Raw genomic sequence first — 68,510 nt, forward strand, 5'->3', positions numbered from 1 at the left:
GCCACTGGGTTTGCATTCTGGGATGCCCTCCCAGAACTAGACAACCACGCTGTAGTCATCTTTTGGCTATAGCATGGTTGGCAAGCAGTTAATCTCACCTCTTGCAGTGTCGGTGTGGCTTCCAACCCAGCAGCTCATTCCCGGAACAGTATGGGAGCCTCTTCCTCTCTTCCATGCCCATCCCCGGCTACATCACCCCTGGTGCCAGATCCGCATAGGAGCCGTTTCCTCTCGTCCACACCAACCCGGGCCCCAGAGACATGTGGGAGATGTAGTTTGATGGGTGTCCAGTGTGGACGAGATCTGGATGGCCGGTCAGTGTGTGTGGTCCGTGTGCGCTCATCTTCCTCTTCTTCCTGGCGTGCCCACTGAGATGGCTCTGCGTGCCAGCTCTGGCACGCGTGCCATAGGTTCGCCATCACTGGCCTAGGGTGTCAAGGTTTCTCCCACTGCACTGGACGCACAGAAAAATTCTGCAGAGAGCAGAAGCATGTCATTAGGTAGTGCCACTCTCTTCCAGAATTTAGGATCCACCCACGGCTGGAGGAAGAAGAAGGTAAAAAGGACCTGTGACATCAGTGGACCAGATGGACGACACCTGGAAAAACGTAAATATACACATTTCTGGGTACAGAGGCAGATGACCACCAGTGTTATTTGGAGGGGTTTAAAACCTCACTGCCTACCAATGTTGCTGTATTGTTCTAGGAAGGAGGGTTAAAGTGCCACTGATCATAGTTTTTAAACTATGGGTTAAATGGGTTCAAAATGGCATTGACAACCAGTGTTTGTCGGATTGTTGTTGGTGTTTTTTTTTTTTCTTTTTGGGGGGGTGTATTAATTACATCGAGTCAGTCTACACAATGCACTTTCATCCTCAAGGCAAAGCGCATTTTAACCACTTCAAAATCACCACGTTTCTTCATTTACAAAAGCCTGTGGCAAAAAAAGGTCACATTGGGTCGTCCACTTTCCAAAAGCCATCACTTTGGGGGTGTTTGCACTGTCCTGGCATTTTTTTATTTTATATGCTTCATACAATAAAGTAAAGAAAGCAGGACTTTTCCTTTTTATAGTAAAAAAACAAAAACAGTGGTTCTTAAATATCAGCAAAAGAAAACTCTTTGTGGGTCAAAAAAGTGATATAAAATCCATTTGGATTCAGTGCTGTATGACTAAGTAATTGCCAGTCAAAGTATCATAGTGCTGCCAGACTCTCACAAACCCAATCCTTACTTAAAGTGGAGCTCCAGTCTCCTGTAAAAAAAAATAAAATTCAGCAGCTACAAAAACTGTAACTGCTGGACTTTAAAAAAAACAGTCACTCACCTGTCCCTCGATCCAACAGGGTGCTCACTGCAGTCAGGTTCACCGGCCGTCCTCTGCCCCAGCGCTGGCATCTTAACTGTAGGCACCTGGCTGTGACAGCTTGCGGCTTCACAGCCGGGTGCCCACTGCACATGCATGAGCAGCGCTGTGCATTGCGGATGGACCCATAGTCTTCTGGGATCTGTCATGTGTCCCAGAAGAATGCAGGGGGGAGGAGAGGGATAGGAGAACGTCCGATCGCCTAGGCGGTCAGAGTGGAAATGGGAGCGGGTACCTGTCATAATCGGGTTCCAAGGTTTTCCCCCCACCCGCCGCTCCCCAAAGGTGCCAATTCTTAACGGGGAGCAGGGGACTAGTCCTAGAGCTTCGTTTTAATAGTGATACTAAATTGTTGGCGAAAATCCTTGCTAGCCACCTTGTAGTATACATGAACAAGCTAATTCATGAGGACCAGTCAGGCTTTATCCCAGGTCATTCTATTCAAAAGCTTTTTCCCCGTCTTTAAACACTTTTCCGAGAAAGTGGGTGACAGAGCCATATTATCATTAGATGCAGCTATGGACTTTGACAGTGTCGAATGGCCTTTTCTATGGCAAGTACTCCAACGTTTTGGCATTGGTCATAATTTTATATCTTGGATTAAAATCCCTTATTCTAGGCCTTCAGCACAAGTGAGTTGTAACGGAACCAGACCCCGACTGCGCTAGGGTATTTCCGTTAGACTCCCGTTTCCCTGTCCAAACATTATCCACAGACACCACTGATGATCATACAGGATGAGACAGCACCAGGCTTCTTAAGACAGGAAGTAAAACTGCTTTATTTTAACACAAACACAAGATATACTGTATACACAGGGCGGGGAAATACAACCAGCAGGCCATCCCATCAGGGGGAAGGGCTGCTGGTAACACCCCCCACCAAACCAAGACACACAATAGAACAAAGGGATAACCACCTGGCAGTAGACAATACAGGAACACATACATCCCATAATAGTTTCCTGGCCAGCAAGACACAATAGAACAATGGGATGCAGCATGTGGCAGTGAACAATGGACATTTCACCCTGTACCCCTAAGAGGCACAGGGTGGCTTACACATAAGAGGAACATGAGCTGAGACAGGGGTCCCCCCACCTCCAAAAGTCACTCCCGTCACATGAGTATTAATGGGGAATGTTCTCTTTTCTTATATCCCACTAGGGTTACTTGATAGGGGTGCCCCCGTCACCTTTTCTGTTTGAGTTAGCAGTGTAGCCACTGTCTCTTTTAGTTGTGAGATCCCCTGGTATTGTTGGTTTTAAGAGAGGAATGCTAGAAAGGAAACAATGTCATATGCTGACGATATGCTATCTTTTTGTGGAATACCAATACTTTCATCTCAATCCTTTTTGCCTTAATATGTAGGTTTGGCTCCTTTTCTAGCCTAAAAATAAATTGGGATAAATCTACTTTATGCTTCCATTAGACCCAATGCCAGACCACTTTCCTGAATATGCAACCAAAATGAGAGTGGTTACCACTTTCCGCTATTAGGGACTTAAATAGACTCTGCCTGAGCCAAGATGGCCACTGGGGGCACATGGGGCACAAGCATTAAACTGGACCCTTGGCTCAAATGCTTGAGGAAATCATAGAAAAACCCAGATCCCCTTATCTCCTCCCCCATCTGCATTGCTGTTGTGGAGGAGCATCACCTGCAGTGGAGATTACAGATGCCTACAGGTGTAACATACTAGTTCTGAAATGGTGAACATTTCTTTAGCCATCATCAAAGAATGTCTCCAACTTACAAATTTCACATGTTGGTAGAGTTCCTCTATATTAAAATTGCAGGTAAATAATGGATTCCAAGCAGAAGCAATGTGCCATCATTGAGTTCTTGACAAAGGAAGGGTGCAGGCTGCCCGACACCAAAAGAAGGCTACAGAATGTTTACACCATTGACAAGGTCACCAATAACAAAACACTGCTCTTGTCAATGATGTCACCTCTGTAAAGGTTCTGTAGCCTTCTGCAGATGTCAGACAGCCTGCACCCATCCTTCATCAAGAACTCAATGATAGCATGCTGCTTTTGCCTGGAATCCATTATTTACCTGCAATAAAACAGAAGAGTTACTATAGAGGAAGAATTACTCTACCAACACGTGAAGTTTGAACAACCTATGCAAGTTAATAGAAAGTTATGCTCATTTTTGCATTGTTTTCAGTACAGCCCTCGTATATCTGGCGGGGGTGGGGAGGACATTTTAACTACACACTGTTCTCATACAAAGGATTATTGCAGTCATGTGCCCTGATCTGGCATTTGCTTTTGTTTATCAGGATAGTTACAGGATTTACTAGTGGTGTGTGGAGGGAGAAAAAGCTGTTATGTGTAAATAAGGAGCAATCTTTGTGTTGTAAGCAATGTAAGCCTGCATTGGTAGTCTTGGGCATGTGGCTCCTGGCATCCAGAACAAATGAAACATCTGCACATCCCTTAACAGAAATAAAGCAAATTATACCCTTCATGAAAGCACCTTCTCTTAACACTTTTAAAGCAGTTTTAACCCCCCAAAACAAACATTTATTAAATTGCAGCTTACCAGTTCTTAGATGTGGTGGTTGCATTAGTTTTCTTTTTTTTTTGGCTTTTTTCCTGTATTTTTATCTAGTAATACAGCCAGTAATTCTGCTATTTTTCCCATTTACTTTAATAGACCAGGCTGTCCAGACAAGGTAGCAGTTAGAGGGTTGAGACAAACCATTTATACTGACATGGGTGCTTAAAATGATCAGCTATTGTTCATTTATGTAAAACCTTTATCCCAAACGGAAAAAAAAAACCTGTTGATGTACTTGCTTAGCAGGAATTCAGCTTCTATTTGTTAGTTAAGTCATTCTAAATCTGCTATTCTAACACTACCTTCTGCCAAGACTGACAATGCTGTTGTCTGCTTTACTACTTAATTCAGAATGTAGACAGGAAGTGTGCTACTGGCAGGATCACCAGGTAAAATAAAGAAAAAAAAGCCACATCTAAGAATTGGTAAGCTGCAATAAATAACTTTTTTTTGGTTTTGTGTTTATTACCACTTTAAATGCCCTTTGTTTCTAGGGTATAGAGGAATAAGGTGTAATACTTAGGTTTTTTCCTGGCTCCAGCATAGTCTACTCCCGTGAAATCTCTTCTCTAAGGTGCTCCAAGCTGCGGTTGCATTCCTGCCTCTTCCATGTACAGTGCAAGTGTAGGTGGATGCAGCATGGTGCAGTAGCAGTAAACACACACAGAGTCCAACTGTAAATAACAGAACGTGTGTTGAATTTACAGCCCAAAAGATACAAACAGCCCAGTGGGAGGACACTCAACTGGGAACACTCACAGTTCTGAACAGTAATACAGAGCAGAGCAGGTCCTGTGTGCTGACAGCATCTGTTTCTGGGGGTGTCTCTAAGGGCATGTCCCTACTCATCCTGAGCCTTTCACTACTGCTATTCACTTTCCCTGTCATACGGCTAACCTGTCCCTGCACTCTCCACTTGCAAAATGCATGCCAAACCCGGGGGCCAGGGTCTTAAACAGACTCTGCTTAACCCAAGATGGCTGCCAGGATCACATGAGGTGGCAGCATCCAACCAGATTGCTTCCCCAAAGACCCAGAAAACCATAAAGAAATGGGCTCCTCCTGACTTCCTGTCTGCCTGCAATGCAGCTATGTTTGAGTGCCACCTGCAGTAGAGAAAGGCAACTGCAACTGCCTACACATTATAAATAGCCATGCATTGTACGTTATGACACTGATATATGCCCACAGAGAGAAAAGAGGACAGCACTGGTGCGAGCCAAAGTGGTGGTAAGGTTAATAATGCAGCCTTCTCATCTCCCCCTAGACGTGATAAGCATTCAACACTTGCAGTTCAAGGGGGCCCCACTGCAAGGGTTTTTTTTCCATTTTATCCCAGAGTTGGGCTTTGATAATTAAAGCTGAGCCCTGGCTAAACATGCTGAATTATCTCGATTGTGGTTAAGAAACAGAGTTAGGTCACCTTCTTGCCACCTATGAATGGTCAATGAAGGAGCAGAAACAGACTAATTAGGCCATCTCTGCTCTCACTCCAGACAGCATGTAAGCCCTTCCAGGATGAAACCCCTAAACTTCCCCATCACTGATCCTCTAAGATATTGAACCCATAGCCCTAGCTCCAAACTAGCAAATCTCTAATTTGGTCAAAATATCCCAATCCAATTGTCAGGACGCCTTGAGGACCCCAAGCTAGACAATTCAGGCAGTTGTGAGCTTTCACTAAGACCTAGTGCTTTCTTATATTCTGTTGTAGACTTTCCTGCCCAAGGATCCTCTTCTCCAACAACATGCAGACCAAACTCATGCAGCACTAAGAGCCCAGCTCCAAAAGCAACTTCAAATGAAGATTTTTTTGTTAGTTCGACTCAGGACAGGAAAGCCCTTCTCTGCAAAAAATACCCACCTCTATTAAAACTTTGGATAAAAATAAGTCCTTTTCCGGGTGCTCACATCATTGCTTGGTGTCTAGGACAACTCCCAGTGGCTGTGCAGTGATAGGTTCCTCTCAAATTCCAGAACACTGCAGCTGCACAATGACAATCCAGTGAGCAGATCTGGACTACAGTGATGGATGGAAGATGGGCTCAGGTGAGTGAAAAACATCTTTGAAAATGATTATCATTTTATTTTAAGGGCTGTGAATGGTTGGAAAGGATGAGGAAGAAGCAAGGGAAATTTGCCCAGAGATGGGCTTAAAGGTAAAATATTGACTTGCAGTGCATCAAACCTAAAATGTAGAGCGGATTCAAGTCTGGTATGTCTACATATGAAAAAAGTGATGAATCCCTGATAACATCTAAAGAGACATTAGAGACTTTACGTTCTAGAGACATTGGAGGCAGTGCTGGGGGGCATTTGAAAAGGCATTGTTTTCTAATTAATCATGATATAAATACAGCATATTTTACTGAGACGTAGCTACATTATTAATTATTAGCACAACAGCCATAGACGTATGACTGTAGAGTATTTATTGCCTAGTAAAGGCAAGCCAGGAATTGGTAGTAAAGATATATCCTTAAAATCAAAAAACACTAATGTTTCTGGGACTTTAGTATTTCCATTTCTAAAGGCACAGAGATACCAGCTTAGGGTGAATGTGGCTCAACACTACAGGTAAATTGTAGCAGAAGGCAGAAAGTGAATGCGTTTTATTTTACCCCGTAATAAAAAATCCTTAACGCAAGAAAGAAAAGCAAAACCAGCGCTCAGGTCCATAAACGTCCTAGGAACACAGTAGCAGTCACTTGCTGAGGTGCAGCCCTCTAAAGATCTGGGAATCTGCATCATGCATTACTGTGATAAAAAAGAATTTATTGAGAATGACAAAAGTGTATACTCACAAACCAAGAGTCATAAATAAATGCAAGGAACCAATGTGACAGTCCCAGCAAGTGGTGGCCTTGCGACAGGGTGTGTTAACGTGTTTCTGGAGATGAGCTCCCTTCCTCAGAGCTGAAACAACTAGACATGTTTGAAGCTGTGAAAATGATGGGCTGGATGAACATATTCAAATGAGGGCCAGTAGGAATGGTGTCCTCCACATGTCTACAGACGCCAGGTAAATTTTCATTTTCACTGCTTCAAGCATGTCTAGTTGTTTCAGCTCTGAGGAAGGGAGCTTGTCTCCCGAAACACGTTGGCACACCCTGTCACAAGACCACCACTTGCTGGGACTGTCACATTGGTTCCTTGCTTTTATTTATGACTCTTGGTTTGTGAGTATACACTTTTGTCATTCTCAATACATTTTTTTTTATCATGGTAATGCATGAGGAGAGTGCGCCCTTTTTTGCTCTTTTCCAAAAATCCATTAACCCTTTGCTGCCAGAGCCATTTTTGTGTTTTTTTTGCACACGTTAAAAGCCCCAGATATTATATATTTATTGAAAGCAGACACCTTGGAGAATAAAATAGTGATAGGTCCATATTAGGGCAATGCTTTATGAAACACAAAATTTCAGTATTAAAAAACACTAACAGGCGTGTGTTCAACCAGCACAGGTGTGTGGAAGTGATTTCTCAGCTACGCAGCTGTCAGACCGCTTCCATCTGACAGCTGACAGTCAGGCAGTCAATGGGTAAAGCGATCCGTCTGACAATCAGGCAGCTGTAACCACAGGGAGTCTGTACAAAACCCCCATGCAGTCACGGATGTAAAGCTTACGGGGGTGGCGGTAAAAGGGTTAACATGGACGACCATTGTCATCTAGATAGAAAGTGTTTGGAAATCCAAAATTTTACAGTTGTCACCAGAACAAGAGATGATATCAAATCTTCCCGTGGGGACACCTCACCCTTTGACAACTATCAGAGATGTCAGATGTGTGTATATGATAGCACTGGACAAATTGAGGCAAATTTTGGTACTGGTGAATACACAATGAAGAAAGTCCTCCATCAAAGGGACTCATACACAGTGAAGGTGCAGTATAGGTGGATTTTATTCCAGTCCCTGGCTGCTGCCTCTATGATACAGATTAAAGGGACACTCAGCAGATATCAAGCTTTAGGGTGGGTATTGAGGAGCACCCAGTACAAAAGTTCATATCGCTCAGAAGTCTATTCGAAAAAGTTTACTGGTTAAGAGTATCAAGTAAACCCAACGCACGCACTTTACGTCATACTTGTAACCAATAGATGTTTTCAAATAGACTTCTGAATAATGTGAACTTTTGTACTGGGTGCTCCTCCATACACACCCTAGATCTGTTTGAGATGGGAGTTCCTCTAACTTCCAATTGATTCTCTGGGACAAGAAGTGAAGGAAAATCTCCCAAATAGGATCACAGGTAGCAAAAGGAATAAACACTTAACAGGGGTTTTATAGCTTCCCCATACTGTCCAAAACTAAAAATAGTCCTGGCTATACATATATTTGAGCTGTTCCTATATTGTTATACTGTTGCTTATGTAGCAAAGTATTTACTGTGGTATTTGGGGGGTTGTTAGCTCAGTGGTAGAAGCATTTTTAGGATCATGCCAGTCCAAACTGTGTTTTAGGGCTGGTCAGCCTGCTTTTACAAAACAAAGTTTAACAGAAAAGCAGTTGACCATGCAAGTGGTCTTCACCATCAAAACAAGAAAGAAAAATAGTATTGAGTCACTTGGCTCTCTCTTCAGTAGCACCGCTGCTTAGGCCCCAAACCTTGGCCTTTGACATTTGACTGGTCACTCAGACCATCTTACACAGTACCTCTGTGTTCCCCTTTCTCAGCTCTCGGGGCTCTCTCAGCTGTTTTAGCTCTCTCAGTCTCCTGAGACCTCTGGATCTCCTCAGCCCTCGTCTTGGCTCTCTCAATCCTCCAGACTTGCTCGACTCAGCACTCTGGACATGGAATTTCCTGTCTCCAGCATGGAGTACTGTCTGCTACCTGGATCCCTGAACTATGCCCAAGCCTGTCATTATATCAGGTGTGCACACCTGCTGGTCTTCTGCAAGACCTGAACACGTGGTTGCAGATGTCTTCCATCACAAAACGTTTCGAAGTATCCAAACTCTGGAATCCAATCCAAAACCTGAAGAACAAAAGATCAGTTTTCTCCTCTCTAAATTGACATTCCCAAGCCCCACATTTTGTATACCTGTGATCCCTTTTTTATCTTTCATTTTCACAGTGGCAGGGCCTTGCACTGTCACATTATGTATTTAAGCAAATGTATGAATATTTATAGAGTAGTCTCCAAGACATTAAGTTCAAAAAGAGCAAAGTCATTATTGAAGAGTTTTTAATACTTATAAAAATCAAGCTATAAAACAAACATTTACCTCAAAGGAGAACTCCAATCTCATAGAAAAACCGATCGCTGTAGACGTTTTGTAGTTTCTTTGAATATTATTCTCTGTTAATATTGGCATCAAGTTATATCCTGCCTGCAACTCTCAATTCTCACAGTTTGCCATTTCCTCCTAGACAGCTGTATGAACAATCTAAATTCCTTTACATTCTGTGAATTTTTTCGGTCCCTTTAAATCACAGAATCATGTCATCCCTGTGGATTTTGTCTTTGTTATAATTGATTGCCGGACAGTTGGGAGCTATTTCCTGCCATTGTCCTGCCATCCGTTTGCTCCTCTGAATATTTGACATGATCAGTTGGGAGGTATCTGCCATTAACACTTGTACATAACAAGTGACATGGTGCTGGTAGAAAAACCACATTAGCATAATCATCCTTTGTTCTTGACATTTGCTGTTTCTTAAAACATACCTGGTCCACTATATGGTTAATGGTCGTAACAATGGGCAAAATTAAAGTAGACATACACTATAAGACACAGTCAGTCTTCAGCATTAGCACAGCAGCTTTTGTTTTTTAAGTCTTCCCTGTAACATAGTTTTATTACGTGTTGCTCACTTTAACCACTTTAAGTCCGGACACATTTACCCCCTTCTTGTCCAGGTCAATTTTCAGGTTTCAGTGCTATCACACTTTGAATGGCAATTACGTGGTCATGCAACACTGTGCCCATATTAATGTTTTAGCATTTTTTTGAGACAGATAAAACTTTATTTTGGTGGTATTTATTCACCACTGTGATTTTAATTTTTTTGCTATATAAATGAAAAAATCCAAACATTTTGAAATAAAACGTGTTTTCTTATAAAATTTTGCAAATAAATAATATTTCTTCATAAATATTGGCCAAAATGTATTCATCTACCTTTTAGTAAGAAAAAAAAAATAACCCAAATTGGTTTATAACCAAAAAATTTTTTCACATTTTTTTTTTTTTAAATTTAATTTTTGTTTATATTATTAATGTATTTTTTTTAACATACCGTCACCCTTGCAGTACAGTGTCACCATAGTTGTGGCGGGTGATGAAGATTTATTTATTTTTTTTTACACTGATTGCTTTTACACCCATAAAGGCTGTAAAAGCAATCATTTCTCTTTCTCTCTGGCTGCATTCTTGCAGCCATTGAGAAATACTGTGAGAGCTGTGATTGGTCACAGCTTGTCACATGGTACAAGGCTGTTGTGAATAGCCTTGTACGATGTGATCTCTGTGATCATTCACAGATTTCATAAGTAGTAAGCAATGATGTCAGGAAGTGACATTAGAAAAAATTCAGCGAACAGCATCAAAATGAATGAGGATGGAGGACCTCAGTTCAGAGAATCAATTACACAGAGTACAGAACACTCTGGAGAAGAGGTGCTTAACCACTTCAATGCTGGGTACTTTTACCCTGTTTCTGCCCAGGCCAAATTTCAGCTTTGAGCGCTCTTGCACTGTGAATGACAATTGTGTGGTCCTGCAACACTACCCAAATTAAATTTGTATCATTTATTTCAAACAAATAGAGCTATTTTTGGTGGTATTTAATCACCACTGGGTGGGGATTTTTTGCTAAATAAATGAAAAATCAGAATTTTTTGAAAAACAAATTTTTTTTCTCACGTTATAAAATTTAGCAGATAAATCATCTTTCTTCAAAAATGTAGGCCAAAATGTAACCTGCTACATTTCTTTGGTGAAAATAACCCAGATCAGTGTCTATTATTTAGTCCGTAGGAAATTTATAGAGTCCTCAAACTATGGGATATATCTGAAAACTGATGTAGTGATACCTATCTAATTTCTTGAGGTCCAAAAATATCAGGACAGTGCAAATATCCCCCAAATGACCCCATTTTGGAAAGCAGACATTCCAAGGTACAGGTGAAACTCGAAAAATTAGAATATCGTGCAAAAGTTCATTTATTTCAGTAATGCAACTTAAAAGGTGAAACTAATATATGAGATAGACTCATTACATGCAAAGCAAGATAGTTCAAGCTGTGATTTGTCATAATTGTGATGATTATGGCTTACAGCTCATGAAAACCCCAAATCCACAATCTCAGAAAATTAGAATATTACATGCAATCAATAAAACAAGGATTGTACATAGAACAATATCGGACCTCTAAAAAGTATAAACATGTATATGTACTCAATACTTGGTTTGGGCCCCTTTTGCAGCAATTACTGCCTCAATGCGGCGTGGCATGGAAGCTATCAGCCTGTGGCACTGCTGAGATGTTATGGAAGACCAGGATGCTTCAATAGCGGCCTTCAGCTCTTCTACATTGTTCGGTCTCATGTCTCTCATCTTTCTCTTGACAATGCCCCATAGATTCTCTATGGGGTTCAGGTCAGGCAAGTTTGCTGGCCAATGAAGCACAGTAATCCCATGGTCATTGAACCAGGTTTTGGTGCTTTTGGCAGTGTGGGCAGGTGCCAAGTCCTGCTGGAAAATGAAGTCAGCATCCCCATAAAGCTTGTCTGCGGAAGGAAGCATGAAGTGCTCCAAAATCTCCTGGTAGATGGCTGCGTTGACCCTGGACTTAATGAAGCACAGTGGACCAACACCAGCAGATTACATGGCTCCCCAAATCAACACAGAATGTGGAAACTTCACACTGGACTTCAAGCATCTTGCAGTGTGTGCCTCTCCATTCTTCCTCCATACTATGGGTCCTTGGTTTCCAAATGAGATGCAAACGTTGCTCTCATCAGAAAAGAGGACTTTGGACCACTGAGCAACAGACCAGGTCTGTTTTTCTTTAGCCCAGGTAAGACACTTCTGACGTTGTTTGTTGTCCAGGATCCGTCTGTGTGTGGTGGCTCTTGATGCACTGACCCCAGCCTCAGTCCACTCCTTGTGAAAGTCCCCAACATTTTTGAATGGCCTTTTCCTAACAATCCTCTCCAGGCTGTGGTCATCCCTGCTGCTTGTGCACATTTTTCTTCCACACTTTCCTTCCACATAACTTTCTATTAATGTGCTTTGATACAGCACTTTGGGAACATCCAACTTCTTTTGCAATTACCTTTTGAGGCTTTCCCTCCTTATGGAGGGTGTCAATGATGGTTTTCTGCACAACTGTCAGGTCAGCAGTCTTTCCCATGATTGTGATTCCTACTGAACCAGACTGAGAGACCATTTAAAGGCTCTGGAACCCTTTGCAGGAAAAATGGCTTAATTAGCTGATTAGAGTGGGACACTTTGGGCCTAGAATATTGCAACTTTTCACAATATTCTAATTTTCTGAGATTGTGGATTTGGGGTTTTCATGAGCTGTAAGCCATAATCATCACAATTATAACAAATCACGGCTTGAACTATCTTGTTTTGCATGTAATGTGTCTATCGCATATATATGCATGGCGAGTTTTTTGAGGTTGTAATTATTGTCATAATTTTTGGGAAAATGGAAAAATGCATAATTTTTTCACAATCTTTTGTCTCCTATACTGTCACCAACCCAGTACAAAAAAAAAAATAAAAATATATATATATTTTTTTTTTGCACACTGTTTTTTTAAACTTTTTTTTATTACATTAAAAAAAAATCTGATTTTTTTCAGGCCTATCACCAGAGCAATACAGTGTTACTACAGTTGATACTGTACTACTCTGGACTTTGGGCAAGTGATCAGGATTATTTTTACACATTATGATTGCTTATGGCACTGAATTTCCCTGGTATAAACAACTATTATTACTGAATGAAACTGATTGAAACTGTGATTGGCCACAGCTAATTACATGGTACAGATAGACTGTAATTTGCCCTCTCTGTTCCATGTAATCACTGTGACCAATCACAGCTAGCAACACAATGGTAAGCAATGAATGGCATGCAAGGAAGCCATTCATTGTTTACAGTTGTCATGTGATCTGCTGTGATTGGTCACAGCGAACCCATTGTACCGGCAGCAGACCAGTACAGTGATCAGTTATTGGCTGTGTCCAGATCGCGCCTGGGCTGTGACAGATCGCACCTCAGCACAGCCCCAGGGCCAAGTGCAAGGCATGTTCTGGGACGTCCACCCGGAACAACAAAAACTGGTTAAGAGGGAATATGGTTACAATGTACAAATACAGTTTATCAAAGGTGACTTCAGTACCTGTGATGAACTGTTTACTCTAAAGTCCTTGAAGAGGACACACAGTAATGATTTGAGATCAGAAAAAAGGAGGTTTAACCTTAGATTGAGAAAAGAGTTCTTTACTGTAAGAGCAGTAAACTCCTCCCAGGAAGTGGTACTAGGTGAAAGCATTGACAACTTAAAAAACTTTTAGATGTGTTCTTCAAGAAGCAAAATATTCAGGACTATGGGAATTATTAGAGAATAAAAATCATACACAAACTTAAACATATATAGGTTGAACTGAATGGACCTGTCTTTTCAATCTCAGAAACTATGTAACTGTGTAAGTAATGGTTCCCAGTACACTCAGTATATGAATATACTCATTGTATGAATGCCTCCATCCCACATTGCTTATGTAGTTTCGTTTAGTCCTTACAATCATAACCCAAAATCTGTACAGACAAAAAAACAACACTATAGTTTCCCTCCAAACATGTTATCCAAGCATGCTGTCTGTGGCCAGTTATATAATGTAGCTATAGACCGAGACGTTTGCATGACCAGCAGAGGATGCTCCTTCGCCATGCACTACTCATTGATGCCAATTCATTGATTTCCTCTTCCTACAGGAGGCTAAAATAGCACATTCTGGAGCTCCATCCGCTGGTGGCTGATTGTCTTCCTTGCCTCTCCGGAGGAAATTATTAATAAGAGTTCTTCAATCATGTTTGGTGATTTTGTCTCTGTTTGCTTGTTATGTGCAGCATGTGGATATTTCCTGATTAAGTGTATTATTAGCCCTTAGAGAAGCTGTTTGGGTGACTGTGCTGGTTGTCACACCCAAGCCTCTGCCCATTCATCTCTACGTGTAATGCACAGAGAGAAGGCATAATAATGGCACATTGAAGCCCATCTGCACTTACCTATGATGTGACCAAGCAGCAGACCCAGGGATATAAGTATAAAAAGTGCAACGCTAAAAGTAAATTATATACTCCATTAAAATATGTAATACTTAGTATGTTCTCCAAGTCAGATGAATAATAAAATGACACGATAAGAAAATACTGAAAATGAGTAAATAAATAAATTAAATTAATTAATAAATAACTTAGTGACAGTTCGTGATGTGTGATCTATACAGGAGTTGCTGGTGACTTCCTGATTCAGTGGTCTGGTGATAATTAGTGAAAATGCGCACTCACTAGATGCGTATTTTCAATACGCATGTGATACATAAACCAGAGGTCCCCCTCATGGGATGGGATGGACGAGCAGGGCTGTTTTAGCGGACTCTCCTTCCTCTGGGTATAGAACAGCCAAACCGTTGTCTCCCTCTAGGAAATGGATTGGGTACTGAGCAGTCTACATTAGGGCGTGCGTCATCCTTGGGGTGGTATCATGTGTCACAGACTCCTGATGCGTGGGCTATTTTTCAAAGCTGCAGAGTGGAACCAAAGCTTGAAAAGGACGGGCTTCACAGTTTCATATACAGCAGATAGTATTTCTTTGACTGGTCCTGAATCCATCTAGTCGGTCACTTCGATCATCTCCAGCCCAATCACTCTCAGGTAGGTTCAAGGGGGGGTCCCCAAAGTCAGCACAGTCTTCAGACCCAGGGGTACCTGATACAGTTTCATATCTCTTCCAGAGCACTCTAGGAACCTCAAAACCTGGAGCGCTCTCTTATGCAAAATATTGACTTCAATGGGAAAGTCAACACATCCCTTGCATACCTAGCATTGTGAACACCCTGTGTGAATCCCCCCCCCCCCCAACTTCTATATATGTCATAATTATTTTCAATGGTAGTCATGAAATTAGATTAATACTAATAATGGACAAAACAAAACTGGAGACAGTGAAGACTTTGTTATCTGAAAGTTTTATATATTATTCGGTTGGTAAAAAAATTAAAAATAATAAAACCCAAGGTTTTAATAGTGCGGTGCATAGTGCTCCATGGCAAAACATGAGGAGTATAACAACATACTGCATAAAAAATAATTGAAGGTCCATGTAGTGTACTATAGAGAAACAAGTGTTGTGCTTTCATAGTGAGAGGCCCTCAGGAAACGAACTTATATTATATGATCCTCTAAAGCAGAGGCCTGCAAAGTGTGGCCCGCGGGCTGGATGTGGCCCTTTGCTTTCTTTTATCCAGCCCTGGAGGCACTATTCCTTCCACTGACACCTATGATGGGACACTATTCCTTCCACTGACACCAAAGATGGGGAACTAATTCTCACACCGGCATTAATTATGGGGCACTGTTCCTTTCACTGATGTGAGGCACTATTCCTTCCACTGACACCTATTATGGGACACTATTCCTTCCACTGATGTGAGGCACTATTCCTTCCACTGACACCTATTATGGGACACTGTTCCTTCCACTGATGTGAGGCACTATTCCTTCCACTGACACCTATTATGGGACACTGTTCCTTCCACTGACACCTATGATGGGACACTATTCCTTCCACTGACACCAAAGATGGGGAACTAATTCTCAAACCGGCATTAATTATGTAAATTGTCCCTTTGTTTTAAAAGTTTGGAGACACCTGCTCTAAACAGCTGCGACTCAAACAAAAATGGCTATCCTGATAATACATGGGCCCCAGAAGAGTAATACACTATGCACAGGAAACAAATAGGAAATTGTGATAAAATGTGAGCAACAAAGTGGGGAGTTGTGACAACATGCAGGCAACAAATGGCAATTGTGATAAAATGTGGGCAAGTTGTAACAACATGCAGGCAATAAAATGGCAATTTGATTACACATTTCCAACAAATGTGACAATGTGGGCAGTTGTGGAGATATATTCTTCCCTTATTCCGATAGCCCAACTCCAGGCAACTAAAATATTATTCCTTACAGCGGGTCTGCACCCGCACTGCAAAGGTTAATTGCTTGTTTAGATCTAGAGCAGCCTTTTTCAACCAAGGTGCTCAGGCACCCTGGGGTGCCTTCAAGATTCTTCAGGGGTGCCTTAGCAACCTGCCTAAAAATTACCCAAAAACTGTAAACAAGTTAGAGAGTGAATCATTCCTGTCTTTTAGTTACTCAGAGCCACAGGTTTTCATTGTGCACCATTACAACTAGAGATGAGCGAATCGAAGTAGGCGAAGTGGAATTCGCTTCGAATATTAGAAAAATTTCGATTCGCGCCGAATCCGAAAATAAGCAGACTTCGGATGCGCGAATCGAAATTTTTCCTAAAATGGCGGCGACATGTGCGGCGACGGAGCGGGGATGTCTGGGAAGGCGCGCAGACAAGGCGCGCTGACCCATAATGCATTCATTCATGACATGTGATCGCATTAGCCAATCAGCAGCCAGCCAGCCAGCACTGTGTAATGGTCAAGCTATAAATGGCGGCCATTTTAGAATTCTCCATTTGCCTCCAGTCATTCAACAGAGGCAGACCTGGCTGTATTCAGGGAGAGAGTTAGGGACACAGAAACGTTACTTAGGGCCACAGAAACGTTACTTAGGGCCAGAGAAACGTTACTTAGGGCCACAGAAACGTTACTTAGGGCCACAGAATCGTTACTTAGGGACATAGAAACGTTAGTTAGGGACACAGAAACGATACTTAGGGCCACAGAAACGTTACTTAGGGACACAGAAACGTTACTTAGGGCCACAGAAACTTTACTTAGGGACACAGAAACGTTACTTAGGGACACAGAAACGTTACTTAGGGCCACAGAATCGTTACTTAGGGCCACAGAAACGTTACTTAGGGCCACAGAATCGTTACTTAGGGCCACAGAAATGTTACTTAGGGCCACAGAAACGTTACTTAGGGCCACAGAATTGTTACTTAGGGACAGACACAGAATTGTTACTGAGGGACACAGAATTGTTACTGAGGGCCACAGAACTGTTACTTAGGGCCACAGAAACGTTACTTAGGGCCACAGAATTGTTACTTAGGGACAGACACAGAATTGTTACTGAGGGACACAGAATTGTTACTGAGGGCCACAGAACTGTTACTTAGGGCCACAGAACCGTTACTTAGGGCCACAGAATTGTTACTTAGGGACAGACACAGAATTGTTACTGAGGGACACAGAATTGTTACTGAGGGCCACAGAACTGTTACTGAGGGCCACAGAAACGTTACTTAGGGCCACAGAATTGTTACTTAGGGACAGACACAGAATTGTTACTGAGGGACACAGAATTGTTACTGAGGGCCACTGAACTGTTACTTAGGGCCACAGAAACGTTACTTAGGGACACAGAATTGTTACTCAGGGACAGACACAGAATTGTTACTTAGGGAAAGACACAGAATTGTTACTGAGGGACACAGAATCGTTACTTAGGGCCACAGAAATGTTACTTAGGGCCACAGAAACGTTACTTAGGGCCACAGAATTGTTACTTAGGGACAGACACAGAATTGTTACTGAGGGACACAGAATTGTTACTGAGGGCCACAGAACTGTTACTTAGGGCCACAGAAACGTTACTTAGGGCCACAGAATTGTTACTTAGGGACAGACACAGAATTGTTACTGAGGGACACAGAATTGTTACTGAGGGCCACAGAACTGTTACTTAGGGCCACAGAAACGTTACTTAGGGACACAGAATTGTTACTCAGGGACAGACACAGAATTGTTACTTAGGGACAGACACAGAATTGTTACTGAGGGACACAGAATTGTTACTGAGGGCCACAGAACTGTTACTTAGGGCCACAGAAACGTTACTTAGGGCCACAGAATTGTTACTTAGGGACAGACACAGAATTGTTACTGAGGGACACAGAATTGTTACTGAGGGCCACAGAACTGTTACTTAGGGCCACAGAAACGTTACTTAGGGCCACAGAATTGTTACTTAGGGACAGACACAGAATTGTTACTGAGGGACACAGAATTGTTACTTAGGGCCACAGAACTGTTACTTAGGGCCACAGAAACGTTACTTAGGGACACAGAATTGTTACTTAGGGACAGACACAGAATTGTTACTGAGGGACACAGAATTGTTACTGAGGGCCACAGAACTGTTACTTAGGGCCACAGAAACGTTACTTGGGGACACAGAATTGCTACTCAGGGACAGACACAGAATTGTTACTTAGGGACAGACACAGAAACGTTACTTAGGGCCACAGAAACGTTACTTAGGGCCACAGAATTGTTACTTAGGGACAGACACAGAATTGTTACTGAGGGCCACAGAACTGTTACTTAGGGCCACAGAAACGTTACTTAGGGCCACAGAATTGTTACTTAGTGACAGACACAGAATTGTTACTGAGGGACACAGAATTGTTACTGAGGGCCACAGAACTGTTACTTAGGGCCACAGAAACGTTACTTAGGGACACAGAATTGTTACTCAGGGACAGACACAGAATTGTTACTTAGGGACAGACACAGAATTGTTACTGAGGGACACAGAATCGTTACTTAGGGCCACAGAAACGTTACTTAGGGCCACAGAAACGTTACTTAGGGCCACAGAATTGTTACTTAGGGACAGACACAGAATTGTTACTGAGGGACACAGATTTGTTACTGAGGGCCACAGAACCGTTACTTAGGGCCACAGAAACGTTACTTAGGGACACAGAATTGTTACTCAGGGACAGACACAGAATTGTTACTGAGGGCCACAGAAATGTTACTTAGGGCCACAGAAACGTTACTTAGGGCCACAGAAACATTACTTAGGGCTACAGAAACGTTACTTAGGGCCACAGAATCGTTACTTAGGGCCACAGAAACTTTACTTAGGGCCACAGAAACGTTACTTAGTGCCACAGAATTGTTACTTAGGGACAGACACAGAATTGTTACTGAGGGACACAGAATTGTTACTGAGGGACACAGAATTGTTACTGAGGGCCACAGAATTGTTACTGAGGGACACAGAATTGTTACTCAGGGACAGACACAGAATTGTTACTGAGGGACACAGATTTGTTACTGAGGGCCACAGAACCGTTACTTAGGGCCACAGAAACGTTACTTAGGGACACAGAATTGTTACTCAGGGACAGACACAGAATTGTTACTGAGGGACACAGAATTGTTACTAAGGGACACAGAATTGTTACTGAGGGACACAGAACCGTTACTCAGGGACACAGAATTGTTACTGAGGGACACAGAATTGTTACTCAGGGACAGACACAGAATTGTTACTCAGGGACAGACACAGAATTGTTACTGAGGGACACAGAATTGTTACTGAGGGACACAGAATTGTTACTCAGCGACAGACACAGAATTGTTACTCAGGGACAGACACAGAATTGTTACTGAGGGACACAGAATTGTTACTGAGGGACACAGAATTGTTACTCAGGGACACATAATTGTTACTCAGGGACACAGAATTGTTACTGAGGGACACAGAATTTTTACTGAGGGACACAGAATTGTTACTCAGGGACAGACACAGAATTGTTACTCAGGGACAGACACAGAATTGTTACTGAGGGACACAGAATTGTTACTGAGGGACACAGAATTGTTACTCAGCGACAGACACAGAATTGTTACTCAGGGACAGACACAGAATTGTTACTGAGGGACACAGAATTGTTACTGAGGGACACAGAATTGTTACTCAGGGACACAGAATTGTTACTCAGGGACACAGAATTGATACTGAGGGACACAGAATTGTTACTGAGGGACACATAATTTTTACTGAGGGACACAGAATTGTTACTGAGGGACACAGAATTGTTACTCAGGGACACAGAATTGTTACTCAGGGACAGACACAGAATTGTTACTCAGGGACAGACACAGAATTGTTACTGAGGGACACAGAATTGTTACTGAGGGACACAAAATTGTTACTCAGCGACAGACACAGAATTGTTACTCAGGGACAGACACAGAATTGTTACTGAGGGACACAGAATTGTTACTGAGGGACACAGAATTGTTACTCAGGGACACAGAATTGTTACTCAGGGACAGACACAGAATTGTTACTCAGGGACACAGAATCGTTTAATTAAAGAGTATGTCAGACAACATGCATAGGAGTGGCAGAGGAGGCAATGTTTTAGGAGCGAGCAGACGTGGCAGCAGAGGAAGGGGTCGAGGCAGCACTAGTCGCAGCCAGAGGCCAGTGCTCCCGGTGTCATCCAGCGGTCGTGTCTCCACCGACAACCCTGCCGTCATCGATTGGTTGGCTTGGTCGTCTTCCTCTTCCCAGGTCACCTCTGACACCTACAGCCAATGGTCGGTGGGTACGTCAGACACAACCGTTAGTTGGCATGGCCCGGGAGCAAGCCCACTGAAATCACGTGTCCTCGACCTGCCCCTGTCCTTTGGTGTTCCCTCACCAAGCGAAGTATCGTATGCTGTGGGCTCAGCCCCACTGTACAGTGAGGAAGAGCTAACAGAGGGCGGTCAGGAACGGGGGGAGACATCCGCCTCCTCAGCAGCCAGGCGAAGAAGTAGTGGCGAGGAGAGTGGCTCGGTAGCCGGTCTAGAGACAGGTCTGTCTCCTGACCCACACGCAGCCGAGGGGGCTAGTAGTGAGGCGGAGACCCTAATTGATGATGATGAGGCTGATCGCACTTGGCAGCCTCGTCGTCATCAGGCTATTGCTTCCGCATCATCAGGAGAAGAGGGTGGCAGCTTGGCAGCGAGCAAAACAGTCGGTGGGTTGCCCAGGAGGCAGCAGGGTCGCAGCAGTGTCAGTGGAGGCAAACGGCCACGGAGTAGAGCACCAGCTCCACTGCAGCCTACCACCACGGCCAGTAGTGGTGCCGGTGTGCACGGAGGAAGCAGCAGTCAGCCAGTGAGGAGTATCGGGGGCAAAGTTTCCTACTCGGCGGTGTGGCAATTTTTTGTCAAGCCGCCCGAGGAAGTAAACGTAGCCGTATGTCGACTATGTGGCCAGAAAGTCAAGCGTGGCCAGGGGGCCCATGTTGGGACTACAGCGTTGCGGCAGCATATGCAGCGTCGCCATTTGGTGGCCTGGGAAAACCGTGATAAAGATACGGCGGTTCTGCCCGCCCCAGCCCCCGCTCCATCACCCGCTCCGTTACTTGCTCCGTCACCCGACGTCAATCGCCCTCTATCAGCCAGTCAAGGCTCCAACACCTCTGCTGAGGGGAGTTGTCGCTCGTTGGCATCTTCCGCTCGTTCTGATGCTCCTTCTCCTGCTACTCCTCTTCACGGATTCCGTCAGCAGTCTTTCTTGGAATCCGTTTCCAAGAGACAACAGTTTGCGAGCACGCACCCGACGGTGCAAAAGCTGAACGTCCTCCTGTCCAAGTTGCTGGTGCTGCAGTCCCTCCCTTTCCAAGTGGTGGACTCAGCACCTTTCCGAGAAATGATGGCTTGTGCCGCGCCGCGGTGGAGAGTGCCAAGCCATCATTTCTTCGCCAAAAAGGCAGTGCCAGCCCTGCATTCACATGTAGAAGAGATGGTGGGCCAGTCTTTGAGCATGTCGGTCTCTGCCAAAGTGCACGGCAGCGCCGACGTATGGAGCTGTAACTACGGTCAGGGACAGTACATGTCATTTACGGCCCACTGGGTGAACGTGGTGCCGTCACAGCCGCACCAGCAACTTGGACAGGTCACGCCGCTTTTGCCTCCACGTTTGCACGTCCTTGGTCCGGCAAAGATGTCCGCCTCTACCACCTCTTCTTCCGCCGTGTCCTCAGCCGCCACCCCCGTGCCAAGTCCCATTACCCGACCGGCATATCACATGTGCAGGGCGCAACAGTGTCACGCTGTGCTGCACCTGGTATGCCTTGGCGAACGTAGTCACACAGGGGAGGAACTTCTCAGTGTAATGAAGAGAGAAATCGACAGATGGCTGTCTCCGCGCAAACTGAAAATCGGAACCATGTTGACCGACAACGGAAAGAACATGGTGTCTGCTCTGCGTCAAGGAAGGTTGTGCCATGCGCCATGCATGGCTCACGTGTTCAATCTGGTTGTCAAGCGGTTCCTAAAATCCACCATCCCACTGCAAGACATCCTTAAAATGTCACGTAAACTTTGCATGCATTTCAGCCATTCCTACACCGCAAAGCACACCCTCCTTGAGCTGCAGCGGCAGAACGGAATTCCACAGCATCGCCTGATCTGCGACGTTGCAACAAGGTGGAATTCAACCCTACACATGTTAGACCGCCTTTACGAACAGCGAAAGGCCATCACCGATTTCCTGATGTTACAAGCGGATAAAGGTACTCCCCTGTGTGACTTCGATGTCAGCCATTGGCAGCTCATGCGTGACACCTGCCGCTTGCTCAGGCCCTTTGAGGAGGCCACGCTATTCGTGAGTCGGCAGGACTATGGGATGAACGACGTCATTCCTCTGTTGCACGTCCTGGAACAAATGCTGTTAACAATGGCTGGTCAGGGTGCGGTAGACGTGGCGCACAGATCTCAGCGCCACATGACCCCTGTGGGGGCAGGACAGGAAGAAGAGGAGGAGGTAGAGGAGGACATTTGTGCTCAGGAATTATTGAGTGAAATGGGTGGTTTTTCCACTCAGCGGACAGGAGTGGAGGAGCAGGAGCATCTGGTAGAGGAGGAGGAGGAGGAGACAGAGGACCCAGACGCACCGTGGCAGTATGCTGTGGAGATGGAGGCAGGGAGTCCCTCGCATTCCTTGGCACAAATGGCCCATAGCATGCTCGGTTGCTTGCGTAGCGACAGCCGAATAATAACCATCAGACAGAGGGATGACTTTTGGCTGTCCACCTTGTTGGACCCTCGCTACCGTTCAAAAATGGTGGCCTTTTTCACACCTGCTGAGAGGGAGGCCAAAATAACGTACTATAAAAACCACCTATGTAGTCAGTTGGTCTCTGCCTTTCTGCGCCAACGTCCATCCTCAGACACTGTGGGCCCTGTGTGCTCGCGTTCCGCTGCCATGGCAGCAGGGGAGGGGTGGGGTGGTAGGAGCAGTGGCAGCTCCACCAGCAGCGGCTGCCTCAGTCTGCAGTCGATGATGAGTAGCTTTCTTCACCAGCGCAGTGAGGAAACTACTAACCAGCCGCAGCAGCAGCAGCAGCATCAGGTGGACCTGGAGCAAGACCTCAAACAACAGGCTTGGGCCTACTTGGACAGCACCCTGCCAACCGAGGTAGACAATCCCCTTGACTACTGGGCAACGAAACTTGACCTTTGGCCCCAACTAGCTGAATTTGCCCTTGAAAGGCTGTCATGCCCGGCCAGTAGCGTGGCATTGGAGCGCGTGTTTAGTGCGGCAGGAGGTATTGTAACTCCGCGGAGGACACGACTGTCCACCCAAAGTGTGGAGAGACTCACGTTTGTGAAAATGAATCAGGCGTGGATTAGTCTGGATTTCAAACCACCAGTTCCTGACACAACTGACTAAATCCGCCACGAATCATGCCCCAAACATGTGCCACTTTCAGGTCTCCTCACACTGCTGGTGTGTTCCATTTTTTGTCATAGGGTGCTGGCAGATTACGGGCCTCCCATAGCTGCTGCCAGGCCCCTAATCTGCCATGGGCCCCTGTACCGCCTCCTCATGCTGCTGCCAGGTCCACAGTGTCTCATGCCATGTGCCACTTTCAGGTCTCCTCACACTGCTGGTGTGTTCCATTTTTTGTCATAGGGTGCTGGCAGATTACGGGCCTCCTATAGCTGCTGCCAGGCCCCTAATCTGCCATGGGCCACTGTACCGCCTCCTCATGCTGCTGCCAGGTCCAGAGTCTCTCATGGGTCCCTGTACGGCCTCCCATTGCTGCTGTCTCCATCGCCACACTCTGCCATGTGCCACTTTCAGGTCTCCTCACACTGCTGGTGTGTTCCATTTTTTGTCATAGGGTGCTGGCAGATTACGGGCCTCCCATAGCTGCTGCCAGGCCCCTAATCTGCCATGGGCCCCTGTACCGCCTCCTCATGCTGCTGCCAGGTCCACAGTGTCTCATGCCATGTGCCACTTTCAGGTCTCCTCACACTGCTGGTGTGTTCCATTTTTTGTCATAGGGTGCTGGCAGATTACGGGCCTCCCATAGCTGCTGCCAGGCCCCTAATCTGCCATGGGCCCCTATACCGCCTCCTCATGCTGCTGCCAAGTCCAGAGTCTCTCATGGGTCCCTGTACAGCCTCCCATTGCTGCTGTCTCCATCGCCACACTCTGCCATGTGCCACTTTCAGGTCTCCTCACACTGCTGGTGTGTTCCATTTTTTGTCATAGGGTGCTGGCAGATTACGGGCCTCCCATAGCTGCTGCCAGGCCCCTAATCTGCCATGGGCCCCTATACCGCCTCCTCATGCTGCTGCCAAGTCCAGAGTCTCTCATGGGTCCCTGTACGGCCTCCCATTGCTGCTGTCTCCATCGCCACACTCTGCCATGTGCCACTTTCAGGTCTCCTCACACTGCTGGTGTGTTCCATTTTTTGTCATAGGGTGCTGGCAGATTATGGGCCTCCCATAGCTGCTGCCAGGCCCTAAATCTGCCATGGGCCCCTATACCACCTCCTCATGCTGCTGCCAAGTCCAGAGTCTCTCATGGGTCCCTGTACGGCCTCCCATTGCTGCTGTCTCCATCGCCACACTCTGCCATGTGCCACTTTCAGGTCTCCTCACACTGCTGGTGTGTTCCATTTTTTGTCATAGGGTGCTGGCAGATTACGGGCCTCCCATAGCTGCTGCCAGGCCCCTAATCTGCCATGGGCCACTGTACCGCCTCCTCATGCTGCTGCCAGGTCCACAGTGTCTCATGCCATGTGCCACTTTCAGGTCTCCTCACACTGCTGGTGTGTTCCATTTTTTATCATAGGGTGCTGGCAGATTACGGGCCTCCCATAGCTGCTGCCAGGCCCCTAATCTGCCATGGGCCCCTATACCGCCTCCTCATGCTGCTGCCAGGTCCAGAGTCTCTCATGGGTCCCTGTACGGCCTCCCATTGCTGCTGTCTCCATCGCCACACTCTGCCATGTGCCACTTTCAGGTCTCCTCACACTGCTGGTGTGTTCCATTTTTTGTCATAGGGTGCTGGCAGATTACGGGCCTCCCATAGCTGCTGCCAGGCCCCTAATCTGCCATGGGCCACTGTACCGCCTCCTCATGCTGCTGCCAGGTCCACAGTGTCTCATGCCATGTGCCACTTTCAGGTCTCCTCACACTGCTGGTGTGTTCCATTTTTTGTCATAGGGTGCTGGCAGATTACGGGCCTCACATAGCTGCTGCCAGGCCCCTAATCTGCCATGGGCCCCTATACCGCCTCCTCATGCTGCTGCCAGGTCCAGAGTCTCTCATGGGTCCCTGTACGGCCTCCCATTGCTGCTGTCTCCATCGCCACACTCTGCCATGTGCCACTTTCAGGTCTCCTCACACTGCTGGTGTGTTCCATTTTTTGTCATAGGGTGCTGGCAGATTACGGGCCTCCCATAGCTGCTGCCAGGCCCCTAATCTGCCATGGGCCCCTATACCGCCTCCTCATGCTGCTGCCAAGTCCAGAGTCTCTCATGGGTCCCTGTACGGCCTCCCATTGCTGCTGTCTCCATCGCCACACTCTGCCATGTGCCACTTTCAGGTCTCCTCACACTGCTGGTGTGTTCCATTTTTTGTCATAGGGTGCTGGCAGATTACGGGCCTCCCATTGCTGCTGCCAGGCCCGTAATCTGCCATGGGCCCCCGTACCGACTCCTCATGCTGTGACGTTGCAACAAGGTGGAATTCAACCCTACATATGTTAGACCGCCTTTACGAACAGCGAAAGGCCATCACAGATTTCCTGATGTTAAAAGCGGATAAAGGTACTCCCTGTGTAACTTAGATGTCAGCCATTGGCAGCTCATGCGTGACACCTGCGCTTGCTCAGGCCCTTTGAGGAGGCCATGCTATTCGTGAGTCGGCAGGACTATGGGATGAACGACGTCATTCCTCTGTTGCACGTCCTGGAACAAATGCTGTTAACAATGGCTGGTCAGGGTGCGGTAGACGTGGCGCACAGATCTCAACGCCACATGACCCCTGTGGGGGCAGGACAGGAAGAAGAGGAGGAGGTAGAGGAGGACATTGGTGCTCAGGAATTATTGAGTGAAATGGGTGGTTTTTCCACTCAGCGGACAGGAGTGGAGGAGCAGGAGCATCTGGTAGAGGAGGAGGAGGAGGACACAGAGGACCCAGACGCACCGTGGCAGTATGCTGTGGAGATGGAGGCAGGGAGTCCCTCGCATTCCTTGGCACAAATGGCCCATAGCATGCTCGCTTGCTTGCGTAGCGACAGCCGAATAATAACCATCAGACAGAGGGATGACTTTTGGCTGTCCACCTTGTTGGACCCTCGCTACCGTTCAAAAATGGTGGCCTTTTTCACACCTGCTGAGAGGGAGGCCAAAATAATGTACTATAAAAACCACCTATGTAGTCAGCTGGTCTCTGCCTTTCTGCGCCAACGTCCATCCTCAGACACTGTGGGCCCTGTGCGCTCGCGTTCCGCTGCCATGGCAGCAGGGGAGGGGTGGGGTTGTAGGAGCAGTGGCAGCTCCACCAGCAGCGGCTGCCTCAGTCTGCAGTCGATGATGAGTAGCTTTCTTCACCAGCACAGTGAGGAAACTACTAACCAGCCGCAGCAGCATCAGGTGGACCTGGAGCAGGACCTCAAACAACAGGCTTAGGCCTACTTGGACAGCACCCTGCCAACCGAGGTAGACAATCCCCTTGACTACTGGGCAACGAAACTTGACCTTTGGCCCCAACTAGCTGAATTTGCCCTCGAAAGGCTGTCATGCCCGGCCAGTAGCGTGGCATCGGAGCGCGTGTTTAGTGCGGCAGGAGGTATTGTAACTCCGCGGAGGACACGACTGTCCACCCAATGTGTGGAGAGACTCACGTTTGTGAAAATGAATCAGGCGTGGATTAATCTGGATTTCAAACCACCAGTTCCTGACACAACTGACTAAATCCGCCATGAATCATGCCCCAAACATGTGCCACTTTCAGGTCTCCTCACACTGCTGGTGTGTTCCATTTTTTGTCATAGGGTGCTGGCAGATTACGGGCCTCCCATTGCTGCTGCCAGGCCCGTAATCTGCCATGGGCCCCTGTACCGCCTCCTCATGCTGCTGCCAGGTCCAGAGTGTGTCATGGGTCCCTGTACGGCCTCCCATTGCTGCTGTCTCCATCGCCACACTCTGCCATGTGCCACTTTCAGGTCTCCTCACACACTGCTGGTGTGTTCCATTTTTTGTCATAGGGTGCTGGCAGATTACGGGCCTCCCATAGCTGCTGCCAGGCCCCTAATCTGCCATGGGCCCCTGTACCGCCTCCTCATGCTGCTGCCAGGTCCACAGTGTCTCATGCCATGTGCCACTTTCAGGTCTCCTCACACTGCTGTTGTGTTCCATTTTTTGTCATAGGGTGCAGGCAGATTACGGGCCTCCCATTGCTGCTGCCAGGCCCGTAATCTGCCATGGGCCCCTGTACCGCCTCCTCATGCTGCTGCCAGGTCCAGAGTGTTTCATGGGTCCCTGTACGGCCTCCCATTGCTGCTGTCTCCATCGCCACACTCTGCCATGTGCCACTTTCAGGTCTCCTCACACTGCTGTTGTGTTCCATTTTTTGTCATAGGGTGCTGGCAGATTACTAGCCTCCCATTGCTGCTGCCAGGCCCGTAATCTGCCATGGGCCCCTGTACCGCATCCTCATGCTGCTGCCAGGTCCAGAGTGTGTCATGGGTCCCTGTACGGCCTCCCATTGCTGCTGTCTCCATCGCCACACTCTGCCATGTGCCACTTTCAGGTCTCCTCACACTGCTGGTGTGTTCCATTTTTTGTCATAGGGTGCTGGCAGATTACGGGCCTCCCATAGCTGCTGCCAGGCCCCTAATCTGCCATGGGCCCCTGTACCGCCTCCTCATGCTGCTGCCAGGTCCAGAGTCTCTCATGGGTCCCTGTACGGCCTCCCATTGCTGCTGTCTCCATCGCCACACTCTGCCATGTGCCACTTTCAGGTCTCCTCACACACTGCTGGTGTGTTCCATTTTTTGTCATAGGGTGCTGGCAGATTACTGGCCTCCCATTGCTGCTGCCAGGCCCGTAATCTGCCATGGGCCCCCGTACCGACTCCTCATGCTGCTGCCAGGCCCGTAATCTGTCATGGGCCCCTGTTGTCGCTTGTTGGCATATTCCGCTCGTTCAGATGCTCCTGCTCCTGCTACTCCTCTTCACGGATTCCGTCAGCAGTCTTTCTTGGAATCCGTTTCCAAGAGACAACAGTTTGCGAGCACGCACCCGACGGTGCAGAAGCTGAACGTCCTCCTGTCCAAGTTGCTGCTGCCAGGCTCGTAATCTATCATGCGCCCCTGTACCGCCTCCTCATGCTGCTGCCAGGTCCAGAGTGTGTCATGGGCCCCCGTACCGACTCCTCATGCTGCTGCCAGGCCCGTAATCTGTCATGGGCCCCTGTACCGCCTCCTCATGCTGCTGCCAGGTCCAGAGTGTGTCATGGGTCCCTGTACGGCCTCCCATTGCTGCTGCCAGGCCCGTAATCTGCCATGGGCCCCCATACCAACTCCTCATGCTGCTGCCAGGCCCGTAATCTGTCATGGGCCCCTGTACCGCCTCCTCATGCTGCTGCCAGGTCCAGAGTGTGTCATGGGTCCCTGTACGGCCTCCCATTGCTGCTGTCTCCATCGCCACACTCTGCCATGTGCCACTTTCAGGTCTCCTCACACTGCTGGTGGTTTCCATTTTTGTCATAGGGTGCTGTATGGCCTCCCATTGCTGCTGCCTCCACCGCCACACTGTGGCTCCACACTCTGGTTTTGGCCCCGTGACTGCCCAAATGAGTGAAGTGTGCGGTGATTCTAAGATCGACGGCACTCATCTGCATGTCATACTGACTGTCAGTATTATTTCTCTTCCCCAGCAGACTCCAAGGGCATTTAAATTAAAGGTACAGTGTTCTGCACTAATATAAAGGCTCTCTGAAGCCTAGAAACACCCTTTTATAAGTTAAATTCGCAGCGAATATATTCGACTCGAATCGAAATTTTTTCACGAATTCGCCGAATCAGTCGAATCGAATTTTTGAATAATTCGCTCATCTCTAATTACAACCTTCTAGCTGCTGGCGTCCTAACAACCAATGGCACCGCTGGTTGATAAGGAAGATGTAGGGTGCCTGCACAGCATCCCTCCTTGCCCCTTTCTGTCAGCACTGGGGTCACATTAGCTGAACAAGGGAGAGAAGCTGAGGGGAAGAGAAACATTAGGCTACTAGTCAGTACCAGTGTGTATTTACTTTGGAAGAATAAATCACCTCTAATGTTGGGTGTCCTATGTGTGTGGATGCTGCTGTATTATGTAAAACTATTCGTTATGTTTTTACATTTTAGAATGGGGTGCCCCGAGATTGTGTTGAATTTTAAAGGGTGCCTTGACTGAACAAAGGTTAAGAAACACTAGCCTAGAGGAACAATAAAAAAAGATTTACCCGATCCTCTGCTGTAGTAGGAGATTCCTCCTGCTAGAATGGTCTCCACAGTGGCTTTTCCCCCATGCTCCAGCAGTTTACAGTTCAAAACATCATCAAGACCAATGCAGGTTCCATAGCCCTGCATTAGACATGTTGTCACTGAGGAACAATCCACCACCAGAGCACGGGGAAGTGCCTTTTGCTGCAGGAGCAGAGGATCTGGTAAGTAAAGGTGTTTCTCCTCACCCCCAGACAAAACAAACAATCGACCCTAGCAGTGGCAGCGCTGTGCTTCTGAGTGACTACGCTCATGTAATGTATTATATATATGGAGTAGTGTTGTCATCTTAGTACAGGGAGCTTGATAGGACTACAAAACACATCCCCCATTCCCTCCAGAAAATAAGTGGGTTTACATACTGTACATAAGCAGAATTACTGAACTGGGTGTCAGGGGTGTATAGAGAAAACCCTAATTCCAATTATCTGAGGTTCTAATATGCATCTTCACTTTTAATTATAAAGGCTATTCACCCTTCATTAAACAAACTTGTAATATTGTTTTGCTGACCTTTCTAGTAAGCTGATCAAACAATGCCCCTCCTTGTCCACATCCCGTCTGTCATTCCTACATATACCTCCATTACATTATTGCGGAGTTTATCTCAGCCCATTATCATATATAGCATAGTCCTAATTGTATATGTTATGAAACAGCAATAAAGGGATGACCAAAAGGAAGTTACTGACACTGATAAGAAAGATCATGGATGACGTCTGTACCACACTGTCTTTCAGTTTTTTCAATATCCTCTACCTATTATTTCAGAATTGTAGCACAAAATGTAATCCTAAGGAAAATTCAATGATATATGCTGTAAATATTGCATGTAGGCAACACAATGGCATAGACACAGATACAGGGGTTCGACAAAAAAATGGAAACACTACATGATTAGCAGGTATGAAAGTGGCAACATGTTTTGCATTGAAAGTTGAATGCTTCTGCTGTGTGATGAGACACCTAGCTAACAGGTGGGAAGCCTCACTTTCGTCATTCAATGTGTGCGCTGGTAGTAATACGGAGTCATGTCAGAGCTTACTGAGCCTTCAAGAGGGCAAATTGTTGGTGCCCGCTTAGCTGGTGCCTCTGTGACTGAAGTTGGCAATTTATTTGCCGTGTCGCGAGGGACAGTATGAAAGGTTATGACGGCATATGCAGTTTCAGGGAAAATGTCGTCCGATAAGCATAAGCATGGCCGACATGGTCCACTGACTGAAAGAGACAAAAGGACATTGTGCAGGATTGTGACCCGGAAAAAAAAAACAACTGCTGCAAAAGTTACTGTAGAGCTCAATCTCAGTCTTCCAAAGCCCGTGTTTACAAAAACAGTGTGGAGGGAGCTCCATAAGCAAAACTGATGAGCTTCAATTGCCAAACCACTAATGACCGATATTAATGCTCAGAAGAGGAGAGAATGGTGCAACATCCATAAATCATGGACGATCAGTCAATGGAAGACTGTAATATCGAGCTTCACTCTGTTCCCAACCACCAGACGTGTTTACGTGTGGCAAACTCCATCCCAAGCTTATGACCAGGACAAAGGTGATGGCACAATCATGATTTTGGGAGCCATATCTTGGTATTCTGCAAGCCCCATTATCACCTTGAAAGGTAGAGTCACTGCCAATGACTATGTACAAATATTGGCTGACCATATGCACTCCATGGGGCAGACATTGTTTCTCAAAGACTGCGCCATTTACAAAGACAATAATTCTCAGATTCACACAGCTGGTGTTGTTAGATCATGGTTTGATAGGCATGCAGATGACATCTTGCCCTTACCTGGGTGCCGCAGTCCCTGGTCCTCAATATCATAGAGCCATTATAGTCAATTTGTGAGAACAAGGTTTGGGCTTGTTTTCCACCTCCGGCATCTCTGCAAGCACTGGAATGATTTTTGCATAAAGAGTGAAATCAGATTCCATTATCCATCACCCAAGACTTATACTTGTTATTCTTTTACCTGGTGTTACCATAATTTTGTCCAACCCCTGTAAATAGATTCTGTTTCCAGACCAATAATATAAACAAAAATGTTTCCAGAATTATATGTGTACTTAACCTATTGTCTGCATATTATTTACCTGTAAAAGCCTCCTTTGTGTAGACATCCAAAAGCCCTGAGACTGCTGCTGGGCACTGCATCCTTGATTGTGATGTCAGCAGCCTCAGCAGACTTGGAGCTGTCACACAAGTAATACTCTATAGCAGTGGTCTCCAAACTGCATCCCGGGGGCCGGATGCGGCCCTTTGCTTGCTTTTATCAGGCCCTTGGGGCATTATTCCAACCAGCATCAACAACATTGGGGCATAGTTCCCGCCACTAACACCAATAATGGGGCATTATTCCTCCCACTGGCACCAATAATGGGGCACTATTCCTTCCACTGACAATAATGTGGCATTATATCTCCCACTGAAACCAATGATGGGGCACTATTCCTCCCACTGACACCAATGATAGGGCACTATTCCTCCCACTGACACCAATGATGGGGCACTATTCCTCCCACTGACGCCAATGATGGGGCACTATTCCTCCTACTGACACCAATAATGGGGCATTATTCCTCCCACTGGCACCAATAATGGGGCACTATTCCTCCCACTAACACCAATAATGGGGCATTATTCCTCCCACTGGCACCAATAATGGGGCACTATTCCTTCCACTGACAATAATGGGGCATTATATCTCCCACTGAAACCAATGATAGGGCACTATTCCTCCTACTGACACTAATGATAGGGCACTATTCCTCCCACTGACACCAATGATAGGGCACTATTCCTCCTACTGACACTAATGATAGGGCACTATTCCTCCCACTGACACCAATGATGGGGCACTATTCCTCCCACTGACGCCAATGATGGGGCACTATTCCTCCTACTGACACCAATGATGGGACACTATTCCTCCCACTGACACCAATGATGGGGCACTATTCCTTCCACTGACACCAATAATGGAACATTATTCCTCCCACTGAAACCAATAATAGGGCACTATTCCTCCTACTGACACCAATGATGGGGCACTATTCCCTCCACTTACACCATTAATGGGACATTATTCCTCACACTGAAACCAATGATAGGGTACTATTCCTCTTACTGACACCAATGATGGGGATCTATTCCTCTCACTGACACCAATGATGGGACACTATATCTCCCACTGATAGCAATGATGGGACACTATATCTCCCACTGACACCAATGAGGGGGCACTATTCCACTGACACCAATGATGGGGCACTATTCCTCCTACTGACACCAACGATGGGGCACTATATCTCCCACTGACACCAATGAGGGGGCACTATATCTCCTACTGACACCAATGATGGGGCACGATTCCTCCCACTGACACCAATAATGGGACATTATTCCTCACACTGAAACCAATGATAGGGCACTATTCCTCTTACTGACACCAATTATGGGGCACTATTCCTCCCACTGACACCAATGAGGAGGCACTATTCTTCCCGCTGACGCCAACAATGAGACACTATTCCTCCGGCTGACACCGACAGTGGGAAACTTTTCTTCCCATTGATACCAGTGATGTGGCACTATATCTCCCATTAATACCAATGATGAGGCATTGTTTACTCCCACTGATGCCAGCACATTTTCTTCCACTGGCCACAATCTGGCCCCCTGAAGTCTGAAGGACAGTAAACTGGCCCTTCGTTTATAAAGTTTGGAGACCCCTGTTCTATAGTATTCAGCTCTGGCTGCTACATAAAAGGTCATGTAGGGAAGTAAGGGGAGGGGTGGAGGAGCTGGGCCAGCATAGACAATAATTACACAGAAGGGTAGAGGACTATGACTGCAAAAGGGAAGAGAATTGTGCTTGAAAAGTGACTCATCCAGAAGTATTTACATTTTATAGCAAGTTCAAAGGCACATTGAAACATAAGAAACATCATTTATGGAAAGTATTAAAAATACTTTATTTCTCTGTGTTTTTATCTGCAGTTTTTAAGTTGGTGACAGAGTCTCTTTAATTGCATCTATAGGGTATAGTGATAATATACACTGACATCCGGTGTGTGTCAGTGTGTGTGTAAACAAATAAACACGAGTCACATGGCTATAGTATCTGAAATAATAACTTTTTGTGTTGACCTAATTCGTTTTTTATTTATCCATCTAGGAAAAAAAGAAGAAAATAAAAAGCTTCCCATTCCTAGACTGGTGTCTCAGAAGATTTATTATTTCAAAATACAAAGTGACAAATGCAGCATTCTAGGCACACAAACAACCAATGATGAGTGCTCAAAGAATTTTCTAACTTATTGTAAAGTTATTTTCTGCAGATGGTGGCTTTCATGTAATCTCATAGAAATGAGTACAGGGCAGATGCAGGCTGAAAAATATCTGCTACTGTTCCCAGCACAAAAGATGGGAAGAGGCGACTGATCACTCTATAATTGCTTGCTGGCAGGCCATTGAGTTTTCCACAAAACTCTGTCAAACTTATTAAAATGTCTGCCCATGTATGGAAAAACTTTGGGCATCAAAGGTTTCAGATACTTTATTAGAATTGTATTTATTTTATTATGTTGTCGGAAAGGATATTTGTAGACATTTTTTTTTTAATTAAGGATTTTTGTGCAGATTCACACTGGAAATTTTTTTCAAAACTATAATGCACATAAAGCCTATGAACTTTGTCCAGCAGGCTTAGAAGGGCCACTATTGGGTCTTTTGGGTACACCAACACCCTCACTATAAACTGAGGGGCACAGAGCAGCCATAGTTCAGTGAATTGGAAGCTGTTGCAGAGAAAACTGCTAAACTTGCATAAGGAGAGAATAGAGTTAGTTGGGAAACTGTTTTTGAATTTTGATGGCAGATCTTTGTTTTTAAAGCTTAAGTTAAATTAAAATTGAAAACATGAATATAAGCACAAGGCACATAACTTACATTTAATATAATGTAGTATAATGTGCTGATTATTTTTTTTCAGGAAAAATCTTCCTCCATCCTAGTTACACTTGTCACTAAATATCTATTCTTATAGCTACCCCTGAGGGATCTGCTGGAAATTTGCCCAGGTTCTTTTCCCAGTAGATTGCCCTGCAGCCAGGCACACGATCACAGCCACTCTTTGGCTCAATAAGTCTAGGGGATGTTCTTTTTGTTGTTTTTATTTTTGGAGTAACCGGGATAGGGAATTGAGTGGGATACTCCAAAAAGAGAACTACTACATGTACACATTGAGGACAGTATATTCCTTTCTGTAAAGCTGAAGCAGCGGTCCTGGCAATAGTAAACTGTAGACTTGGATTTGCAGTAGAAGCAGTTAAAAACAAGCTTCTTCTTTGGAGCAACTAGAGCAGAGTCCCTTCACATAGAACTATACAGACTGAACTCTTCGGGACCCCAGCTGATTTCCCCTTTTACACAAATGGCTGACTCTTTAGCACAGGAGGGGTGGCAGCAGCCCCAAAGTTTCAGAGATCTCTCACAGCAGCATGTACCCATATATGTCCAGGGAAAATTGGTTGCCTCCTTCCAACATCCATGTGACACCTTCCTCCAGTGATACCAGACTAGATCTTCAGATGACAGCCCTCAGTCAGCTCTCTGTAGCTTCAGCATCCGGGCCCTCAGGTCACCCACCTAATGAAGAGCAAGTACATGACAGTGCTGCCCACACGGCAGCAAATCCTCCAAGCTGGACTTCTCTGCAGGCAAAGACCCAGATACCACTGCTTTGATTATAAGAAGAAAGTGCAAATCATTGCACAATTTATTTCTCAGATTCACCATTGCCTAATCCTTTGCAGTATCTTAATTCTTGCAATAAAGCCCCAGCCTCCGCACTTTGTCTCTAATAAATTTGGGCCTAGCCTTGTTGATGAAAATTGTCTTTCTGCTGGCCAGCTTCACACTGCTGCACCAACTGCAGTCTTTTAATTCATGTAGTAAAACCTTTGCCTGTACTTTTTTTCTCTAGTAAATTTTAAGATTTCCCTTCCCATATTGCTCTGGTGACAACTGGTATCAATTGGGTGAGAGTGGTCAAGAGGACAAATAGAGAAGGCGTATCTCTCCAGTAGGACACAAAGAGCAATACACATTTTACAGGGGCTTTACAGTGGTTGTAAAGGCTGAAGGTTTTTTACCTTCATGCATTCTATGCATGAAGGTAAAAACCTTCTGTGTGCAGCAGCTCCCCCACCCCCTCAATACTTACCGGAGCTCATTGCGATTCAGCGATGTGAATGACAGCCTCGGATGTCCCGGGTCTCTGCCTCCTCATTTACTGTGACAGCAAGCTGCTGTCAAATACAGCCAGTCAGCCAATGAAGACAGAAGGGGGCAGGGCCAAGCTGTGGCTCCATATGTGAATGGACACACGAAGCATTGGGTTCCCCCATAGCAAGCTGTTTGCTTTGGGGGTACCCAACAGACAGGAGGAGCCAGGAGAGCCTGCGGCTGACCCTAGAAGAGGAGATCCAGGCTGCCCTGTGCAAACCCACTGCACATAGCAGGCAAGTATAGACATGGTTGTTATTTTACACCAAAAAAAACCCTTTAGAATCACTTTAATCTATTTCTGCTGTATCCAAACAAAAAAAAAGGATTTTGTCTATGCAAACACTTGAACATGAACATTTTACATAAACTCAATCGTTGAACACATCCTCACCAACTGGGTTGTAATTGTGTCATTTTTCTTGTGAATTTTGATGTCCTGATAGTTAAATCAAGTAAATCATCATAGAAATGTGGATTCTACATTTGAAAATTCATGTTTCCTGGCCGTTATTATGTTTATCTAGGCAGGAGCAGCCTTGTCACTCAAGATTCCTGCTCCTAATGCGTACTGCAGTACAGTCTATTCTCTAAGCTCTGCATGTCTACACATCACAGCATGGGTGCAAGTATTTAGAAGTATGAAAAAAAGATCCTGATATATTTGTCATTTTAAACCTTAGGGTAGAGGTTTTTCCCTAGGCTTTAATTCTGCTTTATTGCAGTTTAGATGAATAAATTAAGTTTAGCAATAACAATGTCAAGCTTTCAATAGAATCCTCCTGGGGATCAGCTGAAAAGAGTTCACTATACACAAGTAAAATTATTTTCCACATTTACTGGAATTAGGAAAGTAGCTAAATAAAATGGATATTATTCTATCAAATCGAATATAAACATTTATGGGTGTGTGAATCGCTAAAGTGACTGAACAAAATTACAATTATCCTGGCAGGTAAATATATTAATTCAGGATTTCAGGATACACCTTGTTTAGCCATTTTAAGTGGAGTACTGTATTTGCTACCGCTGTACAGTTGTACCTTTCCAACTTTGTGGCAACATTTTGGGGAAGGCCATTATCTGTTCCAGAATGACTGTGCCCCTATACATAAAGCCAGCTCCATAAAGACATAGGGGTGAGGAGGAATTCAATAAAGAAGAACTGTTTTTTGGCACTATGGCCCTTTAAAATGGCCTGCACCAAATTCAAAGATCTCTACCACCCATTTTGATAGCTTTACCAATATGTGTTCAGGAAGTTCTTAATAGCACCGATTTTACAAAGTGGAGCTATTAATGCACCAAATTAAAAAATAATTACCTCCAGTTCGTAGCTAATGAAACTGGAGGTCATCAAAACCTACTCTTATTTGATATACAGAGGGCCTGTCCCTGTCCACAGTGTAGCACGGATCAGCACTGTAGCCTATTGCCGGGGCTGATCCAGCAGCTTTTATTCACTAGTGTGGTTGAACAGAGTTTGATCAGTAGATTGACTTCTTTTCAACCACAGTGGCCATACATGGATTGAAATGTGACTGGTTCCTGCTTAACCAGCTGAATTCCGATCCATGTATGTCACTGGTTCTTGGAGAGGAACTTTCCCCTGCCTCTCTATTATTTCCCTGTTTTCCTGATGCTAGGATAGCCACAGTTCAGATACTCACCCACACAGTAGATCCAGGATTGTTCTGTAGAGATCCTCTTCTCAGTAGCCACTATTGGGTTCATGTTCCCCTGTGATGTCATTGGGAGGCTGCCTGCTCCTCCAGGTTTGAGCAGCAGAAGGGGCAGGATGGATAGGAGCCAACTTCATTGAAAGAGCGCTTTAAAGTATATGTGAACCCCCACCTTGTAAAACAATCTATTCAGTTTTAAATAAAAATGAAAGGCAGAACATCTGTTTGTATATATATATATACAGTGGGGATCTAAAGTTTGGGCACCCCAGCTAAAAATTTGTATTAATGTGCATAAAGAAGCCAAGGAAAGATGGAAAAATCTCCAAAAGGCATCAAATTACAGATTAGACATTCTTATAATATGTCAACAAAAGTTCGATTTTATTTCCATCATTTACACTTTCAAAATAACAGACAACAAAAAAATGGCGTCTGCAAAAGTTTTGGCACCCTGCAGAGTTAATATCTTGTACTGCCCCCTTTGGCAAGTATCACAGCTTGTAAATGCTTTTTGTAGCCAGCCAAGAGTCTTTCAATTCTTGTTTGAGGTATCTTTGCCCATTCTTCCTTACAAAAGTCTTCCAGTTCTGTGAGATTTCTGGGCTGTCTGTCACGCACTGCTCTTTTAAGGTCTATCCATAGATTTTCAATTATGTTGAGGTCAGGAGATTGTGAAGGCCATGGCAAAACCTTCAGTTTACGCCTCTTGATGTAATCCCGCGTGGATTTCGAGGTGTGTTTAGGATCATTATCCATTTGTAGAAGCCATCCTCTCTTTAACTTCAGCTTTTTCAAAGATGGCATCAAGTTACCATCCAAAATTTGCTGAAATTTTGTGAATCCATTTTTCCTTCTACTCGTGAGATGTTCCCTGTGCCACTGGCTGCAACACAACCCCAAAGCATGATTGATCCAACCCCATGCTTAACAGTTGGACAGAGGTTCTTTTCATTCAATTCTGTGCCCCTTCTTCTCCAAACGTACCTTTGCTCATTCCGGCCAAAAAGTTCAATTTTAACCTCATCGGTCCACAGAACTTGTTTCCAAAATGCATCAGGCTTGTCTCTATGTTCATTTGCAAAGTTCAAACGATGATTTTTGTGGTGAGGACGTAGAAGAGGTTTTCTTCTGATGACTCTTCCATGAAGACCATATTTGTACAAGTATCTCTTTATAGTGGAATAGTGTACCACAACTCCAGTATCTGCCAGATCTTTCTGGAGGGATCATGCAGTCAAACGTGGGTTTTGAATTGTTTTTCTCACAATCCTGCGAGCTGTTCTGTCTGATGTTTTTCTTGGTCTTCCAGATCTTGCTTTAACTTCCACTGTTCCTGATGACTGCCATTTCTTAATTACATTCCAAACAGAGGATATTGACATCTGAAAACGCTTTGCTATCTTCCTATAGCCTTCTCCAGCTTTGTGAGCGTCAACTATTTTCAGTTTCAGTTTTCTAGACAACTGCTTAGAAGAACCCATGGTGCTGATTGTTGGGGCAAGGTCAGATGAGTCTGGGCATTTAAAACCTTTGAGATTGACATCACCTGGTCTTCCCAGACGATGATTGAGAACAATCCATGACACTGGCAGGTCTCAGCTTGGCAAAGGGGGCAGTGCATGTTATAAATTCTGCAGGGTGCCCAAACTTTTGCAGACGCCATTTTTTTGTTTTCTGTTATTTTGAAAGTGTAAATGATGGAAATAAAATCTAACTTTTGTTGACATATTATAAGAATGTCTAATCTGTAATTTGATGCCTTTTGGAGATTTTTCCATCTTTCCTTGGCTTCTTTATGCACATTAATACAAATTTTTAGCTGGGGTGCCCAAACTTTTGATCCCCACTGTATATATATATATATATATATATATATATATAATCATGTGACCTATGTTCTCAGGTGCAAAAGGGGCTTAAAGAGGTGGGGGTGGAGAAACAGCAGTACATTGATCTTCCCGGTGACTGACAGAGGGCTGTGTCAGCATAAGTCTTGGCAATTGGATGACAGGCGGACTGTTCTCCCACAGCCAGAAAACTGACCACACTGTGAAGGATGTGTTTCTATGCCTAGCATGGTCAGTTTGAAATAGTAAAGCAGGGTACTGGCAGGATCATCAGGTATTTCACACAAAAGAAGCAATACAAAGAGAACCGGATACATTTTAATACAAGTACATGGTACAGCTGGCTGTACATCAGGAATATATTCATCAGGAATATGAAATGTTGGATTAACTGTCGGCTTCACAGACAACAGTCTCCTAACAACCAATGCAGTGGGCAGAACCTGATAAGGAAGCTGAGACCCTATCACTATTCCCTAACAGGTCCACACTCATCTTGTAATTTACTACTGGCCATGGGTGGATTCTTTAGCCAATAGCAGGCTGTCTATTGGCTAAGGATCCACCCACTGCCTGCTGTCAATTACAAGAGGAGTGAAACTGATGGGGAACTAGTATTGGTAAATGCCCTTCGTTTGCCACCCCTCCAGGTACAGGACTCCCCCACCACTTCTGTCTGAGTGAAAGCTTCAGCATCAAGGAGGGAGCACCAATGTATTTGGTCAGAGTATCCATATGGACACTTCACTCTCAATGCTCCTCCACACTTGGCACTCTTTATGAATTTCAGGGATGGTTTGTTGAGTTTGGTGTGAAGAAATTGAGTGGCCTGCTCAGAGCCCTGACTTTAACGACACTGAACACCAGTGGAAGGAAATGGAATACCAATTGCAAGCCAAATTTTTTTTCACTTTGTTTACTAGAAGAAAGGGCAAAACGTATACACAGTGGACAGTACGACACTGAATCAACAATATTTTGTCAAGTTTTCCAATAAACGGGATTAGGAGACATCACCCATTACAAGGCTCTCTCTCAAAACCAGAAACTTTTAAAGGCATAATAATCGACCATTTTTAGGTAATCAGAAGCAAAGTAAATAAAAAGGTATAAATAAAGCAAAAGGAAGGGGGAAGGCATCATCAATTAGTGCGACCAGACTGTGAGATGATAGAATGGTATCCGAGAAGAAAGCCCCTCGCTAGAGCTTGTTCCCTCCTAAATCCAAGAAAGATCATTAAAATGAAAAAAGCCAAGTTTTCTAAATCAGCATCTTCACAAATGGCATTCTAGAAAGCTTTTCTGGAAGAGTGAGGCTGTTTTAGCCAATGATTTTGTAGCTGGATATCTAACAAACTCATGTAGCTGTGGTGGTCAGGTGTCCATAATCTTCTAACTAGTGTACTGTATATAGAGTATTTCAAGGATATTGAAAGTTGTTTGTTCAGATTTCTGTTTTAAATGATACTCAGTGCTGCCTTGTTATCTTGCCCCACTTTAATTTGTCTCTTAGATTATTTTGTTTTCAGTATGAGGTGACCCTTAAACTCTTTTACAGGTCCCCATAGATTTCTGTGTTGCTCCATATGGAGGATATGCCGCTGTCCTTCATGCTTGTTAGAATCCCCTTGAGATAGGCTCACTCGTCGTTCCCTGTAGCGCACTGCACATTTTCCTTCTAGTAAAAGATAAAAGGGGTTAATGTGAGCTATCAGTCTTCTCTTCTCCCAGGATTAAAAAAACAATCCTCCTGGGGACTAGAAATCATCATATTCTATTACTGGAATGTTCTCATAGTGAATCTGAGAATATCGTCTCCAAAGTCTGAAGATTCGCATTTGGCGTGTTTACATATGATGCTGGTTTAATAGGAATGTGTAAACCAGTTCAGAAAATACTTCTCAGGGTAAGCATTACTATTTAGTGAAGTTCTAACTAGAATATTCAGGATACAAGTTCAATTCCACTTTTTTAAAGGGCATTAAACAGGGATCGTTGACATTTCCATTTCTAAATTTAAATGAAAAAAATTGCCCAGCAATCGTTAAAAAAAAAACGCAGTTCTTGCTGTAATACTCACCTTCTCCCTGGTGCTGTCCCCCACAGAATCACCTTCTTTGTGATCCAGTACCAATCCTCTTCCAGTTTGAATGATGCCCATCATCATTCAAACTTCATGTCAGTGCAGGGCAATGTAGGTCTGAGGGATACATCATCCTGGCATCCTGCACTCAGTACAATGATTCAGTCAACAGCACTGACTTTATCACATCAGCAACACTCTTTGCATCAGGGACGCCTGAAAGCAGATCCAAAGAAGACCCTGCACATCATATGACCTTCCTTCCTGAAAACTCCTGAAAAGAAATATGTATAAAATGTTGGGGGGGGTGTTTGAAGTTTATCCAGTTCTAGAAAAACTGGAATTTTCTTGTAGATGGAGCTTAGTGCACCAAGTCAGCCTCTCAATTCTTATATGGTTTGAAAAGTGTTATATCAGTATGCCTGCCTGCTACAAATTACAGCCTGAAGGCCCTTCCCTTGGAGCCCAGTGGTGGAACTCCAGGGCCTGCCTTTGCGACCCTGGTAGTTCCGCCACTGGTGTCAGTAGTTTTTTGTATATATATATATATATATATATATATATATTTACCATTTTATTTTTATTTACAGTTTTATTTTTTATTATTTTTTTTACAATTTTTTTAGGAGCATCGTTGGAGGCTTTGGTGAGATATCAGAGGTCCAGACAGACCCCTGACATCTCACTTTAGAGACAGAGAAAAGGGGTCAGGGACACAGCCCTCAATTCCATCTCTGCAGTCTCAGCAGCACAGAATGAATGGACAGGAATAGCTCTACACAGAGATTTCTGTAAAATGGATAAACTGAAGTATAGTAAACACAATTTACTATGGCTCAGTTATGAATGGACAAAGTCAGTAATTGATATCGATCACTGAGTGCCCATTTAGATAAGGAAGGGGCCATTAAATTACATATTTAAGGGCCCCTTCTGTGCTCTCCATCCTGACAGATCACCAGCAAAGGCTGGTGAGACAGGGGAGGGAGGAACCCAGCAGTGCTGTGAGGGAGGAGGGGGATCTAGGAGAGAGTACATAGGGGCCTGGAGAGAGCACAAGGGGACCAGGAGAGAGGACGAGGGCCCTGAGCTGCAGAGAGAAGATGGATAGGAGGAATGACATAAAGAGGAACCAATCCACCAATTTCTCTCTTGCAGCTGCTGAATGCCGGCAGGAGAGAGGAGAAGCAGGCATTCAGCGGTAGCACTGGAACTCAAAGTCAGCCTACCTATTCTGTGTCTATTAGTCCCTCCCTAGTGGTGTATAATAGTCTCTTCTGATTTGGGTGAAAATACAACAGCAGCAACTCCAGCTAGCAGGGACAGGAAGTGATGTACATAAATAACTCTGACAGTAAGAAGTACAGGCACTTACATTTACAGACAGTAGAGGGCAGCAAAACCCTAACTACCCTTTGATGTGTATCTGGATGTGAAAATGAATAATGAAGGTACAAGGTGTAAGGGTTGAAATGTGTCAGAGTAAGTTAATGAGTCTTGTGCAGGTGTCTACTGTGCAGTACACAGTGCATTCTCAAGAGAAAAAACAGACCTCTAACAGAAGTGGTCGTGGACTGGACCTTTGGGTTTTATTAATAGCAAAGTCCCTCAGAAGGACAAATTCATTTTTTTTTCACATTTCCTTAACTTGGCAGCATATGGTCTGTTACTGTTAGCCAGTTTAATCAGCTTCTTTTGGATGATTACAAATAGGAAAATATACCTCAGAGTGGTTTTTAAAAGCTTTGTGTAGCCAGGTGCTTGGCTATAACCACCCGGAGAAGGAGACAATGTCTTTTGTTGTTCCACTCTCTACTGTGATACTGGTGTTATGCTGCACTATTCCCCCAGCCAGCAGAGGGAGAGCCTTAGCCAAGCCAGTCCATAGAGTTCAATGTAGAGTGCTGAGAACCATGGGAGTTATAGTTCGAGACGGCAGCCACACAATGGGGCAAATGGACTCTTTACACTACAGTTTCCAAGAGGCACTGTGGAGCAAGGGGATTGGTGAGATGGCTTTTACCAAACTGCCCGGGAAACTTTACGCCATGGGATTTGGGAAGTACACATCTGAAGCAGCTGTCTGACTGCTGAAAGGCAAAGCAGAGGCCCAGTAGGAGAGAGATGCCCTTGATGCACAACACAGACCACAGTGATTACACTGCATCATTACTGCAGGGAGATCCTCTCACCCTCCACTTCCTGCAGCTGAATAGTAACATAGTTACATACAGTAGTTGATAAGGTTGAATAAAGACACCAATCTATCTAGTTTCACCTGTGTGGGAGTGGGTGTGTTTTGTCAAAACCATTTCCCATATCTCTGTATATTGTGTTCGTTAAGATTTCCATCTTAGAGATTTTAATATTATTGACACTGCTCGCTAACACCACCAATTGTGGGAGTACTACATCCCTACTGCTCTGACACTATATAACCCCTTACGCAGTTTAAGGTTAAACCGCTTCTCCTTCAACTTCATTGAGTGGGCAAATGTCTTCTTACGCTCCCTGAGACTGACTCTGAGACTGGACTCTGAAGGCATCCCAGAGAGAGAGTGGGGCGTCCCACTTTACTGCAAAAGCTTGCAGCTGCATCACAGGGACTGGTGAGAGGGCTCATCACTACTCATTCACACTGTTATCACTGTTAGCACACTGTCATTGGAGTCAAGACATTAAGCATGCCACATCAATACTACACCTGTGCTTTACTTATTCTGCATCTATACCCCATTGATATTGCACCGGTGCTATCTCTATGTTACATACAGTTGTGCTCAAAAGTTTGCATACCCTGGCATAAATTGTGAAATTTTGGCATTGATATTGAAAAGATGACTGATCATGCCAAAAAATACTCTTTTATTGAAGCATGGTGATCATATGAAGCCATTTATTATCAAATGGTTGTTTGGCTCCTTTTTAAATCATAATGATAACAGAAATCACCCAAATGGCCCGGATCAAAAGTTTACATACCCTGGAATGTTTGGCCTTGGTACAGACACACAAGGTGACACACACGGGTTAAAATGCCAATTAGAGGTTAATGTGCCAGATCTGTGGCTTTTTAAATTGCAATTAGGGTCAGTGTATAAATAGTCAATGAGTTTGTTAGCTCTAACGTGGAAGCACTGACTAGGCTAGATACTGAGCCATGGGGATAAGAAAAGAACTGTCAAAAGTCCTGCGTAACAAGGTAATGGAACTTTATAAAGATGGAAAAGGACATAAAAAGATGTCCAAAGCCTTGAATATGCCAATCAGTACTGTTAAATCACTTATTACGAAGTGGAAAGTTTAGGGATCTTTAGATACCTAGCCAAGGTCAGGTAGACCAAGAAAGATTGACGCCATAACTGCCAGAAGAATTGTTTGGGATTGTTATCTCATACAAAAGCAGCAGTCTGTGTCTCCGGTGGCCCATTTCCCCTTCGTCCCTGTACATTGCTCAAATCAGTGGTGCTACTCAAAGAACAAGAGCGCTTTTGATTGTAGCAGTGTGCAGGGGAAAGTACTGAAAATTGAAGACCCTGGCCTCTGCTTTTGTGTGAGAGCAGTGGGCAACTCTCCAAAAACCCTCGCTATAGCACTGAACTACAGTAATAAATACAGAGTTTTTAGAAAAATAAGGGGAAGAGACGCAGGGGAGGTTCAAAAAAGCTGCCTAATTAATCTTCCAGAGATTTTCTCTACTATTCTATTGTGTTTAGGCCGTGGCCTTAGTCATAGCATGCTATGCGTAAGGCTTCGGCCAAAATGCATAAGCTTGTTACTGCCGTATTCTGGTATGTAGCCAATAAAGACTTGTTGCCTTGGTTGTTACCAAGTAGCTGGCTTCATTGTATTAGAGAATCTGAGCTTCCACCTCCGTGCAGTTTTACTCTCTACGTATCTGGGCAGGGATTGCCTGGACAGTGTTACATTATAACAACCTCCTCACAGACAATACATGGTGGAAACATAAAGTGTATATAAAGCCAAAATACTATATAGTCTTGGAAGAGGATAAAAGACAAAGGATCTTGTTTTGCAGGAGTGCCCATTTAGCAAGTGTTTTAGCTGGTACAGAGAATAACTTTTCTGTATAACTACTGATGAAGCAGGATGTATCTGATATAAAGTAGTATTTTTGGAACACCAGAAGTCAATAAAAAGTACTATATAATTGAACACCAGAAGCTGATAAAAAGTAGCATTCATTGAACACCAGCAGGTGTTAAAAAGTACTATACTGCATATTGAACACCAGATGCCAAGAAAAAGTACTATATGTTAAACATCAGAGGTCAATAAACAGTAGTATATATTGAACACCAGAAGCTGATCAAAAGTTCTACTTATTGGGCAGTTGAAGTTTGATAAAAAAGTAGCATTTTACTAAGCACCAAAAGTCAATAGAAAATAGTTATTAAATACTAAAAGTCAATTAGAAGTACCGTAACATATATTGAACACCAGAAGTTGATAGAATGTGGTATTTATTGAACACCAGAAGCCGATTAAAAAGTAGTATTTATTGAACACTGGAAGCCATTAAAAAGTAGTATTTATTGAATACCAAAGTCAATAAAAAACAGTACTTATTGAACACTGGAAGTCATGAAAAAGTAGTATTTATTGAACACCAAAGTCAATAAAAAGTAGTATTTATTGAACACTGGAAGTCATTAATAAGTAGTATTTATTGAACACTGGAAGTCATTAAAAAGTAGTATTTATTGAACACTGGAAGTCATTAATAAGTAGTATTTATTGAACGCTGGAAGCCATTAAAAAGTAGTATTTATTGAACAGCAAAGTCAATAAAAAGTAGTATTTATTAAACACTAGAAAACAAGATATTTTACGATTCTGTGCGCCAGGTCATGCACTCACCAAATGGGCACCTCTGCAAAGCAAAAACCCATCTTTTGCCAAGTCTACATAGTTCAGTCTGATGTCCCTGAATGGGACCTAAAACTGGACCTTTATGAGCATAGAGAGCAACCTTGTTTTCTTCCACGTGGAGACAGCTACATGACTAGAGCACCAGAGATAGGTCATCCAAATTCCCCCCTTACTATACTTAAATAAAAACCATGACACCAATTTTTTGGAGTAAATGGCCAACATGGCCTTTTATTAACAAACATTTTTTAACACCAACCATTCCTTATAACAGAAACATACAGAGTTGTTGTTGTTGGTCTTCGAAGGCACCCCACCAAAATGATATGAAATGCACCTGCGGACAACCATATTACACAAAGGCCTCCAGCCGCAACCAACCAGCTCGGAGACAACCATACCGTCCGCAGTGCAGCACCACCACCTTCCAGTTAAACCTTGGTTAACTGGAATGTCCCCGGGCACACCATACCACCGATGGGTCCCACACCATTATCTGTACCTCCAAGATAAGAACCGCCTCCAAGACCAACAACCGCCCAAGACCGAAACAACCCCCTGACCCCCGAGAGGAACACAAAAACTCCCTATAACAGGGGAGGGCGGGAGGGAATCTCACTCACCAACGTCCAGGTCCGAAATGATGCCTCCCCCCCCTGGGACACCCCACCCTAAGGTGCGGCAGAGCCCACCCACGCTCTCTCTCCACCAACCAGCACACCCATCTATCCTTTTCCACACCCCCCTGGCACATCATTAACCCTTTCTTACTCTCCTTCCCACTCTAGGCCTAGTCATGCCTGCCCTGCGCTAATTTTCCTTTCCTTTTTTCGCTACGGGCATTACTTGACTAGAGCACCAGAGATAGGTCATCCAAATTCCCCCCTTACTATACTTAAATAAAAACCATGACACCAATTTTTTGGAGTAAATGGCCAACATGGCCTTTTATTAACAAACATTTTTTAACACCAACCATTCCTTATAACAGAAACATACAGAGTTGTTGTTGTTGGTCTTCGAAGGCACCCCACCAAAATGATATGAAATGCACCTGCGGACAACCATATTACACAAAGGCCTCCAGCCGCAACCAACCAGCTCGGAGACAACCATACCGTCCGCAGTGCAGCACCACCACCTTCCAGTTAAACCTTGGTTAACTGGAATGTCCCCGGGCACACCATACCACCGATGGGTCCCACACCATTATCTGTACCTCCAAGATAAGAACCGCCTCCAAGACCAACAACCGCCACAGCACGCTGGGTAAGCCCTTACCCATGCGTGCCCCACCACAAACGAACAGCTCTCTGAACTCCGTCCTGCAAACCCAGAGCCCATAAATCCGTGCCAACGGCATTGAGATGAACCCCATCACTCCGCAGATACCGCCAAGTATCAACCTCCAACTCAAAGTGCCGGACCACCAACCCCCCATTCCGAACAAAGAAGCGCCCCACCTCCTTGTTGACCTTGATCCGAGCCTTATTGAGCCGCTCCACCGACCGCGCCAAACGCCAAGAGGTGCGGGCTACCATGTCCGACCACACCAACACCATTTCGGGATAATCCCGACGCAAGTAAAGAAAATCCAGCTTAACATCCCGCACCAGCTCCCGCATGGACCGAACCCCCAGATCGTTACCACCCACATGAAGCACCAAAACATCCGGCGGTCTATCCAGGCATGCAAAACGCCGCACCTCAGGTACCACACGACCCCACAACATCCCCGGCACACCTATCCATCGGACACAAGCCGCTCGCCTAGCCAATCCCAGCTGCCGGCCATTAGGCCGCACATCCGCCCGCCGAGCCCCCCAAAAAACGTAGGAGTGCCCCAGGATCCAGACCAGGCAAACTGCTCCATCTGAAATAAAAGAACAAAAACTACCACAAGAACCAACAACATCACAGAGACAGGACAAACTCCCCCAGCCCCATCAACCAAAAGAACCCGGAAACCACCCTTAGTCCCCCAGCAGATGCGGGCGAACGTACAGGCGAAATCTCTGCGAATCCCACCTACCAATCCGTTTTACCGCCTCATCCGACAAACCCCACCGGGCGGCCTCAGTAGCAGCCCCAATCCGAAACGAGTGCGAAGCATACAAAGACGCATCCAAACCAACATCCCGTAAACATTTCCGAAAAACCGACACAAATTGAAAACGAGTTAACGGGGACCCATCAGCATGCATCAAAAAGGACCCCTGCCCCACCGGACGCCGGGACAAAAATTCTCGAACCGCAAGCACCGGGCACACTAGTGATCCTGGAAGGGCAAGAAACCGAACCCGCGCACCACGACCCCAGCGGTCCGTCTTAGACCGACGGATGAACACCTCCACCCAGTCGCCCGAGCACACAACATCATCCACCAACAACCCCCCAAGCACCGATTTGGATGGACTAACAAGCTCCCCAATACGCAACGCCCCAAAGAAGGCCACCGCAAAAGCCGCCCTAAACAAGCCCACTTCAAAGTCCGAAGAACAAACAAACCGCAAATGTGTAAATAAAGATCCTAACAACTCGAAGGACACCGGGCGACGAGAATCCCTACTGCGATGAGCCCTACGGTAACCCCGAATAGCCTGACGCACCCAGAAATCTTTGGTAAAATGCCGACACCCTTGTAACTTAAAAAAGAAGGCCAAACCAGCCAACCGCCGATCCACCGCCGCAGCAGACACCCCCCGCTCCAAATTCCTCGCCAAATAGTACAGCAATGCCACACGCACCTCCGGCCCCCAGGGATCAATATCGACCTGTTGTAACAGGTCCAGCCACTCCCGCCAAACCAACGAGTACGCAGACCATGTCGCCTCACTCACCGACCGCCGGATCCAGCCGGATACGACCCCAAGGCAATCTCCCACAGCCAGTCGGGACAAGGAACCCCACGGTGCTCCGCAGCCGGCGCCAACTCCCGGAATTTGTCCCACTGAAAACGAGACAAAGCGTCAGCCAAAGTGTTGTCCACCCCAGGGAGATGCACCGCATGGATAAAAACATTCAGCTGCAGGCAACGCAACACTAAATGGCGAAGCAGGCCAACCACCGGCCGTGAGGCAGCCGACACCCGGTTGATGACCTGAACCACCCCCAAATTGTCGCAATGAAAACGAACCTTCCGATTCCGAAAATCTGCACCCCAAACCTCAACCGCCAAGACCACCGGAAAAAGTTCCAACAGAACCAGGTTACGAAGGAAACCCGCCGCCACCCAGGAAGGAGGCCACGGAGCCGCACTCCACCGTCCCTGAAAAAAGGCCCCATAACCCCCGGAAGCCACCGCATCCGTGAACAAGTCCAAGTCAAAATTGCTGACCGGGCCAGACATCCACAAAGCCCGTCCGTTAAACGAAGTCAAAAAAGTGTGCCAAATCCGCAAATCCTCCCGATGCTCCCTAGTCAAACGAATAAAATGTAAAGGGGAAGTAATCCCTGCCGTCGCCGCCGCCAACCGGCGGCAAAACACCCGACCCATTGGCAGGATGCGACAAGCGACTGTAAGGCCCGCAGTTGAATTTTTCGCTTGCCGAGCACCCCACCAATTTCCCCTTGCAGGGCCAAAAGCTTGTCCTCAGGCAGCCGGCACTCCATTGCATCAGAGTCCAAAACGATACCCAGGAAAGTAATGACCGAAGCCGGGCCCTCCGTCTTGTCCAAAGCCAGCGGAATCCCAAAACGTTCAGCAACGTGCTGCAAAGTGGCCAGCAAAACGGCGCACACTCTGGAAGCTGGCGGACCCACGCAAAGAAAATCATCCAAATAGTGGATGACAGAATTGACCCCGGAAACATCCCGCACCACCCACTCCACGAACGAACTGAACTGCTCAAACAAAGCGCAAGATATGGAGCACCCCATGGGAAGGCACCTATCAACGTAAAACGAGCCCTCCCAATGACAACCCAAGAAACGAAAACTGTCCGGATGTACCGGCAACAATCGAAACGCGGACTCAACATCCGATTTCGCCATAAGCGAACCACGCCCATAACGACGAACCCAGAAAACCGCTGCGTCAAACGACGTGTAAGACACTGAACAGGACTGCGGATCTATAGCGTCATTCACCGACCCCCCTTTAGGAAAAGACAGGTGATGAATTAACCGAAACGAATTTGGCTCCTTCTTGGGCACCACCCCCAAGGGGGAAACCACCAGATCCGAAAACGGGGCGCAAGAAAAAGGGCCGCCCATACGACCTAACCCCACTTCTTTTCGCAACTTAACCGAAACAACCTCCGCATGCCGCAAGGCCGACCGCAAGTTCCGAGCCAAGGGGGGAACGGAAGTCAAAGTGCACGGGATGTGGAAACCCTCCGAAAAACCTGCCGCCAGCAGCACAGCGGCTGCCCGATCAGGATATCTATCTAGGAAAGGCTGCATCCTTTCCACCCTCACCGGTGTCGTCCCTCTTACCCGCATGCTCGCCGGAAGGGCCTCTGCCCCGCTTGAAACAGCGCGACAACGGATGGGAGCCGCCGCAACCGGAACACTCATGCTTAAAACGGCAGGACCCTCCGAAACGACAAGCGCTTTCCTGGAACTGCCAACAGAAGCCCCTACGCTTTGAGGCCGATTGTCCGGGGGAGAATGAACCACCGGCCCCCCCCTGAAAAAACGGACCAGGAGGCCTCGCTGGAGTCATGAGGCGCATCCAAAGACCAATGTCCTTATGGTCCCAACGCAATGAAGGGCGAACAGCCCGCCGCTGCCGAAACTGCTCATCATACCGAAGCCACGCAGTCCCACCGTAAACCCTGTGAGCCTCGCTAATGGCGTCAAGGTAACAAAAAAGCGCCGAGCAATGCTCAGGAGCCTTTTCCCCAATAACACTGGCCATGATCGCAAACGCCTGCATCCAATTTGCAAAAGTACGCGGGATAAAGCGAAAACGCCGCTTCTCCGCTTCCTCCCGCCTGCCCTCGTCAACCCGCAACCCCTCCAAAGGAAAACGCTCCAACGGCAAGAGCGTGAAGATCTCCACATACTCCCCGCTCCAAATCCGCTCCCGAACCTCCAACGGCAAGTGCGCACCTAAAGGGCCCTCGAAGCACACGTATACCTCGCACTTGGCCGAGTCCGCCAAGCCGACCGCTCCGGACACCCCCGCACCCCCATCCAAAGCCGTGGAACCCAAAGCATCAGATTCCGCCGCAACCACCGCAGGCCCAGAACCAGAGGGAGGAGAAACCCCCGATCTCCGCACGGCCCCCCCGTCCTGCACTCGGACTTGTAAACCGTCCCCACCAGCCGGCGGGAGCCACGCCGCAGCAGGCCCAGGGACCCCACTACCGCCCCGCTCAAGGCGCTGCAACAAGGTACGCAAACCTGAAATCAAATCGCAGAGCCCCCCCCCGCGACCCGAATCGGGAACGCCGACCTCCCGCACCGCCGAGGCCCCGCCCCCCAACAGGTCCCCTAGCGCAGAAGAAAAAGAAAAAGGTAACTCACCAGGCTGCCCAGGAGACGTCCCATCAGCCGTGCGACCCACGTCCAGCGATGCCGAGCGGCCAGCTGTCGCCCCCGCATCGGGTTCCGACAGCTCGCCCTCCGATCTCACGTCCTCCCCTCGACGGCCGGATGGCCTCCCAGTCCCAGGAGCCACGGATCCTCGAGCGCTGTGCCTCTGCTGGCTCCGCCTCCCGGCACCAGCCACGCCCATCGACGTCCCTGGGGTCCGACCAGACACGCCCCCGGCAGCACTTCCATCCAGCCTGAGGCTCTTCGGAGCCGCCGCTCCACGCTTCCCATGGGGCCTGCCGGCCGCAGCAGGGGACAGCCCGGCAGCCGCAGCGCTGCGTCTCCCTCGTTGGGCTCCCTCCCTGACAGGCACCTGGTCAGTGGAGGAGCCGGCGACATCCTGCTTCCTCAGCCGCGCGGGCGGGGGGGAGGGGCTTCCTCCCCGCGAGACCCCGCCCGCCGAGCTCCGCCGTTGCCGGGGATTCCTCCCGGCCTCCCCGCGAGCAGAGGCATTGGAGCGCCCTGTCAGCGGGGCCGGAGGGTCCCGAACGGGGCTCCCTGTGTGGCGCTGAACTCTGGGGGAGGGGGAGCCCGGACTAAAGCGCTCCGGAGGCCGAGACCTCCGAGCACGTGGGCGCACCCGCCCCCCTCCCGCTGGTGATGAGGCCGGGTCCTGTGAAAGACCCGGGTCCTGGGACAAACCCGGGTCCTGCATGAAGGCAGGCACCCGGCGCTGAGCTCTGGGGGAGGGGGAGCCCGGACTACAGCGCTCCGGAGGCCGAGACCCCCGAGCACGTGGGCGCACCCGCCCCTCTCCCTCTGGTGATGAGCCCGGGCCCAGCGAGAAGCCCGGGTCCAGGGACACGCCCGGGTCCTGCAGAAAGGCAGAAACCCGGCTCTGCAGCCAGTCCATCCCATGAGAGGCTGCCGCCGCACGCAGCTGGGCCACCAAGCCATCCATGACAGCCCCCCAAAGACCGCAACGAGACCCCCAGGGAAAAGGCCCTAACAAATGCTGGTGTTGGGAGGGAATGAATCTCACTCACCAACGTCCAGGTCCGAAATGATGCCTCCCCCCCCTGGGACACCCCACCCTAAGGTGCGGCAGAGCCCACCCACGCTCTCTCTCCACCAACCAGCACACCCATCTATCCTTTTCCACACCCCCCTGGCACATCATTAACCCTTTCTTACTCTCCTTCCCACTCTAGGCCTAGTCATGCCTGCCCTGCGCTAATTTTCCTTTCCTTTTTTCGCTACGGGCATTACTGTATATTCCTCATAAGCGATTTAGGTTACATGTACCATAGTTTTCTTGTGATCCACAGAATTAAGTTGCGCCACAATAAAGAAAGTGAGCACATACAGTTATAAAACCTTGCTGGGGTTGTAACCCCACCCTGCTTCATCCAAAACATAAAACATGTTTTGGATATATGTACATTTTAAAGTACAAATGTATTTTAGTGCAAACCTCTAATCGAACTGAACCTAGAAACCATCACCCCTCTTTATGACAGCCAAAGCCTCTTCCACTGTTTACATCCTCCAGCTGAAATCAGCTTACCACAACTGTGCAGCAGGTCACCATAGACTGGAATGAGGCCTTACACTGATGTCTCTATTCTTCCAGTCTCCAATCTAAGTATAAACTTTATTTTATGTCTACCTTAGATCCTTCATCCTTGTATTTTTAAATACTACTTATACATTTAGTGATTTTTAGTGAATGCATACCTGAATTAAGTGTTTATTTTTTTACATTTGCCTGGAGTCTTTACTTGCCCTCCTGAGGATTTACCCCCCTTCCTGACCAGGCCATTTTTTGCGTTATGACGCTGAATTATTTTAACTGACAATTGTGCAGTCATGCACCGCTGCACCCAAATGACATTTGCATCCTTTTTCCCCACAAATCGAACTTTCTTTTGGTGGTATTTGATTGCCTTTGCTTTTTTTTACTTTTTGCGCAATAAAAAAAAAAGACCAACAATTCTGTGAAAAAAACTATTTTTGCTATTAAACATGTCCAGTAAAAAAATTTTAAAAAATCAAATTTCGTCATAAATTTAGGTCAAAATGCATTCTGCTACATGTCTTTGCTAACAAAAATCCCAATACATGTAAATTAATTGGTTTACGTGAAAGTTATAGCGTTTACAAATGGAGGTATATATGCTGGGATTTTTTTTTTTAATTTTTACTAGTAATGGTGGCGATCAGCAATGTATAGCGGGACTGAGGCAGACATTCTGACACTGGGGGGAACTGACTTGGTGTCACTGCTAAAAGAGCACTGACAATGTACTAATGGCACTGGGTAGGAAGGAGTTAACATGAGGGGTGATCAAAGGGTTAACTGTGTGCCAGGAGTGTTTTACTGGGGGGCTGTGTCAGTGTGCTTCACTGTAAGCATGCTGCTTTGGATGGCTGTGCTGTGCACAGCCATCAAAAGCAGTGTGCCCGAGCTCACAGGGAGGAGAACTGTTAGTAAACCCCGTCAGAGATCGTTGGAAATCACCAGGGGAATAATCACTGGCTGAGACCCGGTGATTGAAAGCTGCGACTGCGAAAGGTGGCACGGGTAGTGCGCATACCATACGTGGCTCATGCACACCCTACCCGGAAATGCGAAATCACGTATATATATATATATTTTGCACACCCGTGTTGCCCTGTAGCAGTATTTCTGCTTTAAAGTGGATGGGAAGCAGTTAAAGCACTTTAAATTGATCTGTCCTCTCCAGGGCTGGGACAAGGGGTGAACAGGAGGGGCGGCTGCCCTGGGCACTGTGGTATCACATAGCTCCCAACTGTCCGTAATTTCGAGGGACTGTCCCTCATTTGGAAGGCCCTCTGTCCCTCTTTACCCCTCATTTGTCCCTCAATTTGGTCTGATCTATATAGTTGTATATAAAATGCACTATTTATCTTTCAAAAAGTGTTTCACAGTGCAACACCTTTCATCCAATTTCTAAATTGTTGCATTTATAGATGTCAAGTGCCAGTAAGAAGTAATAGTAAGAAGTAATAGTAGTGGTAAAATAAAAGCACTATCAGAGAGTACAAAAAACCCTTTATTAACCACTCCTGCATTTTAACCTATCTCTGTATTTTCCTTACACCTTATATTTGCACCTTTCTCATATTTCCATCACAAATGCCGAGAGGTATATTCTCTCTTGTACCACTCAACCTCTCAAGTCTGTCTTCTTCATTATCTTGCATATGCAAACTCCTTTTTCGAAATCCTCCCAATTCTTTCCCTTGGCATCTACATTCTAACAAATAATCCAGACCAACCATGACCTTGTGTACTTGTGCTCAAGTGCTTAAAAGTTCTCTATGACAATCACATAAATATAATAATGGCCACTCCTGGCTTCCTCATGTCTTTATGGACCTTGCTTTGTGCACTGGTGTGCAGTCATATTGGAACATGAAGGGGCCATCCCCAAACTGTTCCCACAAAGTTGGGATCATGAAATTGTCCAAAATGTCTTGGTATGCTGACACCTTAAGAGTTTCCTTCACTGGAACTAAGGGGCCAAGTCCAACCACTGAAAAACAACCCCACACCATAATCGCCCTCCACCAAACTTTACACTTGACACAATTCAGTCAGGCAAGTACCGTTCTCCTGGCAACTGCCAAACCCAGACACATCCATCAGATTGCCAGACAGAGAAGCGTGATTCATCACTCCAGAGAACACGTCTCCACTGCTCTAGAGTCCAGTGGTGGCGTGCTTTACACCTCTGCATCCAACGCTTTGCATTGCACTTGGTGATGTAAGGCTTGGATGCCGCTGCTCGGCCATGGGAACCCATTCCATGAAGCTCTCTACATACTGTTGTTGTGCTAATCTGAAGGCCACACCACGTTTGGAGGTCTTTAGCTATTGACTCTGTAGACAGTTGGAGACTTCTGCACACTGTGTGCTTCAGCATGCGCTGATCCCGCTCTGACATTTTACATGGCCTACCACTTGGTGGCTGAGTTGCTGTTGCTCTCAGTTGCTTCCACTTTGTTATAATACCACTAACAGCTGACCGTGGAATATTTAGTAGCAAGGAAATTTCATGGATGGACTTATTGCACAGGAGGCAACCTATCACGGTACCACGCTTGAATTCACTGAGCTCCTGAGAGCGACCCATTCTTTCACAAATGTTTGTAGAAGCAGTCTGCATGCCTAGGTGCTTGATTTTATACATCTGTGGCCATGGAGGTGATTAGAAAACCTGAATCCAATGATTTAGAGGGGTGTTCCGATACTTTTGGCAATATAGTGTACATTACTTTTCTTTCTGTCGTACAGGAATTTTTGCATCTTTAGTAACCTCTTCACTTTTTTGATATGAGACTAGCATGCCAAAAAAAAAAGACAACGATCATTTGTCCAATATTCTTATTGTGTGTATTGGGCTTAAATTACAACTCTTGCAAAAGCTGCCCATTTTTTTTAAAAGGGTCTTGCAACAAAAAACGTTTGCTATGGATGGGGCAACAGCTAAACGTGATTTCTGGCTTTAAATCAACTACAAAATAAAAATAAAGATAATAATGAAAAAAAAGGCAGCAAAGGGGTTGAGTTGGGGTTGAGTGCAGTTCCCTGACTCTAATCCTTCCCTATGCAGTCTGTCAGCTTTTCCTATGCTTTCCCTTCAGCCACTTCTAATACAGTGACACTCTGATCACTGAGCCCCCTTTTATAGTGAGGGGGCTGGCTTATCCAAAAGCCAACTTATTGGTCCTTCCAAGCTTGACAGCAATAGTTCAAATTATATACAGTACATTACGGTTCTTGTTAGAAATCCTGTATATAGCCCTACAGAACAGAAAGTGCACAATCCACATGTACTGTACTTTTCTGTTTGCTTCATTACAACCAGGAGACAGGAAACTTTTTATTTAGAGAAACGAGTTTTACCATAGATGCATCTACAAATTTAGAAACAATGCCATCTACTGGTTGAAGAATATATCTCTACTTAATACCGATGTAGTTATTGCACGAAATACATGAATGTTGCATTTCAACAGCTCTCCTAGTTTGAATTTGCACATTCATTTGCCACGACTACAAATCTCAAATCCTCAGGATTCGCCCCGTACCCATGGTAGTGGTAAACCTGAACCTCATCCCTCCCTACCAGTGGGACACAGATGACAGTAAAAACCTTTTTCCACTCTATCCAAAACATAAAGAAGAGTTCTAGCTAAAGTTGGGCTTTAAATAAGACATTTGATATAGTTTCCCACAAGGTACCTGTATTTCTTGTCATTCTTGATACCTATTAGACATGTGCGGTTTGTTTAGTTCCGAATCTAATTTTGGACAAATTTTTTCGTTATTCGGAGATTTGGATGTATCCCAGTTCCAAATGATAAAAATAACGATTTTAAATGAATCCGAAATATTGAAACGAAATTCGGCCAAAATTAGTTTTGAAAACAAATTTGAATTCGAAAAGACAATCGAAAACAAATTCAAATTCCAAAACAAAATCAAAAACAAAATCGAACAAACATTCAAAAACATATTTAAAGTGGAACTAAACTCAAAAGGGGAAGTTCTGCTTTAAGGACTGTTCCCCCTGCTCCCTGTTAAAGATTGGCACCTTTGAGGAATGGGGGGGAGGGGGTAACCGAAATTGACAGGTACCCGCTCCCACTTCTGCTGCGATCGCCTAGGCGATTGGAAGCAGACGTTGTCCTCCCTCCCCGTAGTCTTATTGGTCCTTCTATACCTGATGGCAATAATTCAAAGACCATGCAGGGCATTTCAGTTCTCCTAGTTGAATCTGCACATACATTTGCCATGACTACAAATCTCAAACCCATTGTCAGGAATGGACTTGCCAATAATGGTGGGACTCACCTGCCTTGTGGGCTGCAGTACCAGGGCTGGCCAGCGGGTGCTCTCAGCAATCAGAGACTCACCCCTGCAATCAGCCAAACACCTGAAGCTGATTGCAGGGGTTGTATTTAAGGAATGGCCAGACTCACAGTAAGGGCCTTGGTGTGTGTTTTTCCATGGGCCCCTGTACCTTGTATCCTGTATCCCTGTTCCTGTCTGACTTGTTGCCGACTCTGCCTGATCCTGACCTCTACTAACTTCTCCTGCTTGATCCCTGGCTTGTGACCCTGACCATTCTCTGCCGGACCCTCTGTACCGCGCTGCCCGTGAGTTACTGAACCCAGCTTGTGACCCCTACCACTCTCCCGCCTGTTCCTGGTACTCCATTTGCCCGTTTGCTACTGACCCGGCCTGCCTGACTACTCTTTGTATTGTATGTATTGTTATCGGTGGGTGGTTTGGTTTGTTTGCACTGTGTTTATGTTTAGTTTTGCACTGCGTTTTGTATTGTTAGTCTTAATAAATTATATTGTTTATACCATATCTGAAGCCTGCGTTTCCCTGTTGCAGTCCACATACCTCTGGTCATACCTGGAGCCCTGACACCCATGGTAGTGGTGAACCTGAACTTCATCCCTACCTGTGGGACACAGACTGCTGTAAAAACCCTTTTCAACTCTATCCAAAACAGAAAGAAGAGTTCTAGCTGAAGTTGGGCTATACAGTAAATAAAACATTTAATATAAAGTTTCACACAATATACAGTGCTGTGAAAAAGTATTTGCCCCCTCCTGATTTTTTGGTTTTGTTTTGTATTTGTGTATTTGTCACGCTGAAATGATTCAGATCATCAAACAAATCTTAATATTACACAAAGATGACCAGAGTAAATGCCATGAATGAACTGTGATTAACCACATTTTTTGGAAGGCTGAGGTAAATTTCACTTGCCACACCCAGGCCCTTATTACTACCAGACCAGATGAATCAAGAAGCTGTCTCACAAAGTGAAGCATGCTAAAACTTCTAAAAAAGCAACACATCATGCTGCGATCAAAAGACATTTAAGAACAAATGGGAACAAAGTAATGAACATGCATCAGCCTGAAGAGTTACAAAGCCATTTCTAAGGTTTTGGGACTCCAGCAAACCACGGTGAGAGCCATTATTCACAAATGGAGAAAACTTGGAACAGTGGTGAACCTTCCCAGGAGTGGCCTGCCTACCAAAATTACTCCAAGAGCACAACGATGACTCATCCAGGAGGTCAAAAAAGAATCCAGAACAACATCTAAAGAACTGCAGGCCTCACTTGCCTCAGTTAAGATCAGTGCTCATGATTTAACAATACGAAAGAGACTGGGCAAAAATGGCCTCCATAGGAGAGTTCCAAAGTGAAAGCCACTGCTAACCAAAAAGAACACAAAGGCTTGTCTCACATTTACAAAAAAAAATCTTGAATATCTCCAAGATTTTTATGCAAATATTTTGTGGACTGATGAGACAAAAGTTGAACTTTTTGGAAGGTGTGCGTCCCGTTACATCAAGCATAAAGCTAACACAGCACTTCATAAAAAGAACATCCTACCAACAGTCAAACATGGTGGTGGTAGTGTGATGCTCTGGGGTCGCTTTGCAACTTCAGGACCTGGACGACTTGTCATAATTGAATCATGAATTCTGCGCTCTACCAGAAAATCCTGAAGAAGAATGTCAGTCCGTGACCTCAAGCGCACTTGAGTTATGCAGCAGGACTATGATCCGAAACACACCAGCAAGTCCACCTGTGAGCAGCTCATAAAACAAAATTAAGGTTTTGGTGTGGCCTAGTCAAAGTCCGGATTAAATCTGAGATGCTGTGGCATGACCTTAAACAGTCCGTTCATGCTCCAAAACCCTCCAATGTGGCTGAATTAAAAAATTTCTGTAAAAAAGAGTGAGCCAAAATTCCTCCACAGCGATGTGAAAGACTCATTACCAATTATCGCAAACGCTTGATTGCAGTTGTTGCCGCCAAGGTTGAACAACCAGTTGTTAGGTTTAGGTGGCAATTACTTTTTCACATAGGGCCAGGCAGGTTTGGACAGGTGTTTTCCCTTAATAAATTAAATCATTATTTAAAAACTGCATTTTGTATTTACTTGGGTTATCTTTGTGTAATATAAAAATTTGTCTATAATCTGAATCATTTAAGTGTGACAAATATTAAAAAAAAATAAATAAACATCAGGAACTTTTTCATATCACTGTACCTGTATATATTGTCATTCATGATACCTATCATTTTCCCTAGTTCATGTCTTTGGTGATCATGGTGATAAAATATGTGTTAAACACACAAAGGATTACTGTGAACAAGTATTGTTAGATAAGGTCTGATCGATCTTTTCAGGAAAACTTGTAAGCTGAAAAATGTACCTACAAATGCTTTCAGAAAATTTCTGTCAAATAAATATTTTTTAAAGTAATAATATAGTAAAAAAATTAGAGGAAGGCATAGAGCACTGTAGAGGGTGAATAGAGTGCAATGCTTGATCACCAATTAGAAATATTTTTTCCAATGTTTACACTGATCATTAACCACTTGCCACTTATACCCCCTTCTTTACCAGGCCAATTTTCAGCTTTCAGCGCTGTCGCACTTTGACTGACAATTGCGCAGTCATACAAGATTGTACCCATATGAAATTTTTAAAATTTTTTTCTCACAAATAGAGCTTTCTTTCGGTGGTATTTAATCGCTGCTGGGAGCTTTACTTTTTGCGCTATAAACAAAAAAATTGCAAAAAATTAAAAAAGATTTCTTTGTTTCTATTATAAAATTTTTCAAACAGGTAATTTTTCTTCTTCACTGATGTGCGTTGATGAGGCAGCACTAATGGGCACTGATAGGCGGCACTGATGGGCACTGATAGGCAGCACTGATGGGCACTGATAGGCAGCACTGAAGGGCACTGATAGGAGGCACTGATAGGCAGCACTAATGAAGTGGCACGGATAGGTGGCACTGATAGGCAGCACTAATGAGGTGTCACGGATAGGCGGCACTGATAGGTGGCACTGATAGGCAGCACTGATGATGGGTACTGATAGACAGCACTGATAGGTGGCACTGACCGGCATCACTGCTGGGCACTGACTGGCGGCACTGCTAGGCATTGACTGGCAGAGCTGCTGAGCACTGACTGGCACAACCGCTCGGCACTGACTGGTGGCACTGACTGGCAGCACTGCATTGATGGGCACAGGTGGGCGGCACTGCTGGGCACAGGTGGGTGGCACTGGTGGGCGGGCAGAGGTGGGTGGCACTGCTGGGCTAAGGTAGGTAGCACTGCTGTGTGGCACTGCTGGGCACAGGTGGGTGCACTGCTGAGCACAGGTGGGCGGAACTGGTGGGTGGCACTGCTGGGTACCGATCATCAGGGCACTGATCATCAGTGCCCTGATGATTGGTGCCGGTCCCTGCTCTGACAACGTCCGGTTCTCGGCAGTACTTTCCTCGCGCTGTAACAGCATGAGGAAAGTGCAGCCGAGAACCGGCAATTGCATTTCCCGGTGATCAGCGTGTCATTGGACACGGCTGATCACGTGGTAAAAGGCCGCTGTGATTGGCCTTTTACCACATCACGTGATCAGCTGTGTCCGTAGGACATATGACGCCCTCCCAGAACTGGCCGGCCGCAGTGTAGCCATCATTCGGCTATCTGCGGTTGGCAAGTAGTTAAAGGTGACATCTACTTTTCTGTAAAACCAAATGGTGAAACCAGTCGAAAGTAATTTTGCAAAAACAAACTTGTTAAAAAAGCACTGAAATGTTTAAAATGTATTGCTGGGATCCAATATTCATGTATTTTGTGCAACAACTACTGTACACAGTATTCAGTAGAGATATATTCAGGGGCGGACTGACCATTTGGGAACTCGGGCACTGCCCGAGGGCCCGGGGTCAGTAGGGGGCCCCATGAGATGCCCCTGGTACCTTTCATAGGCTTTTTTGGGTGTGGTTTGAGTGTGGGTGAGGACACAGGGGCCCCATGATCCCCTATTGCCTGGGGGCCCCATGAGTTGTCAGTCCTCCCCTGGATATATTCTTCAGTCAGTAGATGGCAGTGTTTATAAGTTTGTAGCTGCATCCATGGTTAAGCTCTATAATAAAGTTCCTGTTTCCTGTTTGCAAAGAAGCTGCTGATAAACACACATCTGGACTGTGCACTGTCTGTTCTGTAAGACTATATACAGAGTCTCTAACATGTATCATATATGTAGCCAGGTGCTTGCCTAGAGACAGAGAGCAATTTAGGATACTATGTTGCAGTGCTCTCTGTGCTTCCAATTGACATATGCTGAATGGGTTTATACTAACCTCCATCCCCCAGGGGGAGCTAACAAGCAGAAGGAGCTCAAGACTTGATGGTGGACAGCACTGAATCATGGGAGATGTAGTGCAGTGGAAGGAATATGCTATGGGAGTCAATGGACTATAGAACTACAATTACAAATGCAAGCCAGGTATAAAGACAGAGAAAAAGAGCGCTGTATTTTCATTGTCTATCCAAAAGTCAACTTATTGTTCCTTCTGTATCTGATGGCAATAGTTCAAAAGCCATGCAGTGCATTATGGTTCTCCTAGCTGAATCTACACATACATTTGCCATGACTACAAATCTCAAACCCTCAGGATTTTCCTCAAACCCATGGTAGTGGTGAACCTGAACTTCATCCCTACCTGTGGGATACAGATGACAGTAAAAATCTTTTTCCACTCTATCCAACACATAAAGTAGTGTTCTCACTGAAGCTGCGTTTTAACGGCTTCCCGACCGCCCTATAGCAGAACTACTGCTACAGGGCTGTGCAAAATCACGTATATATATGTGACTTCATATTTCCGGTTAGAGGGTGTGCGCGCCCTACCCGGGCTGTTATTGGCGGCTACAGCTGTCGATCACCGGGTTCCCTGCCAGCATCTGGCGATCGCCGAGTATCACTGACGGGGGGAGAGGTCTATATGTAAAGAATACAGATCTCTCCCCTGTCAGTTCCTGCATACTGCTTTATGCAGAGCAATACAAAACAGCATGTCTCTCTAGCAGGGGCAGACTGACCATTTGGAAACTCAGGCACTGCTCGAGGGCCTGGGGTCAGTAGGAGGCCCCATGAGATGCCCCTGGTACCTTTTTCATAGGCTTTTTTGAGTTTGGGCAAGGACACAGGGGCACCATGATCCCCTATTGCCCGGGGGCCCCATGAGTTGTCAGTCCGCCCCTGCTCCCTAGTAAAACACAGCACACAGTTAATCACACACACCATACAGTTAACCTTTTGATTGCCCTAGATGTTAACCCCCTTCCTGCCCTGCTCTTTATTAGCACCGATCACTGTATTAGTGTCATTGGGATGTCAGTGGCAGTTAGTCAGTTCGGATGTGAGTGTCAGAATCCCTGCCGCAGTTCCGCTATAAATTGCTGATCGCAGCCATTCACGTAAACCAATTAATTTACACGTATTGGGATTTTATTTAGTAAAGACATATTGCAGAATACATTTTGGCCTAAATTTATGACGAAATTTGATTTTTTACATTATTTTACTGGATAAGTTTTATAGCAAAAAGTCAAAAATATAGCTTTTTTTTCAAAATTGTGGGTCTTTTTTTGTTTTTAGTGTAAAAAACACAGAGGAGATCAAATACCACCGAAAGAAAGATCCATTTATGGGAAAAAAAGGACATACATTTAATTTGAGTGCAGTGTTGCATGACCACGCAATTGTCAGTTAAAGTAACACAGCGCTATATCGTAAAAAATGGCCTGGTCAGGAAGGGGTGTAAATCCTCTAGAGGGGAAGTGGTTAAATAAGACATTTATATAAAGTTTCCTGTATTTCTTGTCATTCTTGATGCCTTTGGTTTTCCATAGTCCATGTCTTTGTTGATCATGGTGATAAAATATATGTTAAATACACAAAGGATTACTGTGAACAAGTATTGTTTAGATAAGGTCTGATTGATTTGTGCAGGGAAATTTGCAAGGTAAACAGTTTACCTACAAATGCATTCAGAAAATTTCTGTCAGAAAAATATTTTTTTTAGAAATAATAAAAAATATCAAAAAATTATATAAAGGCATAGAGCAGTGTAGAAGGTGAATAGAGTGCACAAATGCATGATATCAAATTAGAAATTTTGTTTTCATCGTTTACAGTGCTTATTAACCACTTCAGCACCAGGCCAATTCTGACACTTCTTGCATTTATGTAAAACTCTACACTTAGCTGGGAAATTACTTGGAACCCCAAAACATTATATATATATATGTATATATATATATATACACACACACAATACATTTTAGCAGAGGCCTTAGAGAATAAAATGTTGGATGTTCCAAGTTTTTTATGTCACACAGAATTTGCACAGTGGTTCTTCAAACGCAATTTTTTGGGAAAAACATACACTTTCATTTTATTGCACTCAAGCACAATATAATTACCCATTTTTGGTAAAATATAAAAGATGATGTTACGTCAAGTAAACACATAGCTAACATATCATGCTTTAAAATTGTGTACACCCATAGAATGGCACCAAAGTATGATACCTAAAAATCGTCATAGGCAACGCTTTAGATGCCTTTACAGGTTACCAGTTTAGAGTTACACTGAAGGTCTGAGTTAAAATTATTTCTATCACTCGTGACATTCGCGACTAAATCTCACATGTGTAGTGGGATCACCGTTGACATGCATGCGTGAGACTTACGTATGCGTTCACATTTGTGCATAAGCATGGGGGATGGGGGTGCTTTACATTTTTTTATTATTTATTTTATGTAAAACTTTTTTTTCACGGTGTCTCTTTAATTTTTTTTATCAACTTTATTGCTATCACTGGGGATGAACAACATCCCTTGTGTAGCATAAGCCATGGCAGGTCCTCTTTATGGAGAGATCTGGGGCCTAGTAACTAGGTATGGAAGAGGAAGACTTAATGAAGTGCATGCACAAGGTCTCTGCTAGGTGCATGGCGGGACTCCATTCTGCTACTTGGAGTAAGGTAACAGAGTAATGCTGGACAGGTGGAGTGGGATGAGGCTCAGCATGTCCTTTCTAATTGCAACAAGTTAAAGTGAAGGCACCGGGAGAAGAGCGTTGACTGGAGTACAATTTATGGTTCAGCGTACACTGTACTGTATTTGGTCATTTCTAAGTGGGAGTTCCACCTTAAGTTTGAGTCATCCCTGAAAGCAGCCTTCGCCTTACCCAGGGCATTGATGAGCAAGGCACAGTAAAGCTACCCCATGTGGAAGGCATGTGACCCCAACCAAGGGTGGCATAGCCCAGAAGAACCTACCCAGGGGGTAGTCCTCTTATATGACCCCCACAACATGGCGCTGAATAAAGGGAACATGAAGGTCCACTGACATTACCACCCACTGCCCACACCCTCAATTATGGTTTACTATAAACTGATGAGCTATAAAAGTATTGAAAGCATATTGATAATTAGGGTACTTTTTGCGGGTGCACGCACTTTTAAGGAATGACATATTTGGTGTCTATTTACTTTACACTACCTAATTTTTATAAGAAACCAAAAAATGGGGATTAAATAGTGTTTGTGTGCAATAAAATCATTCTAGTGTATTTTTTCATGAAAATATAGATTTGACAAATAGTTGCACAAACATGTTGCAGCATAAAATTGCAATGACTGTTTCTTTTTCTATAAGGCTTCTTTTCTTTTAGAAAATAAATGAGGGTCCTGGGGGTTTTAAGTAATTTCCTAACTAAAAATGCAGCTTTTAGTGTGTGTAAAAAAGAAAAAAAAGTGAAAAAATTGTTCTCGAGGGGAAATGGTTAGAGTGTCGGTATTCAGAAATGGCTGATTGTGTTGTCCGTGTCTGTACTATTACTGAAACGGGAGCAAATGTTTGCCTAAATTAGGTGCAGGTGGTTTGAAAATTAACTACTTCCAGAAATTACCAGGCTTTATTGAATTATCTCAAATTGTACAAGTGGGTCCTCACTGGAACTTTTAGCACACTTATCTTTGAATTAGCATTTGGTCAAGTGCCGATTAGACATCTCTCAACACATAATGCAAGAGAAGACTGAACTGGAGAGAAATAAAGCAAAAAGAAGCTTTTAAGCACTTTCCCTTGAAAAGCAGACTTGAACATTTGCCATATAAACAATTAACTAATGAAATCTATTTCTGGATTTGACACTATGTGCTACATCTTGATTTCAACATGTCCCCAAGATAGGAAACCCTAATCTTTCAAAATAAAATATGGAATACTGTGTTTAGAGTTTCTAAAACATCTGTTTAAAAATGTCCATTTTAACCTTTTTTCTTGTTTACATTGTAAAGTAGATGTAATTTAAATTGGACGACACTGCTCATTAATCTCCCAAGGGATCTATGGTATTTCCACCTAAACCGAGCTAGTGAATATAGGATGGAATTCACATAAGAAAAGATTACTGTGTGCCTTCTTTGTTTCTCTGAACACCTTTTCCCTATTAATTGTATTCTTATCTTTATTCTCGCATATTCCGATTTTATTTTAATTCATTCAGAGTCACAGCAAACTCATCAAGTAGTACATGCATTGGTCAGTCAAGCACAGTGGCTAAGTGGTTAGCACTTCCATCTGGCCGCACTAGGGTCACTGGATCGAATCCCAACCATGGGACTTCTTACACGGAGTTGGCATGTTCTCCCTGTGCATGTGTGGTAGGTTAACTGGCTCCTCTTTAAACTGACTCTAGTATTATTATTATTATTATTATTATTCAGTATTTATAAAGCGCCAATAGTTCGCTCAGCGCTGTACATTACAAAGGGGGACAGAACATGTGACAGAACAATACCAATACAATGCAAAACATGAGGGGATCGAGGGCCCTGCTCTTTCAAGCTTACAATCTAGGAGGGAGGGGATGGTGGCACAGGAGGAGATAGCTGTGGGGGATGGAGTGGTAGGAAGAGTGGAGGAGGTCGGCAAGTTAGCAGGGGGCGGGGTAGGCTTCCCTGAAGAGATGGGTTTTCAGGGTGCGCCTAAAGGAGAGGAGAGTAGGTGATAATCTGATGGGTTGGGGCAGGGAGTTCCAGAGGATGGGTGACACCCTGGAGAAGTCCTGGAGGCGGGCATGGGAGGAGGAGACCAGGGAACTAGAGAGAAGGAGGTCTTGTGAGGAGCGGAGTGTGCGTGCTGGGCGGTACTTGGATATTAGGTCAGTGATGTAGTTCGGGGCAGTATGGTGGACAGCTTTGTACGTCAGTGTTAGGATTTTGAATTTGATCCGTTGCGCAATCGGAAGCCAGTGGAGGGATTGGCAGAGGGGGGTGGCGGAAACGGAGCGGTTGGAAAGGTGAATGAGTCTGGCAGCCGTATTCAGGATGGACTGAAGCGGGGATAGCCAGCGGCGAGGCAGGCCAGTGAGGAGGGAGTTGCAGTAGTCGAATCGCGATATGATGAGGGAGTGGATGAGCTGTTTAGTGGTTTCTGGAGTTAGGAACGTGCGGATTTTGGCGATGTTGCGGAGGTGGAGTCTGCATGAGTTTGTTAAAGAGTGGACTTGGGGCTGGAAGGATAGGTTGGAGTCCAAAATGACACCAAGTACTCTGGCCTGCGGGGCGGGTTTGATGGTGGCGTTGTTGGACATGATGGAGAAGTCAATGGGGGGTGGTGTCCGGGCTGGAGGGAAGACAAGAAACTCGGTTTTGGAGAGGTTCAGTTTAAGGAAGTGGAGCGACATCCAGTCTGATATGTCGCTCAACAGGTGTGTGATTTGGGCGGAGACCGAGGGGGTGAGGTGGGGGGTTGAGAGATAGATTTGTGTGTCGTCGGCATAGAGGTGGTAGTTGAAGCCGTGAGAGTGTATGAGTTGGCCAAGGGAGGAGGTGTAGATGGAGAAGAGAAGGGGCCCGAGGACAGAGCCTTGGGGGACCCCAACAGAGAGGGGGAGTGAGAGGGAGGTGGTGGCATTATAGGTAACGCTGAAAGAGCGTTGTGACAGGTAGGATGAGAGCCAGGAGAGAGCAGAATCTCTGAGGCCGAGGGAGTGTAGTTTTTTGAGGAGGAGGGGGTGGTCGACTGTGTCAAAGGCCGCAGAGAGGTCAAGGAGTAGGAGCACTGAATAGTGGCCATTAGCTTTGGCGGTTAGCAGGTCGTTGGAGAGTTTGAGTAAGGCAGTTTCGGTGGAGTGTAGGGGACGGAAGCCGGACTGTAGGGGATCGAGGAGGTTGTTGTCGTTGAGGTGAGAGCATAGGCGGGCGTAGACTAGGCGCTCGAGGAGTTTAGATGTAAATGGGAGCAGGGAGATGGGTCTGAGGTTGTTCGGGTCATTGGGGTCCAGGGAGGGCTTTTTAAGTATGGGGGTGATGTGTGCATGTTTCAGAGGGGAAGGGAAAGTGCCGGAGGAGAGGGAGAGATTGAAGATGTGGGTGAGGGAGCGTAAGATGGAGGGGGAGGGAGGTTGTAGGAGTTGTGTGGGGATAGGGTCAAGGGGGCAGGTGGTGAGGCGGGCATCAGAGAGGATCTTGGAGACTTCTTCGATGGTAGTAAGGTCAAAGGTGCGGAGTGTTGGGGGAGCTTCAGTATGAG

General features: G+C 45.5%; 1 protein-coding gene across 1 annotated transcript; it reads right to left on the reverse strand.

Annotated features, from left to right (window-relative positions):
• Nucleotides 1-47,528: 47,528 nt before the first annotated feature.
• On the reverse strand, nucleotides 47,529-52,239 carry LOC149455742 (uncharacterized). Its single transcript, XM_089685873.1, has 2 exons — nucleotides 52,026-52,239; nucleotides 47,529-48,426 (listed from the first exon to the last, which is right to left on the reverse strand). Exons 1-2 carry the CDS (start codon nucleotides 52,234-52,236, stop codon nucleotides 47,831-47,833), a joined length of 807 nt encoding a protein of 268 aa, XP_089541999.1. The 5' UTR covers nucleotides 52,237-52,239; the 3' UTR covers nucleotides 47,529-47,830.
• Between the last annotated feature and the right edge of the window lie 16,271 nt (nucleotides 52,240-68,510).

Source organism: Staurois parvus, unplaced genomic scaffold (assembly GCF_062004578.1).
Source record: "Staurois parvus isolate SC_StPar_1 unplaced genomic scaffold, SC_StPar_1.0 ptg000388l, whole genome shotgun sequence".
NCBI classification, from domain to species: Eukaryota; Metazoa; Chordata; class Amphibia; order Anura; family Ranidae; genus Staurois; species Staurois parvus.

Excerpts from the sequence above, each read along its gene's own strand:
- LOC149455742 (XM_089685873.1), bottom strand. The coding sequence starts at position 52,236 with ATGGGCGTGGCTGGTGCCGGGAGGCGGAGCCAGCAGAGGCACAGCGCT. Across the intron at positions 48,427-52,025 it reads GACGTCTCCTGGGCAGCCTG|ATGGAGCAGTTTGCCTGGTC; the intron begins GTGAGTTACCTT and ends CTTTTATTTCAG.